The 72,089-nt window shown below is 47.8% G+C and overlaps 1 protein-coding gene, 1 long non-coding RNA gene, 1 other non-coding gene and 2 pseudogenes across 3 annotated transcripts; 4 read left to right on the top strand and 1 right to left on the bottom strand.

Annotated features, from left to right (window-relative positions):
• Window positions 1-1,523: 1,523 nt before the first annotated feature.
• Window positions 1,524-4,570, bottom strand: LOC134983870 (uncharacterized). The gene is made up of 4 exons (XR_010191694.1): window positions 4,496-4,570; window positions 3,327-3,516; window positions 1,738-1,816; window positions 1,524-1,619 (listed from the first exon to the last, which is right to left on the bottom strand). It is a non-coding gene; the product is annotated as an uncharacterized LOC134983870 (long non-coding RNA).
• Window positions 4,571-25,243: 20,673 nt separating this feature from the next.
• On the top strand, window positions 25,244-46,886 carry LOC134983864 (oocyte zinc finger protein XlCOF22-like). The gene is made up of 4 exons (XM_063949483.1): window positions 25,244-25,371; window positions 40,677-40,764; window positions 40,903-41,350; window positions 45,013-46,886. The coding sequence occupies exons 1-4, from the start codon at window positions 25,244-25,246 to the stop codon at window positions 46,437-46,439; spliced, it is 2,091 nt and encodes a 696-aa protein (XP_063805553.1). The 3' UTR covers window positions 46,440-46,886.
• LOC134983879 (U5 spliceosomal RNA) lies at window positions 25,960-26,081 on the top strand (annotated as a pseudogene).
• LOC134983880 (U5 spliceosomal RNA) lies at window positions 26,598-26,704 on the top strand (annotated as a pseudogene).
• On the top strand, window positions 28,375-28,489 carry LOC134983883 (U5 spliceosomal RNA). Its single transcript, XR_010191698.1, has one exon. It is a non-coding gene; the product is annotated as a U5 spliceosomal RNA (small nuclear RNA).
• Window positions 46,887-72,089: the final 25,203 nt, after the last annotated feature.

A 72,089-nucleotide genomic window follows, 5' to 3' on the forward strand; every position in this document is an offset into this window, starting at 1 on the left:
ACATCAGAGCCTGCGGAAGCATGGACTGCATGTATTGTGGGTCCCACGTGCCGGAGAATGCCTTACCTGTCCTCCGGCTGTAGTCCTGGGTCCTGGATGTTGTACTAGCGTGGCGATCAGGAAGTAACCACGCCGGAATCATCAGTCTCTGAGCCTCACTGACGTTGCGGCACCAGCGGGGGATTGTTGGAGCAGCAGCGGCGGCGCTAAGAGAGACTCCCAGCGCTGCTCATTCATTCCTCTCCGCTGTGTGACCGGTGCTCCGGCTTCTGCCAGCACCAACACTAAAACTGCCCACTGGCCAGGGGCGGGGTACATGGGGAGGAGGTCCGGAGCATCCTGGGAAATAAAAGCTCAACTGTGTGATGCCCGGTCAACCCCTACCACCTACACCCCGATGTAAGGACTGTGGATCACTATGGACCCTAATGAAGAAAACGCCTTTAACAGAAAACACCCGATACAAATGTTGCTGCTGACGGGCGCAATATTAGCATTTCAGATCACCACCCCCGGGGGAGGCGAGCTGAAATGCGCAAAACTTTTTGTGATCGCGCCCATGATGTTAGTTGGGTTAAGTAGCTTTACAAAGCTAATCCAAACTGCTATGGGCGCAATATGCCCAAAAATAGGGGACAATTGAATATTGCCCCGCAAACTCCTGTCACTGTAGACGGGAGATCGGGCGCGATATTACAATTGAATATCACCCCTTGTGTTATAAACACCCAACTGAGAACAGGGCTGATGGTCCTAGACAACATCACTGGGCAGATACATTTCCATCATTAGTCTGTAATAAGAGAGGAGGGTGTAGGATAAGAGATTGCTGTAGTGACTGAGCAAGGAGAATATGTGACTGTAATAAGTGTTTATTACTCACCTGTGCTGATATCTGTAGGGATCTCCTCCTCCTTACACTGCTGATCACCCCTCACATACGTCTCTTCTTCTCCCTCTGTATCTTCTGCCTTTATATCAGTCACATATGTCTCTTCTTCTCCCTCTATATCTTCTGCCTTTATATCAGTCACATACGTCTCTTCTTCTCCCTCTATATCTTCTGCCTTTATATCAGTCACATACGTCTCTTCTTCTTCCTCTATATCTTCTGCCTTTATATCAGTCACATACGTCTCTTCTTCTCCCTCTATATCTTCTGCCTTTATATCAGTCACATACGTCTCTTCTTCTCCCTCTATATCTTCTGCCTTCATATCAGTCACATACGTCTCTTCTTCTCCCTCTATATCTTCTGCCTTTAGATCAGTCACATACGTCTCTTCTTCTCCCTCTGTATCTTCTGCCTTTATATCACTCACATACGTCTCTTCTTCTCCCTCTATATCTTCTGCCTTTATATCAGTCAGGCAGTCATCCTAAATAGCCCACAAAACAATATACATTAATAATATCTGATTTCAGATAGTGTAATATCAGTGTATAAAACACACAGCTTCTCTACAGATCATATAGTGACAGTCACTTTGGTGTATTGGTGAGACCCTAAATCCCACCTACCTGATCCTCCTGTGGGATCCTGTGATTCTCCTCTGTACAATCCTGGGAATACAGAGGACGGGGACATCTCTCTGGGGTATCTCTGTTACTGGGCCCATCTGTAGGAGACACATAGTGACTGAGTACAGTGTATATATGTGATTATCAGATGATGTGTGTATATAGGGGGCCCCATACCTGCTCTCCCCTGTACAATACATGACAGTCTCCTCTTACCCAGTGATGTGAGGGGCCGGTGATTCTCCATCATCACGTCCTTGTACAGACTCCTGTGTTCCTCTGTATACTCCTCCTCCTGCATGGAGACATAGACAGTGACATCCTGACACCTTATAGGCACCTGACACACACAGTGATACAGTCATCACCCAGACACGTCCCCTGGTGTTACTGTATAATGCCCCATTCCCAGCAGTCACCTCTCCAATCATCACACAGACACATTCCCTGGTGTTACTGTATAATGTCCCATTCCCAGCAGTCACCTCTCCAGTCATCACCCAGACACATTCCCTGGTGTTACTGTATAATGTCCCATTCCCAGCAGTCACCTTTCCAGTAATCACCCAGACACGTCCCCTGGTGTAACTGTATAATGCCCCATTCCCGGCAGTCACCTCTCCAATCATCACCCAGACACATCCCCTGGTGTTACTGTATAATGCCCCATTCCCAGCAGTCACCTCTCCAGTCATCACCCAGACACATTCCCTGGTGTTACTGTATAATGTCCCATTCCCAGCAGTCACCTCTCCAGTCATCACCCAGACACTTCCCCTGGTGTTACTGTATAATGTCCCATTCCCAGCAGTCACCTCTCCAGTCATCACCCAGACACATCCCCCGGTGTTACTGTATAATGCCCCATTCCCAGCAGTCACCTCTCCAGTCATCACCCAGACACGTCCCCTGGTGTTACTGTATAATGCCCCATTCCCAGCAGTCACCTTTCCAGTAATCACCCAGACACGTCCCCTGGTGTAACTGTATAATGCCCCATTCCCGGCAGTCACCTCTCCAATCATCACCCAGACACATCCCCTGGTGTTACTGTATAATGCCCCATTCCCAGCAGTCACCTCTCCAGTCATCACCCAGGCACATCCCTTGGTGTTATTGTATAATGTCCCATTCCCAGCAGTCACCTCTCCAGTCATCACCCAGACACATTCCCTGGTGTTACTGTATAATGCCCCATTCCCAGCAGTCACCTTTCCAGTCATCACCCAGACACGTCCCCTGGTGTAACTGTATAATGCCCCATTCCTGGCAGTCACCTCTCCAATCATCACCCAGGCACGTCCCTTGGTGTTACTGTATAATGTCCCATTCCCAGCAGTCACCTCTCCAGTCATCACCCAGACACATTCCCTGGTGTTACTGTATAATGTCCCATTCCCAGCAGTCACCTCTCCAGTCATCACCCAGACACATCCCCTGGTGTTACTGTATAATGTCCCATTCCCAGCAGTCACCTCTCCAATCATCACCCAGGCACGTCCCTTGGTGTTACTGTATAATGTCCCATTCCCAGCAGTCACCTCTCCAGTCATCACCCAGGCACGTCCCTTGGTGTTACTGTATAATGTCCCATTCCCTGCAGTTACCTCCCCAGTCATCACCCAGACACATTCCCTGGTGTTACTGTATAATGTCCCATTCCCAGCAGTCACCTCTCCAGTCATCACCCAGACACATTCCCTGGTGTTACTGTATAATGTCCCATTCCCAGCAGTCACCTCTCCAGTCATCACCCAGACACATCCCCTGGTGTTACTGTATAATGTCCCATTCCCAGCAGTCACCTCTCCAGTCAGCAGCTGAATGATCTTGTTGGTGAGTTCCAGGATCTTCTGATCATTGTGTCTCTCATGTGTCAGTGACTGAGATGGAGGCACCGTGATGGGGCTCTGGGTCCTGCTCAGTCCTACACACAATGTGATGGCTGCTGGGTGTCTCACACTCACCGGAAGTCTTCTTCACTACTGTGTTAACCTGCAAAATGGAGGAGACATGAATATTAATGTAAATGCTCCGAGATCCCTCACCTCTCCAGTCATGTCCCTGTAATATTACTGTAGATATTAGTAATGTCACTGTGACACTCCCAGATCCCCTCATCTTCCTAGTCATATCCCTGTATTATTACTATAGATATAAGTGACATCGCTGTGACACTCCCAGACTCCCCTCACCTCCCCAGTCATGTCCCTGTATTATTACTATAGAGATAAGTGATGTCATAGGGACACTCCCAGGATATACATTTGCTTCATACTGCTCCAATTATCATCTGTTACACATGCCAGGGATATTATGGTCTCTGCTTTAATATAATCTAGAATTTTAGCAATATTTTCAATCCCTACAATTATATAATAAATTAATAATAATAGTGACACTAATGGCTGCACCCAGTATACAAATAATAACGTGTCTTTAAAAGCAGGACACCTCAGACCATTCCTCCTGTATTGTAGGACATTACCACCAGTCCCAATGTATAATAATAATACCAGGACTCCACAAGCTGCTGTCCCTGTATAATAATAACCGTACAAAAAAAAAAACTGCTCCCCCTGTACAGCACTAATAACAACGACAGGACACCCCATTCTGCTCTCCTTTATAGTAATAATAAAATGACATTACAGGATGCTCCCCCTGTATAATAATAACAACAGGACACTACAGGCGGCTCCCTCTGTATAATAATAATAATAATAATAATAATAACAACAACAACAGGACACTACTGGCTGCTCCCCGTGTATAATAACAGGACACCACAGGCTGCTCCCCCTGTATAATAATAACAACAGGACACTACAGGCTGCTCCTCCTGTATTATAATAATAACAGGACACTACAGGCTGCCCCTCCTGTATAATAATAATAACAGGACACCACAGGCTGCTCCCCTGTATAATAACAATAACAGGACACTACAGGCTGCTCCTCCTGACGCCATTACCTGATGGCAGATGCTAGAACCGCGATTTAGAACCAACCATCACGTGATCTTCCTGTGTGTGGAACGGAATAAAGTGACCGGAAGTAAGGTGGACCGCTCAGGCCGGAAGTAGGGAATGATTGGCACAGGCTGCTTCCTAGCGTCTGGCCCCTCCCATCCCATGCCCCGCCCTCAACTCCGCCTTCTGTAATCACTATTCCCGTACATGTCCTCAGTACAGGAGGCCGGCGGCCATTTTCTTGTAGACCAGTCCGGCAGCAGCTGCGGCAGCAATAGGTTCCCTGGCCGTGTAGTGACGTCAGGAGCGGCGGCCATTTTCCCCTGGTCTGAGCTCCGCCTTCCTTCTATCATTCCCACAAGGCAGCAGGAGCAGAGAGCAGCCATTGCTGTGTCTGGCAGCAGGTAATGATATTATTATTATTATTCTATAGGCTGAGCAGCTCTGGTGTCAGGTTCTGTACTACAGGGGGAGCAGCCTCTGGTGCCTTGTTATAGTGCAGCTGGAGCAGCCTCTGGTGCTGCATTATCCCTGTACAGGTGGCTGACACTCTAGTGTCCTATTACTGTAATACAGGTGGCGCAGACCCCGCCATTACCGTAATACAGGTGGCGCAGACCCCACCGTTACCATAATACAGGAGGTGCAGACCCCGCCGTTACCGTAATACAGGTGGCGCAGACCCCACCGTTACCATAATACAGGAGGTGCAGACCCCGCCGTTACCGTAATACAGGTGGCGCAGACCCCACCGTTACCATAATACAGGAGGTGCAGACCCCGCCGTTACCGTAATACAGGTGGCGCAGACCCCGCCGTTACCGTAATACAGGTGGCGCAGACTCCACCGTCACCGTAATACAGGTGGTGCAGACCCCGCCGTTACCGTAATACAGGTGGCGCAGATCCTGCCGTTACCGTAATACAGGTGGAGCAGACCCCGCCATTACCGTAATACAGGTGGAGCAGACCCCGCCGTTACCGTAATACAGGTTGAGCAGATCCCACCGTTACCGTAATACAGGTGGCGCAGACCCCGCCGTTACCGTAATACAGGTGGCACAGACCCGACGTTACCGTAATACAGGTGGAGCAGACCCAGCCATTACCGTAATACAGGTGGAGCAGGCCCCGCCGTTACCGTAATACAGGTGGAGCAGACCCCGCCGTTACCGTAATACAGGTGGCGCAGTCCCCGCCGTTACCGTAATACATGTGGCGCAGACCCCGCCGTTACCATAATACAGGTGGTGCAGACCCCGCCGTTACCGTAATACAGGTGGCACAGATCCTGCCGTTACCGTAATACAGGTGGAGCAGACCCCGCCATTACCGTAATACAGGTGGAGCAGACCCCGCCGTTACCGTAATACAGGTGGAGCAGATCCCGCCGTTACTGTAATACAGGTGGCGCAGACCCCGCCGTTACCGTAATACAGGTGGCACAGACCCCGACGTTACCGTAATACAGGTGGAGCAGACCCAGCCATTACCGTAATACAGGTGGAGCAGACCCCGCCGTTACCGTAATACAGGTGGAGCAGATCCCGCCGTTACCGTTATACATGTGGCGCAGACCCTGCCGTTATCGTAATACATGTGGTGCAGACCCCTCTCTTACCGTAATACATGCAGCGGAAACCCCGCTGTTACCGTAATAAAGGCGGCGCAGACCCACCGTTACCGTAATACAGGTGACGCAGACCCCACCGTTACCGTAATACAGGTGGCGCAGACCCTGCTGTTACCGTAACGCAGGTGGTGCAGACCCTGCTGTTACCGTAATACAGGTGGCGCAGACCCCGCCGTTACCGTAATACAGGTGGCGCAGACCCCGCCGTAACCGTAATACAGGTGGCGCAGACCCCACCGTTACCTTAATACAGGTGGCACAGACCCCACCGTTACCGTAATACAGGTGGCACAGATCCTGCCGTTACCATAATACAGGTGGCGCAGACCCCACCGTTACCGTAATACAGGTGGCACAGATCCTGCCGTTACCGTAATACAGGTGGAGCAGACCCCACCATTACCGTAATACAGGTGGCGCAGAGCCCGACGTTACCGTAATACAGGTGGCACAGATCCTGCCGTTACCGTAATACAGGTGGAGCAGACCCCGCCATTACCGTAATACAGGTGGCACAGACCCCGCCGTTACCGTAATATAGGTGGAGCAGATCCTGCCGTTACCGTAATACAGGTGGCACAGACCCCGCCGCTACCGTAATACAGGTGGTGCAGACACCGCCATTACCGTAATACAGGTGGCGCAGACCCCGCCATTACCATAATACAGGTGGAGCAGACCCTGCTGTTACTGTAATACAGGTGGCGGAGACCCCTCTCTTACCGTAATACAGGCAGCGGAAACCCCGCTGTTACCGTAATAAAGGCGGCGCAGACCCACCGTTACCATAATACAGGTGACGCAGACCCCACCGTTACCGTAATACAGGTGGCGCAGACCCTGCTGTTACCGTAACGCAGGTGGTGCAGACCCTGCTGTTACCGTAATACAGGTGGCGCAGACCCCGCCGATACCATAATACAGGTGAAGCAGACCCCGCCGTTACCATGATACAGGTGGCGCAGACCCCGCCATTACCGTAATACAGGGGGAGCAGACCCCGCCGTTACTGTAATACAGGTGGTGCAGACCCCTGTATAGTAATAATATCAGGACACCACAGGCTGCTCCCCCTGTATAATAATAATAACAGGACACCACAGGCAACTACTCCTGTATAACAATAACAACTGGACGCCACAGGCTGCTCCTCCTGGATTATAATAATAATAATAATAACAGGACACCACAGGCTGCTCCTCCTGTATTATAATAATAACAGGACACTACAGGCTGCTCCTCCTGACGCCATTAGCTGATGGTAGATGCTAGAACCGCAATTTAGAACCAGGTGGAGCAGATCCCGCCGTTACTGTAATACAGGTGGTGCAGACACCGCCATTACCGTAATACAGGTGGCGCAGACCCCGCCATTACCATAATACAGGTGGAGCAGACCCTGCTGTTACTGTAATACAGGTGGCGCAGACCCCGCCGATACCGTAATACAGGTGAAGCAGACCCCGCCGTTACCATGATACAGGTGGCGCAGACCCCGCCATTACCGTAATACAGGGGGAGCAGACCCCGCCGTTACTGTAATACAGGTGGTGCAGACCCCGCTGTTACCGTAATACAGGTGGCGCAGACCCCGTCGTTACTGTAATACAGGTGACGCAGACCCCGGTGTTACCAATAATACAAGGGTAGCATCCTGTGCTATTATAGTATACAGGAGGAGCAGCCTGTGTTGTCATAATATACAGTTGTAGCATCCTGTGCTGTCATGGTATACAGGAGGAGCTGCCTGTTTTGTTATAATATACAGGGGTAGAATCTTGTGCTGTCATAGTGTACAGGTGGGGCGGCCTGTGTTGTCATAATATACAGTTGTAGCATCCTGTGGTGTCATAATATACAGGGGTATCATCCTGTGCTGTCATAGTATACAGGTGGAGCGGCCTGTGTTGTCATAATATACAGGGGTAGCATCCTGTGCTGTCATAATATACAGAGGGAGCAGCCTGTGGTGTCCTGTTATTATTATTATTATTATTATTATTATTATTATTATACAGGGTGATCAGCCTGTGGTGTGCTGTTGTTATTATTATTATACAGGGGGAGCAGCCTGTGGTGTGTTATTATTATTATTATTATTATTATTATACAGGAGGAGCAGCCTGTGGCATCCTGTTATTATTATTATTATACAGGAGGAGCAGCCTGTGGTGTCCTGTTATTGTTGTTATACAAGAAGAGCAGCCTGTGGCATCCAGTATTCTCTGACGTCCTAGTGGATTCTGGGAACTCCGAAAGGACCATGGGGAATATCGGCTCCGCAGGAGACTGGGCACAACTAAAGAAAGCTTTAGGTCACCTGGTGTGCACTGGCTCCTCCCACTATGACCCTCCTCCAAGCCTCAGTTAGATTTTGTGCCCGGCCGAGGTTGGATGCACACTAGGGGCTCTCCTGAGCTTCTAGAAAGAAAGTATAGAATTAGTTTTTTTATTTTCAGTGAGACCTGCTGGCAACAGGCTCACTGCTACGAGGGACTAAGGGGAGAAGAAGCGAACCTACCTGCTTGCAACCAGCTTGGGCTTCTTAGGCTACTGGACACCATTAGCTCCAGAGGGATCGACCGCAGGCCCGTCCTTGGTGTTCGGTCCCGGAGCCGCGCCGCCGTCCCCCTTACAGAGCCAGAAGCAAGAAGAGGTCCGGAAAATCGGCGGCAGAAGACATCAGTCTTCACCAAGGTAGCGCACAGCACTGCAGCTGTGCGCCATTGCTCCTCATACACACTTCATACTCCGGTCACTGAGGGTGCAGGGCGCTGGGGGGGGGGCGCCCTGAGAAGCAATAAAAACACCTTGGCTGGCAAAACAATCACAATATATAGCCCCAGAGGCTATATATGTGATAAATACCCCTGCCAGAATCCATAAAAAAGCGGGAGAAAAGTCATCGAAAAAGGGGCGGAGCTATCTCCCTCAGCACACTGGCGCCATTTTCTCTTCACAGTGCAGCTGGAAGAAAGCTCCCCAGGCTCTCCCCTGTAGTTTTCAGGCTCAAAGGGTTAAAAAGAGAGGGGGGGCACTAAATTTAGGTGCAATATTGTATATACAAGCAGCTATTGGGGAAAATTCACTCAGTTATAGTGTTAATCCCCACATTATATAGCGCTCTGGTGTGTGCTGGCATACTCTCTCTCTGTCTCCCCAAAGGGCTTTGTGGGCTCCTGTCCTCAGTCAGAGCATTCCCTGTGTGTGTGCGGTGTGTCGGTACGGCTGTGTCAACATGTTTGATGAGGAGGCTTATATGGTGACGGAGCAGAGGCCGATAAATGTGATGTCGCCCCCTGTGGGGCCGACACCAGAGTGGATGGAAAGGTGGAAGGTATTAACCGACAGTGTCAACTCCTTACATAAAAGGGTGGATGACGTAACAGCTGTGGGACAGCCGGCTTCTCAGCCCGCGCCTGCCCAGGCGTCTCAAAGGCCATCAGGGGCTCAAAAATGCCCGCTCCCTCAGATGGCAGACACAGATGTCGACACGGAGTCTGACTCCAGTGTCGACAAGGTTGAGACATATACACAATCCACTAGGAACATCCGTGACTTGATCCCGGCAATAAAAAATGTGTTACACATTCTGACATTAACCCAAGTACCTCTAAAAATGGGTTTTATGTTTGGGGAGAAAAAGCAGGCAGTGTTTTGTTCCCCCATCAGATGAATAAATGAAGTGTGTGAAAAGCATGGGTTCCCCCGTTAAGAAACTGGTAATTTCTAAAAAGTTACTGACCCTTTCCCGCCAGAGGATAAGTTACGCTGGGAGATATCCCCTAGGGTGGATAAGGCGCTCACACGGTTGTCAAAAAAGGTGGCACTGCCGTTTTAGGAACGGCCACTTTGAAGGTACCTGTTGATAAAAAGCAGGAGGCTATCCTGAAGTCTGTATTTACACACTCAGGTACTAGACTGAGACCTGCAGATCGTGCTGCTGCAGCGTGGTCGGTGACCCTGTCAAGCATACTAGTTTGCTAACAGGAGAACATATTAAAGACGTCGTCTTATATATGAGGGATGCACAGAGGGATATTTTGCCGGCTGGCATCCAAAATGAATGTAATGTCCATTCTGTCAGGAGGGTATTAGAGACCTGTCACTGGACAGGTGATGCTGACTTAAAAGGCGCATAGAGATTCTACCTTATAAGGGTGAGGAATTATTTGGGGATGGTCTCTGGGACCTCGTATCCACAGCAACAGCTGGGAAGAAATATTTTTACCTCAGGTTTCCTCACAGACTAAGAAAGCACTGTATTATCAGGTACAGTCCTTTTGGCTTCAGAAAAGCAAGCGGGTCAAATGCGCTTCCTTTCTGTACAGAGACAAGGGAAGAGGGAAAAAGCTGCACCAGTCAGCCTGTTCCCAGAACCAAAATTCTTCTGCTTCCTCTGAGTCCACAGCATGACGCGGGGGCTCCACAGGTGTAGCCAGGTACGGTGGGGGGCCGTCTCAAAAATGTCAGCAATTAGTGGGCTCGCACACAGTTGGATCCCTGTTTCTTTCAAGTAGTATTTCAGGGGTACAAGCTGGAATTCGAGATGTCTCCCCCCCGCCGTTTCCTCAAATATGCCTTGCCGACAACTCCCTCAGGCAGGGAGGCTGTGCTAGAGGCAATTAATAAGCTGTATTCCCAGCAAGGTGCCTCTACTTCAACAAGGACGTGGTTACTATTCCACACGGTTTGGGGTACCGAAACCGCATGGTTCGGTGTGACCCATTTTATATTTAAAATCCTTGAACACATACATAAAAAAAAAAAAAATCAAGTTCAAGATTGAATCGCTCAAGGCGGTTATTGGAAGCCTGGACGAGGGGGATTACATGGTATCCCGGGACATCAAGAATGCTTACCTGCATGTCCCCATTTACCATCCTCGCCAGGAGTACCTCAGATTTGTGGTACAGGATTGCCATTACCAAGTCCAGACACTGCCGTTTGGACTGTACATGGCACCGAGGGTGTTTACCAATGATGATACTCCTTCGAAAAAAGGGAGTTTAAATTATCCCGTACTTGGACAATCTCCTTATAAGGGCGAGGTCCAAGGAGCAGTTGTTAGTCGGGGTAGCACTATTTTGGAAGTGCTACAACAGCACGGTTGGATTCTAAACAGTCCAAAGTCACAGCTGGTTCCTACGACATGTCTACTGTTCCTGGGGATGGTTCTGGACACAGACCAGAAATAAGGGTTTCTCCCGGAGGAGAAAGCCAAGGAGCTGTCATCTCTAGTCAGAGACCTCCTGAAGCCAAAACAGGTATCGGTGCATCATTGCACGCGAGTCCTGGGATAAATGGTAGCTTCCTACGAAGCAATCCCATTCGGCAGGTTCCATGCAAGAACTTTTCAGTGGGACCTGTTGGACAAGTGGTCCGGATCACATCTTCAGATGCATCGGCTGATAACCCTGTCCCCAAGGACCAGGGTATCTCTACTGTGGTGGCTGCAGAGTGCCCATCTTCAAGAGGGCCGCAGGTTCGGCATACAGGACTAGGTCCTAGTAACCATAGATGCCAGCCTTTGAGGCTGGGGGGCAGTCACACAGGGAAGAAACTTCCAGGGACTTTGGTCAAGTCAGGTGACTTCCCTACACATAAATATTCTGGAACTGAGGGCCATTTACAATGCCCTGAGTCAGGCAAGGCCTCTGCTTCAAAACCAGCCGGTACTGATCCAATCAGACAACATCACGGCAGTCGCCCATGTATACCAACAGGGAGGCACAAGAAGCAGGATGGCGATGGCAGAAGCCACAAGGATTCTCCGATGGGCGGAAAATCATGTGTTAGCACTGTCAGCAGTGTTCATTCCCGGAGTGGACAACTGGGAAGCAGATCTTCTCAGCAGACACGACCTCCACCCGGGAGAGTGGGGACTTCATCCAGAAGTCTTCCAAAGGATTGTACACCATTGGGAAAGGCCACAGGTGGACATGATGGCGTCCCGCCTCAACAAAAAGCTATAAAAGATATTGCTCCAGGTCAAGGGACCCTCAGGCGATAGCTGTGGACGCTCTGGTAACACTGTGGTTGTACCAGTCGGTTTATGTGTTCCCCCCTCTGCCTCTCATACCAAAGGTACTGAGAATAATAAGAAGGCGAGGAGTAAGAACGATACTCGTGGTTCCGGATTGGCCAAGAAGAGCTTGGTACCCAGAACTTCAAGAAATTATATCAGAGGACCCATGGCCTCTGCCGCTCAGACAGGACCTGCGATAACAGGGGCCCTGTCTGTTCCAAGACTTACCGCTGCTACGTTTTGACGGCATAGCGGTTGAACGCCGGATCCTAAAGGAAAAGGGCATTCCGGAGGAAGTCATTCCTACGCTGATTCAAGCCAGGAAAGATGTAACTGCAAAGCATTATCACAGCATATGGCGGAAATATGTTGCTTGGTGTGAGGCCAAAAAAGCCCCAACAGAGGAATTTCAACTAGGTCGATTTCTGCACTTCCTACAAGCAGGAGTGACTATGGGCCTGAAATTAGGCTCCATTAAGGTACAGATCTCGGCTCTGTCGATTTTCTTCCAGAAAGAACTAGCTTCACAGCCTGAAGTTCAGACGTTTGTGAAGGGAGTGCTGCATATTCAGCCCCCGTTTGTGCCTCCAGTGGCACCTTGGGATCTCAACGTGGTGTTGAGTTTCTTAAAATCTCATTGGTTTGAGCCACTTAAAATCGTGGATCTAAAATATCTCACGTGGAAAGTGGTCATGTTATTGGCCTTGGCTTTGGCCAGGCGTGTGTCAGAATTGGCGGCTTTGTCGTGTAAAAGCCCTTATCTGATTTTCCATTTGGATAGGGCAGAATTGAGGACTCATCCCCAGTTTCTCCCTAAGGTGGTATCAGCTTTTCACTTGAACCAACCTATTGTGGTGCCTGCGGCTACTAGGGACTTGGTGGAGTCCAAGTTACTGGACGTAGTCAGGGCCTTGAAAATTTATGTTTCCAGGACGGATAGAGTCAGGAAAACTGACTCGCTATTTATCCTGTATGCACCCAACAAAACTGGGTGCTCCTGCTTCTAAGCAGACTATTGCTCGTTGGATCTGTAACACGATTCAGCAGGCGCATTCTGCGGCTGGACTGCATCATCCTAAATCAGTAAAAGCCTATTCCACAAGGAAGGTGGGCTCATCTTGGGCGGCTGCCCGAGGGGTCTCGGCTTTACAACTTTGCCGAGCTGCTACTTGGTCAGGGGCAAACACGTTTGCAAAATTCTACAAATTTGATACCCTGGCTGAGGAGGACCTTGAGATCTCTCATTCGGTGCTGCAGAGTCATCCGCACTCTCCCGCCCGTTTGGGAGCTTTGGTATAATCCCCATGGTCCTTTCGGAGTTCCCAGCATCCACTAGGACTTCAGAGAAAATAAGATTTTACTCACCGGTAATTCTATTTCTCGTAGTCCGTAGTGGATGCTGGGCGCCCATCCCAAGTGCGGATTGTCTGCAATACTTGTACATAGTTATTGTTAACTAAAGGGTTATTGTTGAGCCATCTGTTGAGAGGCTCAGTTGCTTTTCATACTGTAAACTGGGTATAGTATCACGAGTTATACGGTGTGATTGGTGTGACTGGTATGAGTCTTACCCGGGAGTCAAAATCCTTCCTTATTATGTCAGCTCGTCCGGGCACAGTGTCCTAACTGAGGCTTGGAGGAGGGTCATAGTGGGAGGAGCCAGTGCACACCAGGTGACCTAAAGCTTTCTTTAGTTGTGCCCATTCTCCTGCGGAGCCGCTATTCCCCATGGTCCTTTCGGAGTTCCCAGCATCCACTACGGACTACGAGAAATAGATTCACCGGTGAGTAAAATCTTATTATTATTATACGGAGGGAGCGGCCTGTGGTGTACAGTTATTATTATTATTATTATTATTATTATTATTATTATTATTATACAGGGGAAGCAGCCTGTGGTGTCCTATTATTATTATTATACAGGGAGAACAGCATGTGCTGTCCTGTTATTATACAGGAGGAGCAGCCTGTGGTGTCCTGTTGTTATTATTATACAGGGGAAGCATTATTATTATTATTATTATACAGGGGGAGTAGCCTGTGGTGTGCAGTTATTATTGTTGTTATTATTATTATTATAATACAGGAGGAGCAGCCTTTGTTGTCCTATTATTAATATTATAAAGAAGGAGTAGCTAGTCGTGTCCACTTATTATTATACAGAGGCAGCAGCCTGTGGTGTTTTGTCATCATTATTATTATTATTATACAGAAGGGAGCGGCCTGTTGTGTCCTATTATTATTATTTTTTTGCAGATGGAGCAGCCTGTGGTGTCATTTTATTATTATTTTAAAGGAAGAGTAGAATGTGTTAGGCGCCGAGGGTCCGCTCGTCAGTGCGGCCCGGCGCCTAGCAACCAGGGACGCCGTATGCGGACAGCCGCCGGCTCCCTAGCAACACTAGACGCCGGGCGCACGGAGCCGCACGGACCTTAGCAACGGGGACGCCACTTGCGGACTGCGTTCCCCGTTGCTAGGTTCAATTGTAATTAATCACTGATCTGTTTCCCTGGCCATGCAGCTTGGCAGCTGCATGGCATTTAATCCAATCAGCCTCCAAACAGCTGATTGGAGGACTCTCTCTTAAGAACACTTCCTGGGCTTCTCACAGACGCCGGTAATAGCTTCCTGTTTGCTGTATCTGTTGCAGAGAGTGTTCCAGTCCTGCTCTATCCGGTCGTTCCTGTCCTCAGTGGTCCAGTACTCGGAAGTTGTCATCTGTTCCTGGAGTCCTGACCGAGCACCTTTAACATCCTGTGGTGTTCGTGAGTCACGGCGTAGCCGTGTGCTGCGGCTTGACCGCTTACCATTTATTATTTGTTATATTGTGTTTCGGAGCTTTTGCAGAGGATTCCGCTCCCACAAATCCACTCTGGTATCCAGCGGTGCTGGGTAGGAGTAACGGACTAGTGGATTTTGGTTGTCCTTTTCCCTGGCGGTTTGTCCGCACATACTTCTGGTTTAAGTTTAGTTAGTTTGTAGCCCCTGGCCTGGTTGTTTAGTCAGAGGGCCCCTTGTTATCACCCTGTCTCGGATTTCCCTTTGTCTCCCATTAAGACCTGAGGGGGCATCGGAGTTGGGCAGACATAATCCGCCCTTCAAACGCGGCTGCCATGGGCTCAAGCAACCATAGTCTCGCAGGGGATCTCTGATAACACGGGCGAGACAACGGAGTTAGGGCGCCAGGGGTTACTAGGCTTTCCTGCTCCCGTAACCAGCATTCCCTTCCAGTACTCTGGCCTTTGTCATAAGATCTCCTCTGGTCAGAAGTACTGGAATCATAACATTATTACCGGCCACACCAAAACTTAAAATTAAACAGGGTTTGATTTTTTCCCTTATTCAGTTTGGAAGTTTTGTCGGCCTCATGAATCCCACTGGTTTAGGGCCAAATCCTGGCCAGCTTCTAGTTAGCCAGATTCAAGAACTTACTCAGATGGTTCAGGATCTTTCCCTTCGGGTGAAGTCGCAGGAAGATCTTTTACGGACTTCCCCGAGGGTCGTCCCTGAACCGAAAATGCATTTGCCTGACCGTTTTTCTGGTGATAGGAAGCAGTTTTTTAATTTTAAAGAGTCTTGTAAACTTTATTTTCGTTTAAGACCAATCTCCTCAGGTACTGAATCTCAGCGGGTCGGAATTATTATTTCTTTACTTCAGGGGGATCCCCAGACCTGGGCTTTTGGTTTAAGTACAGAGGATCCGGCATTACTGTCTGTAGACGCCTTTCTGGGGTCTTTAGGGCTTTTGTATGATGACCCTGATAGAGAGGCATCCGCCGAGAGTCAGTTACGTGCTCTCAGACAGGGTAGGAATCCCGCAGAGATTTATTGTACGGAGTTTCGCCGTTGGTCGAACGACTGTGGCTGGAATGACCCAGCCCTGCGCAGTCAGTTTCGCCTCGGCTTATCTGAGTCTATAAAAGACAGTCTCCTTCAGTATCCCGCTCCTGAGACTCTCGATAAACTCATGGAGCTTTCTATTAAGATTGATCGTCGTCTCAGAGAGCGGAGGGCTGAAAAAGGAGCACCTGTCGGGTCTACTCCTTGTGTTTTTTCCATTCCTGTGGACATAGAGGAGCCCATGCAGATGGGTCTCTCCAAGCTGTCTCCTGAAGAAAGAACCAGAAGGCAAAATTCTGGTCTTTGTTTGTACTGTGGGGGTAAGGGACATTTTGCCCGTAATTGTCCGAACAAGTCGGGAAACGCCTCGACCAAGTGAATTGTGAGGGGGTTCACTTTGGTCTGCAGCTTATCTCCTCGAATAATTCCCTGTTAGTCCCAGCTAAAGTTTCCTTTGGCAGCCTCTGTTCTTCGGTGTCGGCTTTTGTTGACAGTGGAGCTGCAGGGAACTTTATGGACTTAACGTGGGCCAAGGCCTTAGGTATTCCTCAGTTAACCTTGGGTAGGCGTATCACCATGCATGGTTTAGATGGGAGTCCCTTGTCCAATGGGGTTATTTCCCTCTGTACACCCCCTGTTCTACTTTCGGTAGGAGCTCTTCATTCCGAAAAGATTGAATTTTTCCTTACCCATTGCCCAGCAGTTCCAGTGGTTCTGGGTCACCCTTGGCTGGCCTTTCATAATCCCATCATTGATTGGCAGTCGGGGGAGATCTCACAATGGGGTACCATCTGTAATAAGGAATGTATTACGTTTCCCATCAGAATAGCAGCTGCCATTCCCGAACCCATTCCCGTGGAATACCAGGATTTTGTTGATGTATTTTCCAAGGGCAATGCGGACATTCTGCCTCCCCATCGGCCTTATGATTGTGCTATTGAGCTAATTCCTGGTGCCACATTGCCAAAGGGAAGGTTATATGCATTGTCCGGACCAGAGACTGTGGCTATGAATGAGTATGTTAAAGAGAGCCTAGGGAAAGGATTTATCAGGCCATCTAAATCCCCTTTAAGTGCAGGCTTCTTCTTTGTGGAGAAGAAAGACGGATCACTCAGACCTTGCATTGACTTTAGAGCCTTGAATAAGATCTCAGTAAAAAATACTTACCCTTTGCCGCTGATTTCTGTCCTCTTTGATCAGCTACGTTCGGCTGTGATTTTTTCTAAGATTGACCTGAGAGGAGCGTATAACCTTATCCGAATCAAGTCAGGAGATGAGTGGAAAACGGCATTCAGTACTCAGTCGGGTCACTACGAGTATCTGGTTATGCCATTCGGCCTGTCTAACGCTCCGGCAGTTTTCCAGGATCTCATTAACGATGTGCTCCGTGATTTTCTTGGAAGATTCGTGGTCGTTTACTTAGACGATATCTTGATCTATTCAGACTCTATTGAACAACATGTTACCCAGGTGCGTCAGGTTCTTCAAAAATTACGTGAAAATCACCTATATGCCAAGCTGGAGAAGTGTGAATTTCATGTCGCGGAGGTATCCTTTTTGGGGTACATTATTTCCCCTCGGGGATTCTGTATGGAGCCGAGGAAGCTCCAGGCCATCCTTAGTTGGGCGCAACCCACCAACTTAAAAGCAATTCAGCGCTTTTTAGGGTTTGCGAATTATTATCAAAGATTTATTCATTCTTTTTCCGACCTGGTTGCTCCCATTGTGGCACTGACTAAGAAGGGAGCGGATCCAACCAACTGGTCACGTGAAGCTGAGTTATCTTTTCAGGCCTTGAAACAAGCCTTCGTCTCAGCCCCAGTCCTCAGACATCCCAACCCAGAATTGCCTTTCATTGTTGAGGTTGATGCCTCGGAGGTTGGAGTAGGGGCTATCCTGTCTCAGAAGGATCCGGACTCTCTAGAATTACATCCTTGTGCCTTTATGTCCAGAAAATTCTCATCTGCTGAATCCAACTACGATGTTGGTAACCGGGAATTACTGGCTATTAAATGGGCTTTCGAGGAGTGGAGGCATTGGCTTGAGGGAGCAACACATACCATTTCAGTTTTGACTGATCACAAAAATCTTCAGTACATCGAATCAGCTAAACTGCTGAATGCCCGGCAGGCTCGTTGGGCTTTATTTTTTACTTGTTTCAAGTTTATTATCACCTTCAGGCCAGGTTCCAAGAATACCAAGGCGGATGCCCTGTCACGCAGTTTTCTTCCAGTTCATGATAACAGTCCTGTTACTCCCATACTTCCGTCTTCAGTCATTCGGGCAGGCCTCACACAAGATTTATTTACCCAGTTAAAGCAGCTTCAACATCAAGCTCCTGGAAATACTCCTGCTGGTCGTCTTTATGTCCCTGAGTTTTTGAGAGCAACTGTTTTGACTGAGTTTCATGATAGCAAAGTTGCCGGGCATCCGGGGATCTCTAAGACTTTGGAATTAGTCTCCCGCTCAGTATGGTGGCCTGGTCTTTCTAAAGACATTAAGGAGTTTGTTTTTTCTTGTCAAGTCTGTGCACAGCATAAAGTTCCCCGTTCCTTGCCTATCGGGCAACTTATGCCCTTAAATGTTCCTCTCAGGCCATGGTCTCATATTTCCATGGATTTTGTGGTAGACCTCCCTCTGTCAGCCGGATGCCGGGTCATATGGGTAGTAGTGGACCGTTTTAGCAAGATGGCCCATTTCATTGCTCTTCCCCGACTGCCATCTGCCCAGGGATTGGCAGTTTTGTTCCTCCGCCATGTTTTCAGACTCCATGGGTTACCCACTGATATTGTTTCTGATCGGGGTCCACAATTCATTGCACAATTTTGGAAGTCTTTTTGTGCCTCATTAAAGATGAAATTGTCTTTAACGTCTGGCTACCATCCCCAATCCAACGGGCAGACCGAGCGAGTTAATCAATCATTAAAACAGTATTTGCGTTTGTACTCAGCCAAACTCCAAAATGATTGGTCCGAGTTTCTTCCTTTGGCGGAGTTTGCTTACAACAATTCCTGTCATTCCTCCACCAATGTGTCTCCATTCTTTACAGTTTTTGGTTTTCACCCCAGAGCTAATTCCTTTTTTCAACATTCCTCTGTCTCCTCGCTAACCTTAACCTCTCATCTCAGACTCATTTGGAGAAAAGTGCACCTTGCTCTCAGAAAAGCGGCATTTCGGGAGAAAAATTTTTCTGACAGGCTCCGGCGGCCTTGCACTTTTAAAGTAGGAGATAGGGTATGGTTGTCGACTCGCAACATTAAACTTCGACAAACCTCAGCCAGATTGGGCCCCAAATTTATTGGACCATTTCATATTATAAAAAAAATCAATCCAGTTGCTTTCCGGTTACGTTTACCAAGAGCTCTCCAGATCGGAAATACGTTCCATTGCTCCTTGTTGAAACCATACGTTTCTTCCAGTAGATTTCCTCGAAAGATCTCTCAGGGGAAATCACCAGTAGATGTACAGGGTCATCAGGAGTTCTTGGTGGAGAAGGTTCTCGATTCCAAATTGTCCCGGGGTCGGCTTTATTTTCTGGTACACTGGAGAGGTTATGGTCCAGAAGAAAGGTCTTGGGTCCTGGATAAGGATCTCCATGCCCCGAGGCTCAAGAGGGCATTTTTTCGAGAATTTCCTCGGAAACCTGGCTTTAGGGGTTCCTTGACCCCTCCTCAAGGGGGGGGGGCGTACTGTTAGGCGCCGAGGGTCCGCTCGTCAGTGCGGCCCGGCGCCTAGCAACCAGGGACGCCGTATGCGGACAGCCGCCGGCTCCCTAGCAACGCTAGACGCCGGGCGCACGGAGCCGCACGGACCTTAGCAACGGGGACGCCACTTGCGGACTGCGTTCCCCGTTGCTAGGTTCAATTGTAATTAATCACTGATCTGTTTCCCTGGCCATGCAGCGTGGCAGCTGCATGGCATTTAATCCAATCAGCCTCCAAACAGCTGATTGGAGGACTCTCTCTTAAGAACACTTCCTGGGCTTCTCACAGACGCCGGTAATAGCTTCCTGTTTGCTGTATCTGTTGCAGAGAGTGTTCCAGTCCTGCTCTATCCGGTCGTTCCTGTCCTCAGTGGTCCAGTACTCGGAAGTTGTCATCTGTTCCTGGAGTCCTGACCGAGCACCTTTAACATCCTGTGGTGTTCGTGAGTCGCGGCGTAGCCGTGTGCTGCGGCTTGACCGCTTACCATTTATTATTTGTTATATTGTGTTTCGGAGCTTTTGCGGAGGATTCCGCTCCCACAAATCCACTCTGGTATCCAGCGGTGCTGGGTAGGAGTAACGGACTAGTGGATTTTGGTTGTCCTTTTCCCTGGCGGTTTGTCCGCACATACTTCTGGTTTAAGTTTAGTTAGTTTGTAGCCCCTGGCCTGGTTGTTTAGTCAGAGGGCCCCTTGTTATCACCCTGTCTCGGATTTCCCTTTGTCTCCCATTAAGACCTGAGGGGGCATCGGAGTTGGGCAGACATAATCCGCCCTTCAAACGCGGCTGCCATGGGCTCAAGCAACCATAGTCTCGCAGGGGATCTCTGATAACACGGGCGAGACAACGGAGTTAGGGCGCCAGGGGTTACTAGGCTTTCCTGCTCCCGTAACCAGCATTCCCTTCCAGTACTCTGGCCTTTGTCATAAGATCTCCTCTGGTCAGAAGTACTGGAATCATAACAGAATGGGGTTTCCAGTTGTTGTTATTAGTATAATACAGGGGGAGCAGGTTTTTGTGTATGGTTATTATTATACAGGGAAAGCAGCTTGTGGTGTCCTGGTATTATTATTATTATTATTATTATTATACATTGGTAGTGGTGGTGATATCACAGAGACATCACTTATATCTATAGTAATAATACAGGGACATGACTGGGGAGATGATGGGGCCTGGGAGCATCACAGTTACATCACATATCTATAGTAATAATACAGGGACATGACTGGGGAGGTGAGGGGATCTGGGAGTTTCACAGTGAAATCACTTATATATATAGTAATAATACAGGGACATGAATGGGGAGGTGAGGGGACGTTGGAATGACACAGTGATTTCACTTATATCTACAGTAATAATACAGGGACATCACAGGGGAGGTGAGGGGATCTGGGAGCATCACAGTGACATCATTTATATCTATAGTAATAATACAGGGACATGACTGGGGAGGTGAGAGTATCTGGGACAGTCACAGTGACATCACTTATATCTTTTTTAGTAATACATGGACATGACTGGAGAGGTGAGGGGATCTGGGAGAGTCACAGTTACATAACTTTTCTGTAGTAATAATACAGGGATAGTGTTCACTCCAGAAATAGTGTTAGGCAGGGCCCTGGACTGCGGTTGCATATGTGTGCGCGCACGGCAAAGTCACGCGCGCATCCGAAAAGGTTCGTTGGCATGTAAAATAGGGTTCGTGGCCATAAAACATAATTTAAATGGGTGGTGCAGCCCACAGACGTTACTGCAGGGGATGTGGGCGGCCGGCAGCGTCACTGTTGGAGACGTTCCCAGCACCTACGATGTGCTGGGCTTTCCCCAAGCTCTCTCCGCTAGCATGAATGGATGCCGTGCGCACGCGCAAGGCATCTTTAGATGCTGAGAGGGCAGGAAGCGGACGGAAGTTTTATCAGTATGCCGCAGAAAGGGCAGGACGGATTTTGCCCTTAAAAAATCGGGCAGGGCGTGGCACCCAGCTAAAACAGCCTATCTTGAATACTAAGGGACATGACTGGGGAGGTGAGGGGATCTCAGAGTGTCACAGTAGCATAATTTATATCTCTAGTAATAATACATGGATTTGACTGGGGAGTTTAGGGGATCTGGGAGCATCATAGTGACATAACTTATACAGGGACATGTCTTGGGAGGTGAGGGGGTTTGGGAATGTGACAGTGACATCAGTTATAGATATAGTAATAATACAGGGACATGACTGGGAAGGTGAGGGCATCTGAGAATGTCACAGTGACATCACTTATATCTCTAGTAATAATACAGGGACATAACTGGGGGTGAGGGGGATCTGGGAGCGTCACAGGGACATCACTTATATCTCTACTAATAATACAGGGACGTGACTGGAGAGGAGAGGGGATCTGGTAGCGTCACAGTGACACCACTTATATCTATAATAATAATGGGACATGACTGGGGAATGAGGGGGTCTGGGAGTGTTACAGTTACATTACATATCTATATTAATAATACAGGGACATGACTGGGAAAGTGAGGGGATCTGGTAGTGTCACAGTGACATCACTAATATCTATAGTAATAATACAGGGACATGACTGGGGGAGGGGGGGGGTGAGGGGATCTGGGAGTGTCACAGTGACATCACTGATATCTATAGTAATAATACAGGGACATGACTGTGGAGGTGAGGGGATCTGGGAGTGTCACAGTGACATCACTAATATCTATAGTAATAATACAGGGACATGACTGTGGAGGTGAGGGGATCTGGGAGTGTTAAAGTGACGTCACTTGTCTGTAGTAATAATACAGGGACATGACTGGGTAGGTGAGGGGGATCTGGGAGTTTCACAGTAACATCACATATCTATAGTAATAATACAGGGACATGACTGGGGAGGTGAGAGGATCTGGGAGCGTCACAGTGACATTACTTATATCTACAGTAATACAGGGACATGACTGGGGAGGTCAGGGGATCTGGGAGCCTCACAGTGACATCACTTATTTATTTTTCATCCACTAGGGGGCTCTGGAGTACTCTTGGGATATGGATGTTGCGATAGCAGGTATAGGCACATTTAAATATTTAAATGTGTAACCCTCTTCCCCCCCTCCATACTTCCAAGATGCCTCAGTGTTTTGTTTTTTTTGCCTTCACCAGGGAAGGTCACAACCGGGAGTCATTCCAGGGTTTACTTTTACTTTTTCTAAATATTTTTTCTTGTATCAATCACACTCCCTCCCCAGCTTATTAAGAAGCTTGGGTCTGGGAGTGTGTGCTGCTGTTGTGCAGTGAAGGCTTGTTGGTGCTTAGACAGAGAAGACCCGCTATAGACCTACATCAGCAGTAGCTGATTCAGCCATGGCTGCAGGAGCTGGACGGAGCTTAGAGAGAAGCCCCGTCGGAGCCTCCCCATTACACTGAGGTAAGGAGCGGGCGGTCAGCTTATGCCGCTCCGTTGGACCTGTTTGTTGCTGTGATAGTGGGGCAGTTAGCTCCTGCTGCCGCCCCTCCATGTGCGGGGAACGTTTTTTGCACGAGCTGCTTACTAAGGTATAGCTTTACTGGCTCAATCTCCCCCGCTTCCTGGCTCACACCAGTGGTTAGACACATACTGCCACTGGGCGCCTGTGTCGCTCCACACCTCCCCACTCCCCGGCACCCAGCAGCGCAGCTCCAAACAGCGCTGCCTCTGCCCTCTACAATCTGCCCCTCTAGACAACTGGGAAGCGGCTCCCAGCAGTAGTCAAATAATGCTGCCGCTGGGCACCTGTCAGGCAACACCTCGCAGCTCCAGAGAAGCGGCTCCCATCAGCAGACAGATCACACTGCCGCCGCTGGACGCCCGACACACATCTACCCCGCTCTCCGGCTTCCACCAGTGCACAGACCACGGTGGGTATCTGCTGCTGCTGCAGGGCAGCATCACTCAGAGCCGGTGCTTGGTATACAATGCGAGGGGGTATGGGTGGAAGAAGCTAGGTGCGGCTCACTGCTTTAAGCATTGGGGGAGGTCATGGCAGTCCCTAGTTCAGCGGTTCCTCTAAATATAAGGTATGGTGGCCAGGGCTATAAGGGACAGAACAGGCTATTAAGCCTAGGTTATGAGTGCTTTTTGGGGTACATAGGTTATAGTCAGATGCACATGCTGGGACGCACCTACTTCCTGCTTCTTCCTACAGCAATATGTCAGTCCTACAACACACGTCCACTGGAGGGGGCAGGGGTGTTTAGTAGGTGGCACAGTGACCATCATAGATTTCCTCTATAACACAGTGAGGTGCACATGGTATTATAGACACTACAGTTATTTTCACTGAGTTGTGCGGATGTTGTCTCACTGTATTATTGTCTGTCTGTCTGCATGACAATATGAGAAACAGCAGCTTGTCTGTGATAACTGTGAGAATGCCTGATTTGCAGTCAGAGTTGTCCGCTGCACGAAAAGACCATGATGCGGCTAAGTCTGATTCACGGATAATACCGTGTGAGCAGCCAATGTGGGCTCAGGATGTTTCTAGAACTTTGCTGGGTTACAAAGTCCATGTATAATTCAATTTCTAAGAATGGTCATCGTTTGTCTCATAATTACATTCTGATGGTGCAATGCCACATCTGATATCTCAGCATTGGGTCAGGAGTCAGATAGTGAGGTCACTAATAGCCCGAGCTATGATGATCTCATTAGAGCGGTACGCCAGCTGCTAGGTTGCACTGAAACATATGAGGTTTTATTGCTAGCAGACTATGGGCGACTGTGTGTTTTTTTTATTCATATCTCTTAATAGGCAGTTAATAGAAGCATGGCTAAATCCAGTTAAACACTTTTCTGGGACAACACGATTTCTGTCTAAATATCTTTTCCCACAGGCTATGACAACTAAATCGCCATCGGTGGAGTCTTCAGTTTCTAAACTTTCACTAAAATTGACTATTCCAGTCCCAGGTGCAGCTACGCTTAAAGACCCCTCGGAGAGTAAGCTGGGGGCCATGCTAAAGTCCATGTATACAGCAACAGGGGTGATGCTTACACCTGTTTGAGTTGGGGTTTGGGTTAACAAGGCTGTAGTTGCATGGGTGAAACAGCTCAGGTTAGGCCTACAACAGGGTTTTCCCTCAGACCAGCTTATATTTCTTTATCATCCACTAGGGGTCACTGGAGTACTCTTGGGATATGGACGGGCGTAGCCGAACAAAGGCACTGAATATTCAAATTTAGGACTCTCCCCCCCTCCATATCCCCAAGTACCTCAATGTACTTTGCCAGTGTTTTTTCGGTGCTCACAGCATGAACATGACACATTTCAGAAGATTTTTATTTTTAATTTTTACACTTCCCGTCCCAGTTTCTGAAAAAACATGGGTCCGGGATGGTGCCGCTGCAATGCAGCGAATGGCGTGTCGGTCCTCACAAAGAGCACCCTCACAGCCACAGGCGCTATAAGCAAGCGCATGGCGTGTCGGTCCTCACAAAGAGCACCCTCACAGCCACAGGCAGCCACTGTCTCCTGCAAACTGAACGGAGCTTACAGGAAGAAGCTCCGTCACAGCCAGGATGAGACATAGAGCTGGAAGGATCTACAGCTGCAAGGAGCTTACAGCAGAAGCCCGTCACAGCCAAGATGAGAAGCTGGAGGCTGAAACGGAGCTTGCAGAGAGAAGCTCGTCACAGCCAGGATCAAGGTATGGTTGTCAGGGCGGTCAGCTCACGCTGCCACCCTGTTGTGTGGGGAAAATTCTTTATTGATGCGGCGAGTAAGGTATGGATGTCAGGGCGGTCAGCTCACGCTGCCGCCCTGTTGTGTGGGGAAATGCTTTACTAATGCACCCGTCGCCGCTGATTAGAACCCTGAGCGAGGCCAGCCGAGACAGCCTCACTACACAGCTCTGAGCGGCCGCACGTCATTCAGAGACGCCGGCCACTCTTCCAGGGCTGACCGCCAGGGACGCCGGTCACTCGTCCAGCGCTGACCGCCCACCGCAGCCGCCGCTGATTACACGGAGCTAAGCCATCAGAGGCGCACACTGCTGAATGTAAGGTGCGCTCTTCCGGACGGCTCCCCGGCGCTATACACAGCGCTCCCCGGCTCAGCGCTCCCCGGCTCTCCCTGCACCCGCTCCCGTCCGCTGCAGGTAACAGGGGATAGAAGCTAGCTCACAAGCAGCGCAGCTGCAGAGGGGTGAGGGGGAGTAATGCCCATAGCAGCAGTACCAAAGGGCTGCATGGGTTAAGAAATAGGCTGTTCAGTTTGTTTGTTTGTTTTTTAAACAATACTCTGGTTTCTCTTTAGAATGACTAAATCTTTCGCCTTTTTACTAAAGATTTTCGTGGAGAGGAACAACCATGAGTTTCATGCAGCCATTTTTTAACCATGTTTCTGTTAAGGATGCAATATAATACACAGCAAGTGTTTATTTTACTGGAAGGCTAACTAAAAGCATGTATTGTGAATGCATGTATTTTACTGTATACTAAACCTGTGATATCACTGTATAATAGCCTATTAAGACTAGATTAGCACTGCAGCAGGTAAACTGTACTGTGATTTTCAGTGAAAGCATGGCATGAGGGCCATTTTAATCATTGCTGTTTTTCCAGCTTATAATTCCAGAACATTCCGGCCATACACCTCTACTCCACAAGGAGGCGCAGGGGTGTTAGTGGGAATTTTTAGTTCAGGATATTTCTAGAACATTCCTGCCCTACATCTTTAAGCCACCAGAAGGCGCAGGGGTGTTAGTAGGAATTTTTGGTTCAGGTTTCACATAAATTAGCCATGTAATCTGTATTTCTAAATAATTCTAGAACATTCCTGCCCTACATCTCTAAGCCACCAGAGGCGCAGGGGGGTTAGTATGAATTTGGTTCGGGTTTCATATGCCTATGTGAACTGCTTTTCACATAAAGAATACTTTAGTTTCTCTTCATATCGAATAAATCTTTTGTTTTTGCTAAAGATTTCCGTAAAAAGAAACAAGCATGAGTTTCATATGAATATGCTGTTCAGCAATAACATATATATATATATGACACATAATAACTTCATTAAGTCGTGCAAGTGTCTGTCTGTTGCCTATTATGGTGTCTGTCTACATAGCAAGAAGGCTCTAGTACAGACTAAAAATAATTTTAAAAACCTATGTTAACATTGGCAATTCAAATTAAAACAGCGGTAACATCGGAGTCTCGGAATGACTCCGCCAGCTTTAACAAAAGACAGTCTTTCCAAAGGGCCCATTTCTCTTTGGGTACCAGAGTGTTATTTCACTGGTCTTATAATTTAATGCACGATTCTATGTCAAATCTCACACAGATAACTACCAGTGAGAAGGGTACATTAGTCCAGCACTCACATAGTGCGGGGTTTTGGACAACTTTACATAATCGTTTCCAGAAGGACGCGATCCGCCATTGGTAGATGCGTTTCTGTCAAACATTATAAAAGCCCAGGATACATTTGGGTCACTAGAATCTATGTATGAAACAATGCCGATCACTGTTAAAAGAACCTGCAGAGTATATCTGTAGAGCTTCTGCTAACGCCGGTTATTTTCATTGTCGCTATTTAAGCGCAACAAGGCCAGAGCTTGTTTGCTCCTAAATTTAATATACTTGTAACGGCGTTTTATCCTTTTATGATATTCAGCCATTACCGCATACAGTATACTTGTAACAGCGTTTTATCCCTTTATAAGAAACAGTCACGCCTTGTAACGACAGGATCAGCAAGCCAGTGGTTGGATGACCTCTTTTACAATTGTGAAAGCGCGTCTTTACATGTTACATTTGCGAGGTTTCATGACTTCAACTCATATATGTCTCAGCTATTTAAAGCTTAAAGTACAAAAATGCCTCTGTCGAACGGTTGGCAGGTTGTCATTTAGTCTTTGCTGGTTTATAAACCAGGCAGTAGTACGCCAACAGAGTCACAGTTACTTATTCCCGTCTGTTTGAGCAAAATCAAACAGCTCCGTCGCAATATCAATCAGCAGGTCATTTACTACAGTTGGAAAATGGATTTTCTGCGGTTAGTATTTGCTTATTGGAGCCATAAAATTGCATAATTGCATTTGATCTTCACAATGTGTATTTCCCCATTTCGGTTTGTCCATCACAGGTTCTAGCGTTTGCAAATCGCTACAACCATTAACCATTTCATGTCTACCGTTGCTTATCGCTTCGGGTATTTACCAAAGTTATGTTGGGATGATAGCTCATCTCACATAAGAACTCTGTCTCAACAAAGTTCCTCTAACTTGCGCTACTAATGTATACTGCGGTAGCAGATCAAGTTCGAAAACAATCGCATCTAATTCTGTCTAAACGATGTCAAGTCCTAGGTAAGATTATAAATATGGTAAATCAAAGACTTTTACCTACTACACCAGCAAGAACAAATGTACATCTAGTAATTAGTGCAAAACACGCACACTAGCGGTACATTGGTGTATTCACCTATTAAGAATAAAGATGTGTTTTCAATTTAGTTTGCCACCCTTCACTCGCGTTTCCCACAGAGGGACAAGGGTGCATATACTCTGGACGACAGTCGCAGAGGGTCAGGATTTGTAGATAAAATAAGCAACAAAGGTTCTAAAACACGACAGATTGCTGTCGATAAATGTCCTAGAACTCCGTGCATTTTACAATGAAATACATGATTCGCTTTCAGTCTGACCAGGGATATACTCTGGTTTCTCTGCAGAACGAATAAATCTTTCGCCTTTTACTAAAGATTTCCGTAGAAAGGAACAACCGTAAGTTGCATGTAATTTTTTGATGCCTGGCTCACGCTGGCCTTAAGCAGTCAAACAAGGCAACGGCAGTTGCATACACAACAACCAGTGAGAACCAAGAAGCCGCATGGCAATGCGGCAGGTAACTCAAATCCTCAATGGCTCAGAACACCATTATGTGAAAATGTCAAGAGATCATTCCGTAAGTGGACATCTGTTAGACAGATGATCTCACCCGTCAGGATTTGGATCCTGAAAACTGGACATTAAATCCAGAGGTGTTTCATATGTGAGTCCACAGAAGGAGGTTTCCCTCAAGTATACATGATGGCATCACGCCACAATTACAAAAGCTCAGTATGTGTACAAAACAGATCACAAGGGCAGTGGCGGTGGAGTCTCTCACATTCATGTGGTCATTCAGCATCAAGTATCTGGATCCACTATTTTCCGCTTATCTCTCCGTTGCCAAAACGGATCATAAGACAGTTCGTCACAGTCATACTGGTGGAATCTCAGGGGTTTCGGAGAAGTTTGCTTCTCGAATTTCCAAGGAATAATTGCACACGATCTTGGCCCGCTCATAATACGTTCAAACTGTTACATCAGGGAACGTTCTTTTACCCATAGTTACCTAGGTACCTATTATCTATGTACCGCAGCTGCGGTTAACGGGGTGAGGGTTCAGACTGCCCTCTTAAGAAATAGAGCATTACAGTATCGGTTATACCAACCATGTTAACTAGTAAGCCGCTTAATTCAGCTCATTATTACAAAATTTCGTGTGCTTACATAGGTTGTAAACCTCGGAAGTTTCCAACATCATCCTTCAAGTTACCCGTATTCTGTTAAACGGGGTGGGATGGAAAACTGCGTTGATCTACACTAAGAGTGCAGGTATCTGTGTGGTAAACTTATATTCAAAGACGTTTGCCTCGATTTGCGTCTGTACACACCTTTCTACAAGGTGTCATCAAAGTTCAGACTCTATTTATTCCACCTACAGCGCCAGGCGACTTGAGGTTGGGTTCAGATTTCTTACAGTTTTCATATTTTGGACCCTTTCAACAAAAGGGAATTACGTTTCTCACTTTGGAAAACATTTTTCTTATAGCCTTGGCTTCTAGCCTTGGCTTCGGAAAGGGTTTTGTTTTCATATTTGGGTGCCTTGTAGTCCAAGCCACCGTATTTGAGTTTTCTCAGGACAAGGCAGATCTTCGGACGAATTCCGCTTTCGTATTCCTCACATCAATATACCATTAGTGGGTCTTGTGTGGACAGCACATTCTAGAATTCTGAATGTGGTACACGCATTACGCGTTTATATATGTCCCGAACGTATACAGTACGTGATATGAATACGTTGTTTGTTCTCTATAATACTGCCAACTGGGGTTAGCCAGTTTCTCAGCAGACATTATCCAGTTGGATAATAATAATGACTACAAGTCTGGCTTACTTTAAGGCTAAGTTACAATTGCCGTCAGTAATAGCTCATCCCACAGGTTCTGTGGGAATGTCACACCCAGCGGGTCGTGGAGTGTCTACGACGCGGCTACATAGCCTTCAGTGCACCACGTTTGTGCACTTTTACACGTTATGAATGGTGGCGCCGTCAGCATCTAGCTTTGGCTGCCTACTGTTACAAGTATCAAACAGCTCTCCCGCCCACGAGGGAAGCTTTGGTACGTCCCAAGAGTACTCCAGTGACCCCTAGTGGATGATAAAGAAAATAGGATTTTGGTACTTACCAGGTAAATCCTTTTCTTTGAATCCATAGGGGGCACTGGACGCCCACCCAGAGCAGTTTTACCTGGGTTGTTTTAAGCTCAAGGGAGCTTAGTGAACAAATTTTACTTGGGTGGTATTAAGCTCAAAGGAGCTTATGGTAACACATTTTCACCGATTGGCTCAAATTATAAAGTTCTATCGGTTAAGGTGTCAACTGTTTAGTTGACAATAAGGTTACGGATCAACTTTGTGGTTGTCCGTTATGTTATAGGGATTCTCCATTGTCAACCTCTCTATATCCTGTTCGCTCAGTAAAAAACACTGGCAAAGTACACTGAGGTACTTGGGGATATGGAGGGGGGGAGAGTCCTAAATTTGAATATTCAGTGCCTTTGTTCGGCTACGCCCGTCCATATCCCAAGAGTACTCCAGTGCCCCCTATGGATTCAAAGAAAAGGATTTACCTGGTAAGTACCAAAATCCTATTTTCTTACCGATCACATTTGTGAATTGGTTGAGTATTTAGTTACGGCTTCGTTGGACGTTGGACAAGTTTATTCTTGGCTTGCGGCCCGACAGCCACTGTGGTTTCGTTCTTGACAGGCCGAGGTAGAGTCAAAACGAGGAATAGAGTATTTGTCACAACAAATACTTCATAAACATGCCTTACTGTTGTACAGTGTACTAGTTCAGTACGGATGGATTGTCAACTTTAAAAAAATAAATAAATCAAGTTGTGTCACGTGTCAAAGAATTACATTTTATGAATGATTCTGATTACGGTGGATCAACGCATTTACCTGCCACAACAGAAAGTACATGCTATTCGTCATCTAGTACTGCCAGTGCTCAAACCACGGACAGTCTCGGGGCATTTGTGCATTTCGACTGGTAAGACAGATGGAGGCATCTTTCATCACACTCCAGTTCAGAAGATTTCACTCAGGTCCCTTTCAGCTGGATCTTCTCACATAGTGATCCGGCTCTCATCTACAAATTCATCAGATGGTGCGCTTGTGGCTCCACATACACAATCTCACTGCGGGAAAAAGGTTCGGAGTCTGGAATTGGATAATTCTGATGACGGACGCAAGTCTCAAAGGTTGGGGAGCAGTGGTCCAACATTGTCATTTTCAGGGTCTATGTTCAGACCGAGAAAGATTACTGTCAATCAGTGTCCTGGAACTCAGGGCAATTTACAACGCTCTGCGTCAGGCAGTTCACTTGCTCCTGTTTCAGACTGTTCAGGTTCAGTCGGACAACGCAACAGAAGTCGCATACATCAACAAACAAGGAGGGACTCAAAGTCGCATGGCCATGCGAGAAGTTGCTCAAATCCTCAATTGGGCCGAACATCACCACGTGATATTGTTGGCGGTCTTCATTCCAGGACTGCACAACTGGAAAGTAGATTATCTCAGTAGTCAGGATTTTCCTCCAGCTGATTCTGCTATGTCCAGACCTACTACAGCAGGGGTCATTCCTTTACCCCAATTTAGCGTGGCTGCGTTTTTTACGGGGTGGCTGTTGAGACCACTCTCAAGGCGAGAGAGCATTCCACAGTTGGTTATACCAACCATATTACGTGCTAGGAAGCCAGTTTCAGCAGCTCATTATCACAGGATTTGGCTAGCTTATATAGGTTGGTGTGAAGCTAGGATGTTTCCGAATCTTTTGATCTTTTACAGACGTGGTTAGATGGAGGACTGCGTTTAGCGACACTAACGGTGCAGGTCTCTGCCTTGTCAGTTTTCTTTCAAAGGCGTTTGGCACTTTTGCCAACAGTTCACAATTTCCTGCAAGGTGTCCTTAGAGTTCAACCTCCATTCATTCCACCTACAGCTCCATGGGACTTGAATCTAGTTTTGTATGTTTTTTCAGTCAAGTTTTGAACCCTTGCAAAACGTGCATGTTAAGTTTATAACTTGGAAAACCGTGTTTCTCTTACGTCCTAGAGGATGCTGGTGTCCACATGAGTACCATGGGGTATAGACGGGTCCACTAGGAGCCATTGGCACTTTAAGAGTTTAATAGTGTGGGCTGGCTCCTCCCTCTATGCCCCTCCTACCAGACTCAGTTTAGAAAATGTACCCGGAGGAGCCGGTCACAGCTAGGGGAGCTCTCAGAGCTTCTTTAGTTTTATTGTTTTCTTGAAGTAATTTAGGCACAGGGAGGCTGCTGGCAACAGCCTCCCTGCTTCGTGGGACTTAGGGGGCAAGTAGTGTCCGCCCTGCGGGGTCTGAGCCACTATCTCCGATGATAGGACACTGAGCTCCTGAGGGTGATGATCGTTAGCTGCCCCAGGCGACCGCACTCTCCCGCAGTATGCCGCCACCCCCTAACAGACCCAGAATTCCGGTGGTGAGTCAGTCACCGCCTCCCCAGACGCAGCGCTGAACGCAGGAAGATTGACAGTGGAGAGGCGGTCCGGGCGGATACTCACGGTTGGATGCCATTTTCTGGGAGTGGTCATCCGAACACAGGTGTTTCCGGGCAAACTGAGGGCGGATGTCTGACGTCAAAGCCGGGAGGAACATCGCTGGATCTGTCGCACAGGCTACTTGAGAGGCTTGCCTACACTCGCCTTACACACTTTCTTAACTCGCACAACTTATTGGACCCACTTCAGTCAGGCTTTCGTGCCCAACACTCCAGAGAGACGGCACTGACCAAAGTAGTGAATGATGTAGTCCATTGTTTCCCAACCACGGTCCTCAAGGCACACCAACAGTGCAGGTTTTAGCGATATCCAGGCTTTAGCACAGGTGACTTAATTAGTAGCTCAGTTATTTTGATTTAACCATCTGTGCTGAAGCCTGGATATCGCTAAAACCTGCACTGTTAGTGTGCCTTGAGGACCGCGGTTGGGAATGCCTGATCTATTGGCTCGTGTCACTGGATGCCTGTCTGCCATTTCATCTTGGATGTCATCTCGTCACCTCAAACTCAACATTTCCAATACCGAATTAATTATTTTCCCACCAGCTAAGAGTAGTTACCAACCTGATATCTCTATAACTGTTGACAATGCAACTATCCACCCCACCCCACAAGCTTGTTGCCTAGGTGTCAACCTTGACTCTGAACTGTCCTTTGTTCCACACATTCAATCTGTCTCTAAATCATGTTACATGCACCTTAAAAACATATCCAAAATACGCCCTTATCTTACACAAGATACTGCAAAAACTCTAATCCAGAGGTTCTCAAAGTCGGTCCTCAGGACCCCACACAGTGCATGTTTTGCAGGTAACCCAGCATGTGTGCAGGTGTATTAATTAATCATTGACACATTTTAAAGGTTCACAGGTGGAGCTAATTATTTCACTTGTGATTCTATGAGGAGACCTACAAAACATGCACTGTGTGGGGTCCTGAGGACCGAGTTTGAGAACCTGTGCTCTAATCCATGCACTCATCATCTCCCGCATTGATTATTGTAATAGTCTCCTTACTGGTCTTCCCATACATAGGCTATCACCACTTTAATCCATTTTAAATGCAGCTAATCTTCCTCGCTAGACGTTCTTCATCTGCTGATCCGCTCTGTCAGTCTCTCCATTGGTTACCTGTTTTCTACTGTGTCAAATATAAAATACTGTTACTTACATACAAGGCTATTAACCAAACTGCACCATCATACATCTCCTCACTCATCTCAAAATATCTCCCTACCAGATCTCTCCGCTCTGCACAAGATCTGCATCTCTCATCCACATGTATTACCTGTTCCCACTCAAAATTACAGGACTTTACCCGGGCTTCACCCACTCTGTGGAATGCACTCCCACGCACAATAAGACTCTCCTCTAGTCTCCAAACCTTTAAACGTTCTCTGAAAACTCATCTCTTCTGACAAGCCTACCAAATTTCAGACCCACACACATAACCTTCAATGCTTCCCTATCCAGTTACATCCCCTCTGTACAGTCCACATAAATCCCCTCTGTACAGTCCACATAACCTCACATTTTGTCTTCCAACATTGCTGGGTGATCAGATCATATACAACCCATTAAGAACCTAGCAACCTGGGGAACCATTATGTAACAGGTAGCATCTATCCTTGTGTATCAATGCCTATTTCCCTATAGGTTGTAAGCTTGCAAGCAGGGCCTTCCTACCTCTGTCTGTCTTTGCCCAGTTTTCTTCTATAATTGTTGTTCTAATTATAAAGCACAACGGAATATGCTGCGCTATATAAGAAACTGCTAATAAATAATAAATAAGTAGATCCAGCCTTACTCCTAGGTTGCTGGAAACTTTTTTAGCTTAGCAGGAGTGCACAAGTGAACGCAGCCCTGCTAAGCTAAAATACACTCCCCCATAGGCGTGGATTAGTTGATTGCACCAGCAGCAAAAAATTGCTGGCTGCGATCAACTCGGAATGACCCCATTGTCTCTACCTAGGGAAGCGCTGTGTGTGTGCTGGCTCCAAGCTCAGTGCTTCTCTGAAGGATTTTGGGGGGAAACTGTGTCTGACATTTTCCTGTGTGAGTGTGGGTTTATGTTTCTCACATAACCATGTCCAGGGATTCTGTGTCTTATGCTACAGAGGACGCTTCTTCTCCAGAAGAGTCCATTTCCTGTACCCAGGTATGTAATGTTTTGTCTCAGATTCCTTTCGGGCTGCTAAGACTAAAAAGTCCAAACCTCCTACCACCTTCTTTAGAGGAGGTCGTGCAAAATCCAAAAAACCTACACCTGCAGGTTTCCATGAGCAGAAGCCGGCTTCTGGTACATCAAAATCTTCAGCATGACGGTGGACCGCGCAGCCTGGAGGATGGACGGGTGGGAGCGAGACTCGTCTGGGTGTCGTCCAGCCTGGATCCCAGGGTGCAGGATGTTGTGTCCCAGGGGTATAAGCTGGAGTTTCAAGATCTCCCACCTCACCGATTCTTCAAATCAGGCTTGCCAGCTTTACTGACAGACAGGGCTATTCTACAGGAAGCCGTCTAAAAATTGGAAAAGTCAGAGGTTATTGTTCCAGTTCCACCTCATCAGCAAAACAAGGGTTACTATTCGAACCTTTTCGTGGTACCGAAACCGGATGGTTCGGTCAGGCCAATTTTGAACTTGAACTTCAAAATGGAGTCTCTGAGGGCAGTGACCTCAGGTCTGGAGGAGGGGGAGTTTCTGGTGTCCATAGATATCAAGGATGCGTACCATCACATTCCCATTTGGCCGCCGCATCAGGCTTATCTCAGGTTGGCACTGTTAGACAATCACTATCAGTTCCAGGCACTGCCATTCGGTCTCTCCACGGCACGAGGGTCTTCACCAAGGTGATGGCAGAGATGATGGTTCTCCGAGAGACAGGGAGTGAACATAATTCCATATCTGGATGATCTGCTGATAAAGGCATCGTCCAGGGAGAAGTTGTTACAGTCCATTGCTCTCATGAGTCATCTGGTCAGGGAGCACGGTTGGATCCTGAACCTTCTAAAGTCCCGTTTGGAGCCGACAAGGAGATTGTCTTTCCTGGTGATGATCCTCGACACGGAGGTGCAAAGGGTGTTTCTACCGGTGGAGAAGGCGTTGGTGATACAGTCCATGGTCTGGGATGTCTTGAAGCCTGCCCGGATATCGGTCCATCAGTGCATTCGCCTTCTGGGGAAGATGGTTGCCTCTTACGAGGCTCTACAGTACAGAAAATTTCATGCTCGGTCATTCCAACTGGATCTCCTAGACCAGTGATCGGGATCTCACCTACTCATGCACCAGAGGATACTTCTGTCGCCGAAAGCAAGGATTTCACTCCTCTGGTGGCTGCAACTGCCTCACCTTCTGGAGGGCCGCAAGTTTGGGGTTCAGAACTGGATCTTCTAACCACTGATGCAAGTCTCAGAGGTTGCGGAGCAGTCACCCAAGGGGAAATCGTCCAAGGAAGGTGGTCAAGTCAGGATCCCATCTTCCAATAAACATCCTGGAGCTAAGAGGCGTGTTCTACAAGCAGCACAGCTTCTGCAAGATCAGACCTTTCAAGTGCAGTCGGACAATGTAACGACGATGTTCTACTTAAACCGGCAGGGCGGAACGAAGAGCAGAGCTGCAATGTCAGAAGTGACAAAAATCCTCCTCTGGGCAGAAAGGCATGCAGTAGCGCTGTCACCAATCTTCATTCCGGGAGTGGACAACTGGGAAGCGGATTAACTCAGCAGACACGATCTCCATCCAGGAGAGTGGGGCCTCCACCCGTAGGTGTTCGTGGAGGTAAGAATTCGTTGGGGTGTACCTCAAATAGACATGATGGCCTCCCGCCTCAACAAGAAGCTTCAGAGGTACTGTTCCAGGTACAGTACCTGTACAGTACAGAGAGACTGACAAGCAGTGGCAGTGGATGCCCTGGTAACGCCGCGGGTGTTCAAGTCAGTGTATGTGTTCCCTCCACTTCCACTCATTCCAAGAATTCTAAAGCTTGTAAAAAGAACAAGGGTTCAGGCGATCCTCATTGCTCCAGACTGGCCAAGGATGGATTGGTACGCGGATCTGCTGGAAGATCCAAGGCCTCTTCCTCTTCGGGAGGATCTTCTGCAACAGGTGCCGTTTGCTTATCAAGACTTACCACGGCTACATTTGACGGCATGGAGGTTGAATGCCAGCTCTTAGCTCGGAAGGGTATTCCGAGCGTGGTTATTCCTATCCTGATACAGGCTAGGAAGGGAGTAACGTCTAAACATTACCATCGAATTTGGAAAAAGTATGTGTCTTGGTGTAAATCCAAGAAATTTCCTGTGGTGGAGTTTCAACTTGGACGGTTTCTCCTTTTCCTGCAAGCAGGTGTGGATATGGTCCTGAGGTTGGGATCCCTAAAGGTTCAGAGTTCGATTTTATCCATTTTCTTCCAGAAACAATTGGCTGTCCTCCCTGAGCTTCAGACCTTTTTTTTAAAGGGGTTCTGCACATCCAGCCTCCCTTTGTGGCGCTGACGGCACCCTGGGATCTTGACGTGGTGTTGCATTTCCTGCAGTCGGATTGATTTGAGCCTTTACAGGAGGCTGAGGTCAAGTTACTCACGTGAAAGGCTGTCACGTTGTTGGCCTTGGCTTCTGCGCAACGTGTGTCGGAATTGGGGGCTTTGTCCTGTAAAAGCCCCTATTTGGTCTTCCATGAAGATAGGGCGGAACTCAGGACGCGTCAACAGTTCCTTCCCAAGGTTGTGTCGGCTTTTCATATCAACCAACCTATTGTGGTGCCAGTGGCTACTAACTCCTAAATTGCTTCAAAGTCCTTGTATGTTGTGAGGGCTTTGAAGATCTATGTGACGAGGACTGCTCATCACAGAAAATCGAACTATGTGTTTGTCCTGCATGATCCCAAGAAAATTGGGTGTCCTGCTTCTAAGTAGACGATTTCTCGCTGTATCAGGTTCACTATCCAGCATGCTTATTCTATGGCAGGCTTGCCGTGTCCAAAATCTGTTAAAGCCCACTCTACTCGTAAGGTGGGTTATTCCTGGGCGGCTGCCTGGGGTGTCTCGGCTTTGCAGCTTTGCTGAGCAGTTACTTGGTCTGGGTTGAACACGTTTGCTAAGTTCTACAAGTTCGATACTTTGGCCTCTGAGGACCTCAAGTTTGGTCAAGCAGTTCTGCAGAAGCCTGCACGCTCTCCCTCCCGTTCTGGGAGCTTTGGTACATCCCCATGGTACTAATGTGGACCCCAGCATCTTCTAGGACGTAAGAGAAAATAGGATTTTAATTACCTACCAGTAAATCATTTTCTCGTAGTTCGTAGAGGATGCTGGGCGCCCGCCCAGCACTTCGTTATCCTGCAGTGGTTCTTTGGTTCAGTACTGCTTTGTTCTTAGGTAAGTACTTTGTTTCTTTACTGATTTCAGTAATGTTTTAGTGGTTACTGAGTTTTCAGGCTTGTTTGCCTTGTATGTGTGAGCTGGTGTGAATCTCGCCACTATCTGTGTAACATCCTTCTCTCGAAGTTGTCTGTCTCCTCGGGCACAGTTTTTAGACTGAGTCTGGTAGGAGGGGCATAGAGGGAGGAGCCAGCCCACACTGTTAAACTCTTAAAGTGCCAATGGCTCCTAGTGGACCCGTCTATACCCCATGGTACTAATGTGGACCCCAGCATCCTCTATGGACTATGAGAAAAGGATTTACCGCTAGGTAATTAAATTCCTATTTTCTCCTAGCCTTAGCTTCGGCAAGGCGTGTTGCACAATTAGGTTCCTTGTCATGCAAGACACCATATCTGGTACTTCATACTGACAGAGCGGAACTTTGGACAAATCCCGCTTTTCTACCACAGGTAGTATCTTCTTTCACATCAAGCAACCAATCGTAGTTCCTGTTTTTCAGAAGATTCAGATACTCCAGCTACTTCGGATGTGGTACGCGCACTCCGCGTTTATGTAGCCCGAACATCAACAGTACATAAAACGGATACTTTGTTTGTTCTCTATGATACAGTCAAGATAGGTTGTCCAGCTTCCAATCAGTTCTTGGCCAGATAGATTAACCTGACCATTCGTCAGGTGTACTTTCATGCTAGTCTAACACCACCTGCATCTGTTTCAGCACATGCCATGTGTTCTGTGGGAACGTCATGGGCAGCAGGTCGTGGAGCTTCTACGACGCAACCTTGCTGTATGGCTACATGGTCATCAGTGAACACATTTGTGCGTTTTTACAAGTTTGATAATTCTGTGGCACCAGCTTCTAGCTTTGGCCGTCTACTGTTACAGGTACCAAACAGTTCTCCCGCCCAAGGGGGAAACTTTGGTACGTCCCAAGAGTACTCCAGTGACCCCTAGTGGATGAAAAAGAAAACAGGATTTTGGTACTTGCCAGATAAATTATTTTCTTTGCATCCACAGGGGGCACTGCACACCCACCCAGAGCAGTTTCACCTGTCTGGTAGTAAGTTCAATAGTTCACATTTTCACCGACTTGAAATGTTAAAGTGATTGTTATCTATTGTCGTGTCAACTTCTAGTTGTCCGTTATGTTATAATGTTATATGTAATTCTCCGTTGTTCATCCTCTCTGTCGCTCCTATTTGGCTAGGCAAAAAACACTAAGGCATCTTGGGAGTATAGAAGGGGAAGGAGGGTTAAACATTAAAAATTTTAAATGTGCCTATCCCTGCTATCGCACCGTCCATATCCCAAGAGTACTCCAGTGCCCCCTAGTGGATTCAAAGAAAGGTATTTATCTGGTAAGTACCAAAATCCTATTATCTATAGTAATAATACAGGGACTTCACTGGAGGTGAGGGGATCTGGGCGTATTTACAGTGATATTTATGTCGTCTCCATTTCAAAGAGGTGTGAAGAAGACATCTGGTGAGCGTGAGACAACCAGCAGCCATCCTTGTGTATCAGGAGGATTGAGCAGGTCCCAGAGAACCATCACGGTGCCTCCACCTCACTCACTGATACATGAGAGACACAGTGACCAGAAGATCCTGGAACTCAGCAACAAGACCATTCAGCTGCTGACTGGATAGTTGACTGCTGGGAATGGGACATTATATAGTAACACCAGGGGACGTGTCTGGGTGATGACTGGAGAGGTGACTGCTGGGAATGGAACATTATACAGTAACACCGGGGGACGTGTCTGGGTGATGACTGGAGAGGTGACTGCTGGGAATGAGACATTATACAGTAACACCAGGGGATGTGTCTGGGTGATGACTGGAGAGGTGACTGCTGGGAATGGGACATTATACAGTAACACCAGGGGACGTGTCTGGGTGATGACTGGAGAGGTGACTGCTGGGAATGGGACATTATACAGTAACACCAGGGGACGTGTCTGGGTGATGACTGGAGAGGTGACTGCTGGGAATTGGACATTATACAGTAACACCAGGGGATGTGTCTGGGTGATGACTGAAGATGTGACTGCTGGGAATGGGGAATTATACAGTAACACCAGGGGATGTGTATGGGAGATGGCTGGAGAGGTGACTGCTGGGAATGGGACATTATACAGTAACACCAGGGGATGTGTATGGGTGATGACTGGAGAGGTGACTGCCGGGAATGGGACATTATACAGTAACACTGGGGGACGTGTCCGGGTGATGACTAGAGAGGTGACTGCTGGAAAAGGGACATTATACAGTAACACCAGGGGATGTGTATGGGTGATGACTGGAGAGGAGACTGCTGGGAATGGGGCATTATACAGTAACACCAGGGGACGTGTCTGGTTGATGACTGGAGAGGTGACTGCTGGGAATGGGACATTATACAGTAACACCAGGGGATGTGTCTGGGTGATGACTGTATCACTGTGTGTGTCAGGTTCCTATAAGGTGTCAGGATGTCACTGTCTATGTCTCCATGCAGGAGGGGGAGTATATAGAGGAACACAGGGGTCTGTACAAGGACGTGATGATGGAGAATCACCGGCCCCTCACATCACTGGGTAAGAGGAGACTGTCATGTATTGTACAGGGGAGAGCAGGTATGGGGACCCCCTATATACACACATCATCTGATAATCACATATATACACTGTACTCAGTCACTGTGTGTCTCCTACAGATGGACCCAGTAACAGAGATACCCCAGAGAGATGTCTCCGTCCTCTGTATTCCCAGGATTGTACAGAGGAGAATCACAGGATCCCACAGGAGGATCAGGTAGGTGGGATTTAGGGTCTCGCCCATATACCAAAGTGACTGTCACTATATAATGTGTAGAGCAGCTGTGTGTGTCTTATACACTATTATACTATTAATATACTATTATTAATGTATATTGTTTTGTGGGCTATTTAGGATGAATGTCTCACTGACATTAAGATAGAAGATACAGAGGAAGAAAAAGAGACGTATGTGACGGATATAAAGGCAGAAGATTTAGAGGGAGAAGAAGAGACGTATGTGACTGATATAAAGGCAGAAGATATACAGGGAGAAGAAGAGACGTATGTGACTGATATAAAGGCAGAAGATATAGAGGGAGAAGAAGAGACGTATGTGACTGATATAAAGGCAGAAGATATAGAGGGAGAAAAAGAGACGTATGTGACTGATATAAAGGCAGAAGATATAGAGGGAGAAGAAGAGACGTATGTGACTGATATAAAGGCAGAAGATATAGAGGGAGAAGAAGAGACGTATGTGACTGATATAAAGGCAGAAGATATAGAGGGAGAAGAAGAGACGTATGTGAGGGGTGATCAGCAGTCTAAGAAGGAGGACATCCCTACAGATATCAGCACAGGTGAGTAATAAACACTAATTACAGAAAAGAGTCACAGTTTCTCCTTGCTCAGTCACTACAGCAATCTCTTATCCTACACCCTCCTCTGTCGGTACAAACTAATGAGGAATATATATTTTCCCAGTGAGGGAGTCAAGAGCCATCACCCCTATTATACTCCTGCTCTCCCCTCACATCATGTCACTGTGTGTTACCAGCCCAGATATCTGACCAGTCTCCTCCCAACACTCTCTGGTGTATCTCATACATCAGGAGCCTTCAGCCCATATTATACTCCTACTCCTCCTCACATCATGTCACTGTGTGTCACCAGCCCAGAGCTCTGACCAGTCTCCCCACACTCTCTGGTATATCTCATACATCAGGAGCCATCAGCCCCTATTATACTCCTGGTCTCCTCACATCATGTCCCTGTGTGTTACCAGCCCAGAGATCTGACCAGTCTCCTCCCCACACTCTATGGTGTATCTCATACATCAGGAGCCATCAGCCCCTATTATACACCTGCTCTCCTCCTCACATCATGTCACTGTGTGTTACCAGCCCAGAGATCTGACCAGTCTCCTCCCCAGACTCTCTGGTGTATCTTATACATCAGGAGCCATCAACCCCTATTATACTCCTGCTCTCCCCCCTCATTCAGAATCCTGCACATTCCCGGCTGATTACCTGTCCACTGGTACTTGGATGACGGCCTTCTCTCTCTAAGTAATCGGGGCTGTCTGGCATTAGGGGCATAGAGAGAAGTGAGGGTGACATATTTATAATTAATTTTCCCAACTAGAATCTAAAATCTACCATTGCAATCCACCCACTTGCTGCCCAGGTGAAAGGGGCAGGATCTATGGGAAAGGATGTCTACACCACAGGAGATAGAGCATGTTGGGTAGTTATTGGTAAATTGAGGGGGAGAGTGCAATGGAATATGTGATTCCTGAGTGGCTACCACCGCCGCCTTTTGGCCAGCGTCACAGGAGAAATATCTGGAAATATCTGCAGATTATCCAGGCACTCAGCTGTGGATGAGGAATACAAAGCAGCCTGTAGAATGTGTTCTTTAATATAAAAAAAAGTGGACCCTGGGCAGAGTGTCCCTCAGAGCTTGGATTGGGGCCTGTTTGGACTTTGGGAGTCTATGGAACCGATCAATAAGAAGGTCCACGGCAGAAGCCTTCGGTGGAAGTTTCTAAAAAGAGAACCGTGGCATAATCCTAAAGCTCAGCATTTATAAGAGATTCTGGAACGCCATTATTCTGATATTATTTCTCAGAGACCTGTCTTCTAAATCAGTGATTTTATCACGAATAGAGACCATGGGATAAATTTACTAAGATGGGAGTTCTATTTAAGATGGGATGTTGCCCATAGCAACCAATCAGAATCTAGTTCTCTTTTATCTAGCACCTTCTAGAACATAATACTTGGAATCTGATTGGTTGCAATGGCAACATCACATCTTAAATAGAACTCCCATCTTAGTAAATTTACCCCCATGTCTTCCTGAAGGGTGTCATGTGCTGAAATCAGATCTTTGTGAGACGCAACAATCTCTTTCATCTTAGTCTGTACGAGTGCCAATCTCACTGATATCGGACCTCAAAGCTTGAATATTAGAGTTAAGTTCTGAGGTTATTTCAGTCCTTAAATGTAGATACCATAGAATGTATAGAGCGTAGAGTAACAGAACTATCTAGAGTGTCTTAAGACGTCTTCAGCCATTACAGCTGGGCTGTGCATCTGACAAGAAGAAGCAGATGATGTTGTAGCGGTCTCTGAAGGACCACCTGAATTTGAGGTACCAAAGAGATAGACAGGTGGGGCTGATGTACCTTTTAACCTTTTTTGGAGGCATGGTAAGCTGACTACAAAGAGACTGACCTCTCAGAGATAGGAAAATACAAACAATCTATAAATAAAAGGAGCAGTAGTACGCTGTCAGGAGGTTACATCAAGATGACTCGGTTCAAAATGACATTCTTAGTCGGGGTGACGGGGGTATCCGAGCCAAAATTTCAAGTAAACATGATGTAATGCAACTCAAATAACACAGTAATGACCAATAAATTCCACTAGATGTCAGCGTGATCACAGATGTAAAGTACTCAGCACAGAGAGACACAAATGGCAAAATATATTCAGTGGATAAATCCACAAAATAATATACTGTGAGGTCGTAATCAGAGTGTAATGAGCTGTGCTCAGACGATACTTGATACTGGGATCTGCATGTAGACTGAGAGGAAGTAGATTATAGTGGTACCATATAAATAGAAGGCAGTTTCACCTCCAGGCAAATGCTTCAGTTTAGTGTAGTAACCCCGGTCTAGCCGTCAGGACAATTATTTAGCAGCTTATAACAATTTTACACCTTATTGAAGGCAAAGCATGCGATGGCCGGGCACCAGGATCCAAAATAGCAGCCATGTCACTTCCCAATATCACTCCCGGGCTCCGGTGACTGTGGGCAGCCCGTTCTGGCCCCAGCAGTAGTGAGCGGGAGAGCAAGCGCTCCCACCTGAGTCAAAAGCGACTCCAAGTCAGGTGGCCAGAGCATGTGGGAAAGACTGGGCGCACTTAGCTCCAAAATTTAGCATGTGGCTTCAGCGGCGGCGCTAGGCTGCGGCAGTGAACAGTGCCCGGAGTGAGCAGAGTGTGCGGCTTTAGGGCAGGAGGAGTGAAGGACTTAATAGATTGGGTCTTGGTCCCAGCAGCGGCTGAGAGCTATCAGGTAGATAAGAAGCCACTTAGTGAGGAGAACTCCAGAAAGTACGTCTGGATGGACTCAGGCCACGCCCCTTTTATTTATTTTATATACTAACAGGGGTGACAGGTGTACATTCCTACAAAGGCAGATCCAATCTCTTTCTCATCAGACTCTGCTGTCTTCCCTGCACTCTCACTCAGATGTTCACTGCTGCCAGTAGCACATGTATGAGAAGCAGAAGTATGGCAGCAGCTGTATAGATCCTGATATGTAATTCTCTATATCATACTTACCGTACACACATCATCCTTATTACTATTGAGAGAATAGAGGTAAGACACTGATGATGGGTGTGTAAGAGTGGATTATAACCTAGCAGATGATGATTGCAGTGTATTATATGGTGTATTGCATGTAAAGTACCTTGTGCCACACCTACTCTGCTGTAGCAATATACCTTATATAAGGGTGAGTAACACATGTACAGGCTTACCAGCGTATGAGCACACACATAAAGGAATACTGCCTTACCAATGCTTCCAGGAGTAACGTTAGGAGACATTTCTCTGATCCATCAGCTCATATGACTGATATTATTGTTCATCTAGAATCTCCAATTCATACGATATGTTCCCCATCCATTGTTTTACATTGGTGCTGACATAGGACTTGGCGAGTGACTACATTTCCATTTATACTTCATGGTTAGTTACCAGTACAAGATAGAGATATATCTAAGTCTTATTATAATATTACATTTGTTATTGTTAGTGTTCTCAGGAGGGTGGACACAATGATTGTCTGAGACACAATATTATAAAGCCTTCAGTAAAAGTTATGTTTTATTATACACACACATTTACAATTAAGTGCCCCAGAGAGTCGTCTTCTCCTATTGTTTACAAGATTAATATTGTTACAGAAAATGTCACATTTCCATAATGTGTTTTATTTCCAGCAGATGGACACACAAGCAGGAATATCTCAGAAGGACATCTAATGTTATCCCCGGATTGTGACATAAAAGATAATGACAGTAGACAGGATTCTCCAGGAGATAACCCCATTACCCCAATTATACATCCAGCTCTATCAACTGGTCCCTCTGATCCTGGGAAATGTTCTCCTGATCACTCTGATATTGGTGCATCTGTTCCAGCTCTGACAGTAGATACAGTGTTTCCCTGTTCTATAGATGCCAAATGTTTTACACAGAACACAAAGCTTATTACCCATCAGACAGGTAAGGCAGGTGAGAGGCCATTTCCATGCTCTGAGTGTGGGAAATATTTTACCTGGAAATCACAACTTGTTACACATCAGCGAAGTCACACAGGTGAGAAGTCATTTCCATGTTCTGAGTGTGGTAAATGTTTTGCACACAAATCTGATCTTATTAGACATAACAGAAGTCACACAGGTGAGAAGCCATTTTCTTGCTCTGAGTGCGGGAAATGTTTTATCCGGAAATCACAACTTGTTGCACATCAGCGAAGTCACACAGGTGAGAGGCCATTTCCATGTTCTGAGTGTGGAAAATATTTTACCTGGAAATCACAACTAGTTACACATCAGCGAAGTCACACAGGTGAGAAGTCATTTCCATGTTCTAAGTGTGGGAAATGTTTTGCACACAAATCAGATCTTATTAGACATAACATAAGTCACACAGGTGAGAAGCCATTTTCTTGCTCTGAGTGCAGGAAATGTTTTATCCGGAAATCCCAACTTGTTACACATCAGAGAAGGCATACAGGTGAGAGGCCATTTCCATGTTCTGAGTGTGGGAAATGTTTTGCATGCAAATCAGACCTTGTTATACATCACAGAAGTCACACAGGTGAGAAGCCATTTTCTTGCTCTGAGTGCGGGAAATGTTTTATCCGGAAATCAAAACTTGTTACACATCAGAGAAGGCATACAGGTGAGAGGCCATTTCCATGTTCTGAGTGTGGGAAATGTTTTATATGCAATTCAGATCTTGTTATACATCAGAGAAGTCACACAGGTGAGAAGCCATTTTCTTGCACTGAATGTGGGAAATGTTTTACACAGAAATCACAACTTGTTACACATCAGCGAAGTCATACAGGTCAGAGGCCATTTCCATGTTCTGAGTGTGAGAAATGTTTTGCACACAAATCAGTTCTTGTTAAACATCAGAGAAGTCACACAGGTGAGAAACCATTTCCATGTTCTGAGTGTGAGAAATGTTTTGCACACAATTCAGCTCTTGTTTTACACCACAGAAGTCACACAGGTGAGAAACCATTTTCTTGCTCTGAGTGTGGAAAATGTTTTACACAAAAATCACAACTTGTTACACATCAGCGAAGTCACACAGGTGAGAAAAAAAGGGGACGGCACCTGGGCACAAATAATTAAAAGATCTGGGATGTTATTATCAATACACCTGATCAAGGATTGCTGCTTCACTTAAGAGGTCACTGTTACCTCCCAAAAATGCAGAAACAACAAAAGATAAAATGAAGCGCTGTCCTGATCAGTATAACTTAAAACATATAACATTTATTAGACATTACACAGACAACATTAATAACACGGCTGGTATATTAAAAAATACTTTTAAAATATAATTAACCCCGTGGCCACTTATCAGTTGATCAACTTATTTACTGCAGTAATAATCAGTGAAGTTCCACACATTTGTATTTGCAAACAGAGCAAAGCTTGGAGGTGTTAAAAGCTGCTACTTAATCTTAGAGCAATAATTAACTGCCAGTTCTTAACTTTTGCCAGATGGAAACAAGCTCAAAGATGTTAAAGATGCTCACTTAGTATCATGCAACAATCTTCAACTGTTCATAACTTATGAGATGATTTAGATTCAAAGCATGCATGCAGATGGTTAATGGAAAAACTGATTAGTAATTAATACTCAGGGATTTCTGTCCAGAGAATATTTCAACTCCACAGTCCAGCGTGGCCACGCTATATAATTAAAACCCAGCACAACGTGTCTTCAGACCAGGCAACCAATTTAGGGAGTGACGTCTCACTCTTAATAGTTACCACTCCGGTCCTCACGTACAAGTGCTGGATGCAACAGATCAACGCCGTGAATGGCACTCCTCTTACGCGTTTCTCCGCCTGTGTGCAGATCGGCGGCTACTTCCAAAGAATAATGAATGAATAATGGAAGAAGCCGCCGATCTGCACACAGGCGGAGAAACGCGTAAGAGGAGTGCCATTCACGGCGTTGATCTGTTGCATCCAGCACTTGTACGTGAGGACCGGAGTGGTAACTATTAAGAGTGAGACGTCACTCCCTAAATTGGTTGCCTGGTCTGAAGACACGTTGTGCTGGGTTTTAATTATATAGCGTGGCCACTCTGGACTGTGGAGTTGAAATATTCTCTGGACAGAAATCCCTGAGTATTAATTACTAATCAGTTTTTCCATTAACCATCTGCATGCATGCTTTGAATCTAAATCATCTCATAAGTTATGAACTAACAGTTGAACACAGGTGAGAAGCCATTTCCATGTTCTGAGAAATAAATCCGCTCTTGTTACACGCAATAAACATCACTGAGGTGAGGAACCATTTTAGTCTTCTGCAGTATACTACTTATTGCTATGCATTGTTCTTAAAGGTTCTTATCCTATCTCCTATGCTTTTTGCAATGTACATGCTATCACTGGGTATAATAATCAGATGTCATGTCCTCATCTGCCACTGCTATACAGATGACCTGTCTTTTGCTCCGGGTACTGAGAACCCAGTACCAATCCTAAATGGTTGTCTAGCTGAGCTCCAGGTATGGGTGATGCCAGTTGGCTGTGACTCAGTCCTGGCGACACAGATTCATATGATAGAAGCTCACCAACAAAGGACAGGACTACAGCTCAGCTTTGTTACCAACCAGACATACGCTTGTGGGTTCAGAGTTACAAAATGCTGATCATGTGCGGAATCTTGGTGTCCTGGATGGTGGAGTGACACGGAGACATCAGGTATCAGCCACAATCAGATCCTCATTTGAGGAACATAGCCAGACTCCAGCACTTATTTCCCTCAGAAGATCTACCTACAGTCTTACATGCACTTGTATCATCACGCAAAGACTACTGCAATGTCCTCTACCTGGGTCTCCCAGCAAAAGAATTGCACCGCTTGTAGCTTGTACAAAATGCAGCAGCCAGGCTGTTACCTAACCAGCCCGTTCCTGCCACATAACACCCATTCTCTGCTCCCTTCACCGGCTGCCTGTAATATGGTGATCTGTTACATAATCTTACTGACTCTCCCAGCCCTACATGACCAGGGTCCATGTACCAGAAGCAGCTTCTGCCTCCTTACCGCCCTGGTTACTTCCACCTGTTGATGAAGGACTGTTAGTAGTACCATAAATCCCCAACTAGTGATTGGATGTCGGATGACAGGTGGGTGTCAGTGGGGAGAGTCAGGGCGGTGGCAGTAGTAGGGGAGAGATGGTGGGTTGCAGTGGAGGGGAGGCAGGGCGGGTGGCAATAATGGAGGGAGATAGAGCAAGTGGCAATAGTGGGGGGGGAGACAGGGCAGTGGCAGTAATGGAGGGTGCCGGGGCGGGTGGCAGTAATGGAGGCAGATGGGGTGGATGGCAGTAGGGTGGAGACAAGGTGGGTGGCAGTAGTGGGGGAGAGACAGGGTGGGTGGCAGTAGTGAGGGGAGACAGGGCAGATGGCAGTAGTGGGGGAAGACAGGGTGGGTGGAAGTAGTGGGGGGAGACGGTGGTGGCAGTAGTGGAAGGAGACGGGACGGGTGGCAGTAGTGGAAGGAGACGGGGCGGTGGCAGTAGTGGAAGGAGACGGGCGGTGGCAGTAGTGGGGGGAGACGGGGTGGGTGGCAGTAGAGGGAGACGGGCGGATGGCAGTAGTGGGGGGAGACGGGGCGGTGGCAGTAGAGGGAGACAGGGCGGTGGCAGTAGAGGGGGAAGACAGGGTGGATGACCGCAGTGCAGTATCAGGGGCTGCCTTTATGTGTGTTCTGTGTAATAATCCTGAAAGTAGTGCTGCTACCGATCTCATCATTTGTAGTAATTTGGAAAATATGAGATATGAGGTGCACTCTGGAAGCTTATAGGGGGTTAATCAGAGATGAACGCAGATGTGACATCACACAGCCCACCGGAGAATGGTCCCGGCCCACTCGCTTTCGCCCCTCAGGCATGTGACCGCAATGTGTGTCCACGCGGCCGCTGCGCATGTGCATTTTGCCACCACCAGCAACTGCTGAGTGAAGTATTTTTAAGTTTAAAATATAGATAGACAAAAATAAGTGAATTAAAGATATGAATTAAAGTAGTTTGAAATCAAAAGATTTCCGGTGTGATTTTGGCTGTGTCCGATTTTGACAAATAATTTGAATAGTGGGATGATATTACGGGGGGGGGGGGGGGGGGTCTCTCTGTGTAAAGAAATAGTTTTATTTGTTGGTTTTAAATAATTTATGTCTGTTCAAATGTTTTTTACTTGTAAGTAAATTAGGGTTGTTGTATTTGAAAAAAACCAACTTACCTGACCCTTGCCTGGAAATGTCCATGTATGAAGGTATGGGAGATACCTGCTGCAGTCCCTTTTACTTACATTTGGGAGGTCCGGTTGTTTTGGGGGAATTAGTAGCAAATATCAAATGATACATTGGCTCCATAACGTCTCTCTGACCCTCTGATTCTTATAAACATTTGTCACACAAAATGACATTTGCATTAACAACTATTAATTAAACAAGAAATTTTTATTTTTCAAAAAAAACTTTATATATATAAAAAAATAGAAGAAAATCACCAATTCTGGTCTGGATTCAGTGACTCTATCATGAGAACAAGAGACTTTTTAGCAAGGACTATGCCAACAGTAACCAGTAGAGGAATCAGGCGTATCCCACAGAATATCAGCGCTGCCACCATACATGGGGGAGAGAAGATAAAGTGCAGATTTCTGAACAGTGCTTTTAGAAGGAACATAAGTGCATAGATCACAATGATCAGAAGTCCGGGACAATGAGGTCAAGAAACGAACACTGTGGTACTAATGACATATTTACATATTCATCACAGATAACGAAATACATACTAACACGTTCAACAAACCAGTGGACGTCCGTAGCTTCATGCTAACCTCCAGCTGCCACCACCCAAACTGGTTGAACAGTATCCCAGTAGGACAATTCAAAATACTCAGGAGGAACTGCTCCCGAGTCAGCGATTATGAGACACAAGGACAAGAACGAAGTTTAAAATTTAGAGAGAAACAGTATAATACAGAAAAGGTACAGACGGCATATACCATGGGTAAGGGAAATGATAGACCTCCCCTCCTACAATACAAAAAGAGACCAGAACAGAAAATAGAAGAGATCCTTTTCATAACACAATACATAAAACAAGCAAATCATATTAAAAAGATAAACACTTGCCGATACTTCAAGATGACACACTAGCAGATATCATACCTCCAAAAGTAGTGTTCCTGAAAGCACCAGACATTAAGAAGAAGCCGGTACACAGCCGCGTACCACCAAAAACAAAACACAAACTACTATAGACGGAACACATAAAAAGGGGTCTTCTACCACTATGGGAACTGCATGGGAGCAAGACAACAAAAGCTAGAAGCACCACACCTACCCAAACAGTAATGTCTGTTTCTCTTTCATCCACTAGGGGACACTGGAACAGCATTATACAGTAGGGTGTGAAGCTTGCAACCGGAGGTGTGGCACAATCTAAAAATTAGCATTGTCTGCACATCTGGCTCCTCCCCCTTCACGCCCCACATCCCTCAGAAAAATTGTGCTAGGAGGAAAGAAGCACAGAAGGAAGCTACTGCTCCATAAAGATTTTTATTTTTTTAAGATTGCCCCAATCCCACCTACATAAAAGGAGGGTGCAGGTTTTTCTGAGGGAAGACAGGACCAATCCCTCCTAAATCAGAGGCTGGTGCAGTCTATACTGAGGGAAGACAGGACCAATCCCTCCTAAATCATAGGCTGGTGCAGGCTATACTGAGGGAAGACAGGACCAATCCCTCCTAAATCAGAGGCTGGTGCAGTCTATACTGAGGGAAGACAGGACCAATCCCTCCTAAATCATAGGCTGGTGCAGGCTATACTGAGGGAAGACAGGACCAATCCCTCCTAAATCATAGGCGGGTGCAGTCTATACTGAGGGAAGACAGGACCAATCCCTCCTAAATCATAGGCTGGTGCAGGCTATACTGAGGGAAGACAGGACCAATCCCTCCTAAATCATAGGCTGGTGCAGTCTATACTGAGGGAAGACAGGACCAATCCCTCCTAAATCATAGGCTGGTGCAGTCTATACTGAGGGAAGACAGGACCAATCCCTCCTAAATCAGAGGCTGGTGCAGTCTATACTGAGTTAAGACAGGACCAATCCCTCCTAAATCATAGGCGGGTGCAGGCTATACTGGGGGAAGACAGGACCAATCCCTCCTAAATAAGAGGCTGGTGCAGGCTATACTGAGGGAAGACAGGACCAATCCCTCCTAAATCATAGGCTGGTGCAGGCTATACTGAGGGAAGACAGGACCAATCCCTCCTAAATCATAGGCTGGTGCAGGCTATACTGAGGGAAGACAGGACAAATCCCTCCTAAATCATAGGCTGGTGCAGTCTATACTGAGGGAAGACAGGACCAATCCCTCCTAAATCATAGGCTGGTGCAGTCTATACTGAGGGAAGACAGGACTAATCCCTCCTAAATCATAGGCTGGTGCAGTCTATACTGAGGGAAGACAGGACCAATCCCTCCTAAATCAGAGGCTGGTGCAGTCTATACTGAGGGAAGACAGGACCAATCCCTCCTAAATCAGAGGCTGGTGCAGGCTTTACTGAGGGAAGACAGGACCAATCCCTCCTAAATCATAGGCTGGTGCAGGCTATACTGAGGGAAGACAGGACCAATCCCTCCTAAATCATAGGCTGGTGCAGTCTATACTGAGGGAAGACAGGACCAATCCCTCCTAAATCATAGGCTGGTGCAGGCTATACTGAGGGAAGACAGGACCAATCCCTCCTAAATCAGAGGCTGGTGCAGGCTATACTGAGGGAAGACAGGACCAATCCCTCCTAAATCATAGGCTGGTGCAGTCTATACTGAGGGAAGACAGGACCAATCCCTCCTAAATCATAGGCTGGTGCAGGCTATACTGAGGGAAGACAGGACCAATCCCTCCTAAATCATAGGCTGGTGCAGGCTATACTGAGGGAAGACAGGACCAATCCCTCCTAAATCATAGGCTGGTGCAGGCTATACTGAGGGAAGACAGGACCAATCCCTCCTAAATCATAGGCTGGTGCAGGCTTTACTGAGGGAAGACAGGACCAATCCCTCCTAAATCATAGGCTGGTGCAGTCTATACTGAGGGAAGACAGGACCAATCCCTCCTAAATCATAGGCTGGTGCAGTCTATACTGAGGGAAGACAGGACCAATCCCTCCTAAATCAGAGGCTGGTGCAGTCTATACTGAGGGAAGACAGGACCAATCCCTCCTAAATCAGAGGCTGGTGCAGTCTATACTGAGGGAAGACAGGACCAATCCCTCCTAAATCATAGGCTGGTGCAGTCTATACTGAGGGAAGACAGGACCAATCCCTCCTAAATCATAGGCTGGTGCAGGCTATACTGAGGGAAGACAGGACCAATCCCTCCTAAATCATAGGCTGGTGCAGGCTATACTGAGGGAAGACAGGACCAATCCCTCCTAAATCATAGGCTGGTGCAGGCTTTACTGAGGGAAGACAGGACCAATCCCTCCTAAATCAGAGGCGGGTGCAGGCTTTACTGAGGGAAGACAGGACCAATCCCTCCTAAATCATAGGCTGGTGCAGTCTATACCGAGGGAAGACAGGACCAATCCCTCCTAAATCATAGGCTGGTGCAGGCTTTACTGAGGGAAGACAGGACCAATCCCTCCTAAATCATAGGCTGGTGCAGGCTATACTGAGGGAAGACAGGACCAATCCCTCCTAAATCATAGGCTGGTGCAGTCTATACTGAGGGAAGACAGGACCAATCCCTCCTAAATCATAGGCTGGTGCAGGCTATACTGAGGGAAGACAGGACCAATCCCTCCTAAATCATAGGCTGGTGCAGTCTATACCGAGGGAAGACAGGACCAATCCCTCCTAAATCAGAGGCTGGTGCAGGCTATACCGAGGGAAGACAGGACCAATCCCTCCTAAATCATAGGCTGGTGCAGTCTATACTGAGGGAAGACAGGACCAATCCCTCCTAAATCAGAGGCTGGTGCAGTCTATACCGAGGGAAGACAGGACCAATCCCTCCTAAATCAGAGGCGGGTGCAGGCTATACTGAGGGAAGACAGGACCAATCCCTCCTAAATCATAGGCTGGTGCAGTCTATACTGAGGGAAGACAGGACCAATCCCTCCTAAATCATAGGCTGGTGCAGTCTATACTGAGGGAAGACAGGACCAATCCCTCCTAAATCATAGGCTGGTGCAGGCTATACTGAGGGAAGACAGGACCAATCCCTCCTAAATCATAGGCTGGTGCAGGCTATACTGAGGGAAGACAGGACCAATCCCTCCTAAATCAGAGGAGGGTACAGGCTATACTGAGGGAAGACAGGACCAATCCCTCCTAAATCAGAGGCGGGTGCAGGCTATACTGAGGGAAGCCAGGACCAATCCCTCCTAAATCAGAGGCGGGTGCAGGCTATACTGAGGGAAGACAGGACCAATCCCTCCTAAATCATAGGCTGGTGCAGGCTATACTGAGGGAAGACAGGACCAATCCCTCCTAAATCATAGGCTGGTGCAGGCTATACTGAGGGAAGACAGGACCAATCCCTCCTAAATCATAGGCTGGTGCAGGCTTTACTGAGGGAAGACAGGACCAATCCCTCCTAAATCAGAGGCGGGTGCAGGCTTTACTGAGGGAAGACAGGACCAATCCCTCCTAAATCATAGGCTGGTGCAGTCTATACCGAGGGAAGACAGGACCAATCCCTCCTAAATCATAGGCTGGTGCAGGCTTTACTGAGGGAAGACAGGACCAATCCCTCCTAAATCATAGGCTGGTGCAGGCTATACTGAGGGAAGACAGGACCAATCCCTCCTAAATCATAGGCTGGTGCAGTCTATACTGAGGGAAGACAGGACCAATCCCTCCTAAATCATAGGCTGGTGCAGGCTATACTGAGGGAAGACAGGACCAATCCCTCCTAAATCATAGGCTGGTGCAGTCTATACCGAGGGAAGACAGGACCAATCCCTCCTAAATCAGAGGCTGGTGCAGGCTATACCGAGGGAAGACAGGACCAATCCCTCCTAAATCATAGGCTGGTGCAGTCTATACTGAGGGAAGACAGGACCAATCCCTCCTAAATCAGAGGCTGGTGCAGTCTATACCGAGGGAAGACAGGACCAATCCCTCCTAAATCAGAGGCGGGTGCAGGCTATACTGAGGGAAGACAGGACCAATCCCTCCTAAATCATAGGCTGGTGCAGTCTATACTGAGGGAAGACAGGACCAATCCCTCCTAAATCATAGGCTGGTGCAGTCTATACTGAGGGAAGACAGGACCAATCCCTCCTAAATCATAGGCTGGTGCAGGCTATACTGAGGGAAGACAGGACCAATCCCTCCTAAATCATAGGCTGGTGCAGGCTATACTGAGGGAAGACAGGACCAATCCCTCCTAAATCAGAGGCGGGTGCAGGCTATACTGAGGGAAGACAGGACCAATCCCTCCTAAATCAGAGGCGGGTGCAGGCTATACTGAGGGAAGCCAGGACCAATCCCTCCTAAATCAGAGGCGGGTGCAGGCTATACTGAGGGAAGACAGGACCAATCCCTCCTAAATCATAGGCTGGTGCAGTCTATACTGAGGGAAGACAGGACCAATCCCTCCTAAATCATAGGCTGGTGCAGTCTATACTGAGGGAAGACAGGACCAATCCCTCCTAAATCATAGGCTGGTGCAGGCTATACTGAGGGAAGACAGGACCAATCCCTCCTAAATCATAGGCTGGTGCAGGCTATACTGAGGGAAGACAGGACCAATCCCTCCTAAATCATAGGCTGGTGCAGGCTATACTGAGGGAAGCCAGGACCAATCCCTCCTAAATCATAGGCTGGTGCAGGCTATACTGAGGGAAGCCAGGACCAATCCCTCCTAAATCAGAGGCTGGTGCAGTCTATACTGAGGGAAGACAGGACCAATCCCTCCTAAATCATAGGCTGGTGCAGGCTATACTGAGGGAAGACAGGACCAATCCCTCCTAAATCATAGGCTGGTGCAGGCTTTACTGAGGGAAGACAGGACCAGTCCCTCCTAAATCATAGGCTGGTGCAGGCTTTACTGAGGGAAGACAGGACCAATCCCTCCTAAATCATAGGCTGGTGCAGGCTATACTGAGGGAAGACAGGACCAATCCCTCCTAAATCATAGGCTGGTGCAGTCTATACTGAGGGAAGACAGGACCAATCCCTCCTAAATCATAGGCTGGTGCAGTCTATACTGAGGGAAGACAGGACCAATCCCTCCTAAATCATAGGCTGGTGCAGTCTATACTGAGGGAAGACAGGACCAATCCCTCCTAAATCATAGGCTGGTGCAGGCTATACTGAGGGAAGCCAGGACCAATCCCTCCTAAATCAGAGGCTGGTGCAGTCTATACTGAGGGAAGACAGGACCAATCCCTCCTAAATCATAGGCTGGTGCAGTCTATACTGAGGGAAGACAGGACCAATCCCTCCTAAATCATAGGCTGGTGCAGTCTATACTGAGGGAAGACAGGACCAATCCCTCCTAAATCATAGGCTGGTGCAGGCTATACTGAGGGAAGCCAGGACCAATCCCTCCTAAATCATAGGCTGGTGCAGGCTATACTGAGGGAAGCCAGGACCAATCCCTCCTAAATCAGAGGCTGGTGCAGTCTATACTGAGGGAAGACAGGACCAATCCCTCCTAAATCATAGGCTGGTGCAGGCTATACTGAGGGAAGACAGGACCAATCCCTCCTAAATCATAGGCTGGTGCAGGCTTTACTGAGGGAAGACAGGACACAGTCCCTCCTAAATCATAGGCTGGTGCAGGCTTTACTGAGGGAAGACAGGACCAATCCCTCCTAAATCATAGGCTGGTGCAGGCTATACTGAGGGAAGACAGGACCAATACCTCCTAAATCATAGGCTGGTGCAGTCTATACTGAGGGAAGACAGGACCAATCCCTCCTAAATCATAGGCTGGTGCAGTCTATACTGAGGGAAGACAGGACCAATCCCTCCTAAATCATAGGCTGGTGCAGTCTATACTGAGGGAAGACAGGACCAATCCCTCCTAAATCATAGGCTGGTGCAGTCTATACTGAGGGAAGACAGGACCAATCCCTCCTAAATCATAGGCTGGTGCAGGCTATACTGAGGGAAGCCAGGACCAATCCCTCCTAAATCAGAGGCTGGTGCAGGCTATACTGAGGGAAGACAGGACCAATCCCTCCTAAATCATAGGCTGGTGCAGTCTATACTGAGGGAAGACAGGACCAATCCCTCCTAAATCATAGGCTGGTGCAGGCTTTACTGAGGGAAGACAGGACCAATCCCTCCTAAATCATAGGCTGGTGCAGGCTTTACTGAGGGAAGACAGGACCAATCCCTCCTAAATCATAGGCTGGTGCAGGCTATACTGAGGGAAGACAGGACCAATCCCTCCTAAATCATAGGCTGGTGCAGTCTATACTGAGGGAAGACAGGACCAATCCCTCCTAAATCATAGGCTGGTGCAGTCTATACTGAGGGAAGACAGGACCAATCCCTCCTAAATCATAGGCTGGTGCAGGCTATACTGAGGGAAGACAGGACCAATCCCTCCTAAATCAGAGGCGGGTGCAGGCTTTACTGAGGGAAGACAGGACCAATCCCTCCTAAATCATAGGCTGGTGCAGGCTATACTGAGGGAAGACAGGACCAATCCCTCCTAAATCAGAGGCTGGAGCAGGCTTTACTGAGGGAAGACAGGACCAATCCCTCCTAAATCATAGGCTGGTGCAGTCTATACTGAGGGAAGACAGGACCAATCCCTCCTAAATCATAGGCTGGTGCAGGCTATACTGAGGGAAGACAGGACCAACCCCTCCTAAATCAGAGGCTGGTGCAGGCTATACTGAGGGAAGACAGGACCAATCCCTCCTAAATCATAGGCGGGTGCAGTCTATACTGAGGGAAGACAGGACCAATCCCTCCTAAATCATAGGCTGGTGCAGTCTATACTGAGGGAAGACAGGACCAATCCCTCCTAAATCATAGGCTGGTGCAGTCTATACTGAGGGAAGACAGGACCAATCCCTCCTAAATCATAGGCTGGTGCAGGCTATACTGAGGGAAGACAGGACCAATCCCTCCTAAATCATAGGCTGGTGCAGGCTATACTGAGGGAAGACAGGACCAATCCCTCCTAAATCATAGGCTGGTGCAGTCTATACTGAGGGAAGACAGGACCAATCCCTCCTAAATCATAGGCTGGTGCAGGCTATACTGAGGGAAGCCAGGACCAATCCCTCCTAAATCAGAGGCTGGTGCAGTCTATACTGAGGGAAGACAGGACCAATCCCTCCTAAATCATAGGCTGGTGCAGTCTATACTGAGGGAAGACAGGACCAATCCCTCCTAAATCATAGGCTGGTGCAGTCTATACTGAGGGAAGACAGGACCAATCCCTCCTAAATCATAGGCTGGTGCAGGCTATACTGAGGGAAGACAGGATCAATCCCTCCTAAATTAGAGGCTGGTGCAGGCTATACTGAGGGAAGACAGGATCAATCCCTCCTAAATCATAGGCTGGTGCAGGCTATACTGAGGGAAGACAGGACCAATCCCTCCTAAATCATAGGCTGGTGCAGGCTATACTGAGGGAAGACAGGACCAATCCCTCCTAAATCAGAGGCGGGTGCAGGCTTTACTGAGGGAAGACAGGACCAATCCCTCCTAAATCAGAGGCTGGTGCAGTCTATACCGAGGGAAGACAGGACCAATCCCTCCTAAATCATAGGCTGGTGCAGTCTATACTGAGGGAAGACAGGACCAATCCCTCCTAAATCATAGGCTGGTGCAGTCTATACTGAGGGAAGACAGGACCAATCCCTCCTAAATCATAGGCTGGTGCAGTCTATACTGAGGGAAGACAGGACCAATCCCTCCTAAATCATAGGCTGGTGCAGGCTATACTGAGGGAAGACAGGACCAATCCCTCCTAAATCATAGGCTGGTGCAGGCTATACTGAGGGAAGACAGGACCAATCCCTCCTAAATCATAGGCTGGTGCAGTCTATACTGAGGGAAGACAGGACCAATCCCTCCTAAATCATAGGCTGGTGCAGTCTATACTGAGGGAAGACAGGACCAATCCCTCCTAAATCATAGGCTGGTGCAGTCTATACTGAGGGAAGACAGGACCAATCCCTCCTAAATCAGAGGCTGGTGCAGTCTATACTGAGGGAAGACAGGACCAATCCCTCCTAAATCAGAGGCTGGTGCAGGCTTTACTGAGGGAAGACAGGACCAATCCCTCCTAAATCATAGGCTGGTGCAGGCTATACTGAGGGAAGACAGGACCAATCCCTCCTAAATCATAGGCTGGTGCAGTCTATACTGAGGGAAGACAGGACCAATCCCTCCTAAATCATAGGCTGGTGCAGGCTATACTGAGGGAAGACAGGACCAATCCCTCCTAAATCAGAGGCTGGTGCAGGCTATACTGAGGGAAGACAGGACCAATCCCTCCTAAATCATAGGCTGGTGCAGTCTATACTGAGGGAAGACAGGACCAATCCCTCCTAAATCATAGGCTGGTGCAGGCTATACTGAGGGAAGACAGGACCAATCCCTCCTAAATCATAGGCTGGTGCAGGCTATACTGAGGGAAGACAGGACCAATCCCTCCTAAATCATAGGCTGGTGCAGGCTATACTGAGGGAAGACAGGACCAATCCCTCCTAAATCATAGGCTGGTGCAGGCTTTACTGAGGGAAGACAGGACCAATCCCTCCTAAATCATAGGCTGGTGCAGTCTATACTGAGGGAAGACAGGACCAATCCCTCCTAAATCATAGGCTGGTGCAGTCTATACTGAGGGAAGACAGGACCAATCCCTCCTAAATCATAGGCTGGTGCAGTCTATACTGAGGGAAGACAGGACCAATCCCTCCTAAATCATAGGCTGGTGCAGTCTATACTGAGGGAAGACAGGACCAATCCCTCCTAAATCATAGGCTGGTGCAGTCTATACTGAGGGAAGACAGGACCAATCCCTCCTAAATCAGAGGCGGGTGCAGTCTATACTGAGGGAAGACAGGACCAATCCCTCCTAAATCATAGGCTGGTGCAGGCTATACTGAGGGAAGACAGGACCAATCCCTCCTAAATCATAGGCTGGTGCAGGCTATACTGAGGGAAGACAGGACCAATCCCTCCTAAATCATAGGCTGGTGCAGGCTTTACTGAGGGAAGACAGGACCAATCCCTCCTAAATCAGAGGCGGGTGCAGGCTTTACTGAGGGAAGACAGGACCAATCCCTCCTAAATCATAGGCTGGTGCAGTCTATACCGAGGGAAGACAGGACCAATCCCTCCTAAATCATAGGCTGGTGCAGGCTTTACTGAGGGAAGACAGGACCAATCCCTCCTAAATCATAGGCTGGTGCAGGCTATACTGAGGGAAGACAGGACCAATCCCTCCTAAATCATAGGCTGGTGCAGTCTATACCGAGGGAAGACAGGACCAATCCCTCCTAAATCAGAGGCTGGTGCAGGCTATACCGAGGGAAGACAGGACCAATCCCTCCTAAATCATAGGCTGGTGCAGTCTATACTGAGGGAAGACAGGACCAATCCCTCCTAAATCAGAGGCTGGTGCAGTCTATACTGAGGGAAGACAGGACCAATCCCTCCTAAATCAGAGGCGGGTGCAGGCTATACTGAGGGAAGACAGGACCAATCCCTCCTAAATCATAGGCTGGTGCAGTCTATACTGAGGGAAGACAGGACCAATCCCTCCTAAATCATAGGCTGGTGCAGGCTATACTGAGGGAAGACAGGACCAATCCCTCCTAAATCAGAGGCGGGTGCAGGCTATACTGAGGGAAGACAGGACCAATCCCTCCTAAATCAGAGGCGGGTGCAGGCTATACTGAGGGAAGCCAGGACCAATCCCTCCTAAATCAGAGGCTGGTGCAGGCTATACTGAGGGAAGACAGGACCAATCCCTCCTTAATCATAGGCTGGTGCAGGCTATACTGAGGGAAGACAGGACCAATCCCTCCTAAATCATAGGCTGGTGCAGGCTTTACTGAGGGAAGACAGGACCAATCCCTCCTAAATCAGAGGCGGGTGCAGGCTTTACTGAGGGAAGACAGGACCAATCCCTCCTAAATCATAGGCTGGTGCAGTCTATACCGAGGGAAGACAGGACCAATCCCTCCTAAATCATAGGCTGGTGCAGGCTTTACTGAGGGAAGACAGGACCAATCCCTCCTAAATCATAGGCTGGTGCAGGCTATACTGAGGGAAGACAGGACCAATCCCTCCTAAATCATAGGCTGGTGCAGTCTATACTGAGGGAAGACAGGACCAATCCCTCCTAAATCATAGGCTGGTGCAGGCTATACTGAGGGAAGACAGGACCAATCCCTCCTAAATCATAGGCTGGTGCAGTCTATACCGAGGGAAGACAGGACCAATCCCTCCTATATCAGAGGCTGGTGCAGGCTATACCGAGGGAAGATAGGACCAATCCCTCCTAAATCATAGGCTGGTGCAGTCTATACTGAGGGAAGACAGGACCAATCCCTCCTAAATCAGAGGCTGGTGCAGTCTATACCGAGGGAAGACAGGACCAATCCCTCCTAAATCAGAGGCGGGTGCAGGCTATACTGAGGGAAGACAGGACCAATCCCTCCTAAATCAGAGGCGGGTGCAGGCTTTACTGAGGGAAGACAGGACCAATCCCTCCTAAATCAGAGGCGGGTGCAGGCTTTACTGAGGGAAGACAGGACCAATCCCTCCTAAATCATAGGCTGGTGCAGTCTATACCGAGGGAAGACAGGACCAATCCCTCCTAAATCATAGGCTGGTGCAGGCTTTACTGAGGGAAGACAGGACCAATCCCTCCTAAATCATAGGCTGGTGCAGGCTATACTGAGGGAAGACAGGACCAATCCCTCCTAAATCATAGGCTGGTGCAGTCTATACTGAGGGAAGACAGGACCAATCCCTCCTAAATCATAGGCTGGTGCAGGCTATACTGAGGGAAGACAGGACCAATCCCTCCTAAATCATAGGCTGGTGCAGTCTATACCGAGGGAAGACAGGACCAATCCCTCCTAAATCAGAGGCTGGTGCAGGCTATACCGAGGGAAGACAGGACCAATCCCTCCTAAATCATAGGCTGGTGCAGTCTATACTGAGGGAAGACAGGACCAATCCCTCCTAAATCAGAGGCTGGTGCAGTCTATACCGAGGGAAGACAGGACCAATCCCTCCTAAATCAGAGGCGGGTGCAGGCTATACTGAGGGAAGACAGGACCAATCCCTCCTAAATCATAGGCTGGTGCAGTCTATACTGAGGGAAGACAGGACCAATCCCTCCTAAATCATAGGCTGGTGCAGTCTATACTGAGGGAAGACAGGACCAATCCCTCCTAAATCATAGGCTGGTGCAGGCTATACTGAGGGAAGACAGGACCAATCCCTCCTAAATCATAGGCTGGTGCAGGCTATACTGAGGTAAGACAGGACCAATCCCTCCTAAATCAGAGGCGGGTGCAGGCTATACTGAGGGAAGACAGGACCAATCCCTCCTAAATCAGAGGCGGGTGCAGGCTATACTGAGGGAAGCCAGGACCAATCCCTCCTAAATCAGAGGCGGGTGCAGGCTATACTGAGGGAAGACAGGACCAATCCCTCCTAAATCATAGGCTGGTGCAGTCTATACTGAGGGAAGACAGGACCAATCCCTCCTAAATCATAGGCTGGTGCATTCTATACTGAGGGAAGACAGGACCAATCCCTCCTAAATCATAGGCTGGTGCAGGCTATACTGAGGGAAGACAGGACCAATCCCTCCTAAATCATAGGCTGGTGCAGGCTATACTGAGGGAAGACAGGACCAATCCCTCCTAAATCATAGGCTGGTGCAGGCTATACTGAGGGAAGCCAGGACCAATCCCTCCTAAATCATAGGCTGGTGCAGGCTATACTGAGGGAAGCCAGGACCAATCCCTCCTAAATCAGAGGCTGGTGCAGTCTATACTGAGGGAAGACAGGACCAATCCCTCCTAAATCATAGGCTGGTGCAGGCTATACTGAGGGAAGACAGGACCAATCCCTCCTAAATCATAGGCTGGTGCAGGCTTTACTGAGGGAAGACAGGACCAGTCCCTCCTAAATCATAGGCTGGTGCAGGCTTTACTGAGGGAAGACAGGACCAATCCCTCCTAAATCATAGGCTGGTGCAGGCTATACTGAGGGAAGACAGGACCAATCCCTCCTAAATCATAGGCTGGTGCAGTCTATACTGAGGGAAGACAGGACCAATCCCTCCTAAATCATAGGCTGGTGCAGTCTATACTGAGGGAAGACAGGACCAATCCCTCCTAAATCATAGGATGGTGCAGTCTATACTGAGGGAAGACAGGACCAATCCCTCCTAAATCATAGGCTGGTCCAGGCTATACTGAGGGAAGCCAGGACCAATCCCTCCTAAATCAGAGGCTGGTGCAGTCTATACTGAGGGAAGACAGGACCAATCCCTCCTAAATCATAGGCTGGTGCAGTCTATACTGAGGGAAGACAGGACCAATCCCTCCTAAATCATAGGCTGGTGCAGTCTATACTGAGGGAAGACAGGACCAATCCCTCCTAAATCATAGGCTGGTGCAGGCTATACTGAGGGAAGCCAGGACCAATCCCTCCTAAATCATAGGCTGGTGCAGGCTATACTGAGGGAAGCCAGGACCAATCCCTCCTAAATCAGAGGCTGGTGCAGTCTATACTGAGGGAAGACAGGACCAATCCCTCCTAAATCATAGGCTGGTGCAGGCTATACTGAGGGAAGACAGGACCAATCCCTCCTAAATCATAGGCTGGTGCAGGCTTTACTGAGGGAAGACAGGACCAGTCCCTCCTAAATCATAGGCTGGTGCAGGCTTTACTGAGGGAAGACAGGACCAATCCCTCCTAAATCATAGGCTGGTGCAGGCTATACTGAGGGAAGACAGGACCAATCCCTCCTAAATCATAGGCTGGTGCAGTCTATACTGAGGGAAGACAGGACCAATCCCTCCTAAATCATAGGCTGGTGCAGTCTATACTGAGGGAAGACAGGACCAATCCCTCCTAAATCATAGGCTGGTGCAGTCTATACTGAGGGAAGACAGGACCAATCCCTCCTAAATCATAGGCTGGTGCAGTCTATACTGAGGGAAGACAGGACCAATCCCTCCTAAATCATAGGCTGGTGCAGGCTATACTGAGGGAAGCCAGGACCAATCCCTCCTAAATCAGAGGCTGGTGCAGGCTATACTGAGGGAAGACAGGACCAATCCCTCCTAAATCATAGGCTGGTGCAGTCTATACTGAGGGAAGACAGGACCAATCCCTCCTAAATCATAGGCTGGTGCAGGCTTTACTGAGGGAAGACAGGACCAATCCCTCCTAAATCATAGGCTGGTGCAGGCTTTACTGAGGGAAGACAGGACCAATCCCTCCTAAATCATAGGCTGGTGCAGGCTATACTGAGGGAAGACAGGACCAATCCCTCCTAAATCATAGGCTGGTGCAGTCTATACTGAGGGAAGACAGGACCAATCCCTCCTAAATCATAGGCTGGTGCAGTCTATACTGAGGGAAGACAGGACCAATCCCTCCTAAATCATAGGCTGGTGCAGGCTATACTGAGGGAAGACAGGACCAATCCCTCCTAAATCAGAGGCGGGTGCAGGCTTTACTGAGGGAAGTCAGGACCAATCCCTCCTAAATCATAGGCTGGTGCAGGCTATACTGAGGGAAGACAGGACCAATCCCTCCTAAATCAGAGGCTGGAGCAGGCTTTACTGAGGGAAGACAGGACCAATCCCTCCTAAATCATAGGCTGGTGCAGTCTATACTGAGGGAAGACAGGACCAATCCCTCCTAAATCATAGGCTGGTGCAGGCTATACTGAGGGAAGACAGGACCAACCCCTCCTAAATCAGAGGCTGGTGCAGGCTATACTGAGGGAAGACAGGACCAATCCCTCCTAAATCATAGGCGGGTGCAGTCTATACTGAGGGAAGACAGGACCAATCCCTCCTAAATCATAGGCTGGTGCAGTCTATACTGAGGGAAGACAGGACCAATCCCTCCTAAATCATAGGCTGGTGCAGTCTATACTGAGGGAAGACAGGACCAATCCCTCCTAAATCATAGGCTGGTGCAGGCTATACTGAGGGAAGACAGGACCAATCCCTCCTAAATCATAGGCTGGTGCAGGCTATACTGAGGGAAGATAGGACCAATCCCTCCTAAATCATAGGCTGGTGCAGTCTATACTGAGGGAAGACAGGACCAATCCCTCCTAAATCATAGGCTGGTGCAGGCTATACTGAGGGAAGCCAGGACCAATCCCTCCTAAATCAGAGGCTGGTGCAGTCTATACTGAGGGAAGACAGGACCAATCCCTCCTAAATCATAGGCTGGTGCAGTCTATACTGAGGGAAGACAGGACCAATCCCTCCTAAATCATAGGCTGGTGCAGTCTATACTGAGGGAAGACAGGACCAATCCCTCCTAAATCATAGGCTGGTGCAGGCTATACTGAGGGAAGACAGGATCAATCCCTCCTAAATTAGAGGCTGGTGCAGGCTATACTGAGGGAAGACAGGATCAATCCCTCCTAAATCATAGGCTGGTGCAGGCTATACTGAGGGAAGACAGGACCAATCCCTCCTAAATCATAGGCTGGTGCAGGCTATACTGAGGGAAGACAGGACCAATCCCTCCTAAATCAGAGGCGGGTGCAGGCTTTACTGAGGGAAGACAGGACCAATCCCTCCTAAATCAGAGGCTGGTGCAGTCTATACCGAGGGAAGACAGGACCAATCCCTCCTAAATCATAGGCTGGTGCAGTCTATACTGAGGGAAGACAGGACCAATCCCTCCTAAATCATAGGCTGGTGCAGTCTATACTGAGGGAAGACAGGACCAATCCCTCCTAAATCATAGGCTGGTGCAGTCTATACTGAGGGAAGACAGGACCAATCCCTCCTAAATCATAGGCTGGTGCAGGCTATACTGAGGGAAGACAGGACCAATCCCTCCTAAATCATAGGCTGGTGCAGGCTATACTGAGGGAAGACAGGACCAATCCCTCCTAAATCAGAGGCTGGTGCAGTCTATACTGAGGGAAGACAGGACCAATCCCTCCTAAATCAGAGGCTGGTGCAGTCTATACTGAGGGAAGACAGGACCAATCCCTCCTAAATCAGAGGCTGGTGCAGTCTATACCGAGGGAAGACAGGACCAATCCCTCCTAAATCATAGGCTGGTGCAGTCTATACTGAGGGAAGACAGGACCAATCCCTCCTAAATCATAGGCTGGTGCAGTCTATACTGAGGGAAGACAGGACCAATCCCTCCTAAATCATAGGCTGGTGCAGTCTATACTGAGGGAAGACAGGACCAATCCCTCCTAAATCATAGGCTGGTGCAGTCTATACTGAGGGAAGACAGGACCAATCCCTCCTAAATCATAGGCTGGTGCAGGCTATACTGAGGGAAGACAGGACCAATCCCTCCTAAATCATAGGCTGGTGCAGTCTATACTGAGGGAAGACAGGACCAATCCCTCCTAAATCATAGGCTGGTGCAGTCTATACTGAGGGAAGACAGGACCAATCCCTCCTAAATCAGAGGCTGGTGCAGGCTATACTGAGGGAAGACAGGACCAATCCCTCCTAAATCATAGGCTGGTGCAGGCTTTACTGAGGGAAGACAGGACCAATCCCTCCTAAATCATAGGCTGGTGCAGTCTATACTGAGGGAAGACAGGACCAATCCCTCCTAAATCCATAGGCTGGTGCAGGCTATACTGAGGGAAGACAGGACCAATCCCTCCTAAATCATAGGCTGGTGCAGTCTATACTGAGGGAAGACAGGACCAATCCCTCCTAAATCATAGGCTGGTGCAGTCTATACTGAGGGAAGACAGGACCAATCCCTCCTAAATCATAGGCTGGTGCAGGCTATACTGAGGGAAGACAGGACCAATCCCTCCTAAATCATAGGCTGGTGCAGGCTATACTGAGGGAAGACAGGACCAGTCCCTCCTAAATCATAGGCTGGTGCAGTCTATACTGAGGGAAGACAGGACCAATCCCTCCTAAATTAGAGGCTGGTGCAGGCTTTCCCAGAAGAAGAAAGACAGGCTGCATCCACCTAACAAAAGAGGGACAAGAGTCTTAAGTATAGAGAGACAAGGATCCCTGCTAAAGGGATCTATCTCCACAGGAAGAATCCGACGCATCATTACTATGAGTAGATAGTTTGTATATCTGAAGGAAACGTTATACAGAAGTTGCGCTGCTGCCTATGACTCTTAACTTTTTATAGCCAGGCAGACTAGCAGCGCAGCATCCACCACTACCCCTACCTCCTCCAGATCCGGACAGGCTAGCATGGCGGCGTCCCCCACTCCTACTCTCCACCCTCCGGCTCTGTGTCAGACTGGTATAGGTATGCTGCGGCTGCCAGCTGCAGCACCCACAGTTTCTTGCTAAGCCGCTCGAACAGTGCATGGCTGGATCTCTTCACTGCTCTGCTTACTTCCACCGGCAGTCACGTGGAGGGTCCGGGAAGAGGTGGTGGGGAACCCGGCTTGAGGGGCAATACGCGGTTGGGAGCGGAGAGCCTGAGCGCTGACAGGTATGCTCAGTGGCTCAAGTGTAGATTGACTGCATATATGGACCCAGGTGTGTGTCTCCAGTGCTCCAATGTTATTTAAGGAGTCTGGGGCCAGGACAGGAAGGCGCTGGGGGTTAAATGTAATGATCTGTATGTAATATTTCAGTGGTCGCAATCTTTAAAAAAAGCTAAGAGGCGCCAAGATGCAAAACAGGGGAAGCTATGCGCCCCCCATAGTGGAGCCATATTTCTTGACCGGTTAGAATAGGGGGAGGGGTCAGTATAGAAATACACCTCCTCTTATGGTTGCTTGTAGATAGGTGTGTGATGCAGAGGATTTCCATGTCATTTTAAATCAAGCATGTTTATACTTTATATATTTCCAAAGGACTTCTAACACAAAGATCCTGGGAAAATACAGGGAACGGCTGGATATCAGCCCCGACCTCAGATCTGAACCACAGCTGGGCGTGCGGGGGTTGCAATGAGGCTGTTGTCTAACATAACTGTTTTTGGTTTTCTCTCTTTCTTGCTATCTCTCAGGGAATCCAGCCAGATGAATCATCTGGACGTTTGTTCCCGTCATCTACAACGTATTCCGTTGCCTATTATAAAGATGACAGGCAAGGTATTGTGTGGAAGGTGCATTTTCAGCATCCAATGCACAAACCAAGAACGCTAAGATTTACTACCAGCAGGGTAACTCCAGTTACCTTTGTGTCCATCTAATTATATGTTCGTGTATGTGTACATATATATATGTATTTATGTGTGTGTGGGTGTATATGTATAATACCTCCAATGGACACTGATGACAGGTCTGGAGGAGAAGGGAGCGTTTGATATTGTCACCCAGTACAACTCTATCTGTACAACAGTTGGCGGTCTTGTGGGTGACAGTTGAATGAGTATTTATATTAATTATTTATTTTATACCAGAAATAAAAAAAGATTTCTCGCTGTTTGAAAATATTGTTCAACGCTCCAAATATTTCTACAGTCTTTCTTCGCCTTTTCTAATAGGTAAAGATCGGCTGAGCGCTTTGTATATGTTTATTTAAGGTAAATAAGACCACAAGGATTGCTTTGGTTGCTTAAATAAATTAGCACTAAAGTTAACAGCCATGGGGTGTGCGACAGCTCACTATGGACACACAACCGGGGGCAGTGACACGTCAGGGTTAGGAAAACAAGACCTGACATGTATTTCAACATTTGAGTATGGCTGCGAGCCCATCTGAAGCAATGAGGAAGGAGGAATTCATAAATAAAATGACTCCATCACTCGGGTATAACAAAATGGCAGAAACCTATAATAACACCCCTTCCTACCCTAGAGTAGGAGTGGAACAAGGGGCTGTCTCTCATACCGAAGAGGGTACCGATACTAGCGTAAATAAATACAGGCAGTAAATGCTTCCACAAATACAGATTGTGCCTAGCACAGCATATCTGAGAGTTAACAAACCAAATTTTGGATTCCACAGAAGGGGAAAGGATCCCATAACGAGGGTGGCCTCACCCCTGCCTATTCTGTTCACGGGACTTTCTTAAATTATTGCAGTCCCACTGAAAAAGACGGGTCGTATGTAGGTTGGAATTGACATGGGAATCCAACTTCTGTTTGCAAGGCCTTCTCACATGGACCTAGGTAGTTTGTGTTTCTGTACAGAGGCTATAGTTACCGGGCTGGAAAGTGATTTCCCTGGGAGGGGAAACTTTTCTTGGTCAAATGAAATTCAGAAGAATCAGATCTTCTGCCTACCAAGTATCATAGAACTATACCAACAGTGGAAGTCACTCTGGTCCATGATTCTACTAGTCTGACGCTCAATGTTATGCTGAAGGAGTCTCGGATAACGACTGTTCCCAACAGCCAGTAATCTGGTCTCTACACATTTCACCTTGGACCTCCTATGGGGGGTAAGGGTTGGAACGGCTAAGGGAGACCGGGTCCGAGACTTGAAAAGAGAATTTTGTATCAACAGGGTTTATCTCCCTAGATTAAAAGTAGATCTTGACAACACACAAGCGGTCATGCCATTCACACGAAAATGCATTGCTGACAGTAAATTCAGTCATTGTTACACACATCCCTACTCTCAAGGGAGGAACAGACTAATACTCAATTTTAATATTTTTTTTTTTAACCAGTTTCTAACGGCCTACAGATCCAAGGTGGAATCAATCCAATCGGTCATTGCAGGCGTAGACCCGGAGGAGTTCAGGGTGTCTATAGACATAAGGGATGCGTTCCTTTTTATCCTGATTTGGACTCCACACCAAGCTAACTTACCATTCATACTGGTGAAAGGTCATTACCAGTTGGGGCCTCACCATTCCATGCATCATCAGTCCCGAGAAGTTTTTACAAAGATCAGGGTGATAACGGTTGCAAATATAAGACTGTTAGAGGTCACAATCATACCTTATCTAGATGATCTGCTGATCTAGGCCAGCTCTCAAACATCACTCCCGGCCATTCCAGATGACTCTCATTGCTCAAGGAGCAGGTGTCAGAACTGAGGGCTGGGGACCGTGACTGGGAGCCTCAGTTGTAGGGGCTGACGGGTACTTAAATTTAGGAGGAGCTATGTGACTCCTGGACATACGTATTGACAGCAGCAAAGAATGCCCGAGGGCGTGATCACGACAACTGGGAATTCCTTAAGTGCTTTTATTAAATAAAAAGTCAAATAACGTGCAAAAGAATAATATAAAGTCACACGTGATAATTAGGTTCACAATCGGTAAAGGCCAGTAACCTGGAATATGGAAGAAAGTCCTGTAAACAATAAGTGAGGCTGGGGTTCGCTGGAAGATGAGGAATGAAGCTGTGGTTCGCTGGAAGATGAGGAATGAAACTGGAGTGCGTAGGAACTGAAGAATGAAGGATGATTACTGCAAAGCAAAAAGTTCAAACACAGGAATCCAAAGTAGGCTGTAGGGGGTTAACACTGGAGAGTCGGGTTACACTGCAGAGTGTAATCACCAGGGAAGTCAGGCTGATCTGCAGAATGGAATTGCAGGAGAAAATCTGTAGTGAAGCTTGTAGGCTGGAAACACTGTTGACAATGAAAGCACTGACAATCTTTTGGGAGCTGGGACCGGATATTTATACCTACTGCATAGCAGGGATTGGCTGAGCAATTATGACAAGGCTCCAGCACCATGGATAGGAGGAATAATGTCATGTGACTGGAGTCTAACATGGCTGCGCCCATGAACAAACAAAGAAGGGGAATTAAGTACTATAGGAAAGGTGCAACACTTGCGATGTAGGCCGCAGTAGCAGAATAACATGTGCCCAGCGAGACAGGAGTGGCAGCAGAGGCCCATGGAGGACGTACATCCAGAAGAGAAATGGTGTCTCAGTATCCGGATCGTGACAGTACCCCCCCTTTTAGGAGTGGCCCCAGGACACTTCTTAAGTTTACCTGGCCATCTGGAATGGAACTTCTGGATGAAGACTTGTACCAACTTGGAAGTGGGGAATCCATGACAGAATCCATCGAGGGATGAGACCACGGACGATGAGGATCAGACAAGGAAACCAGTTGCCTAGTGGGTAACTGGTGGGATACTTTGTGCCAGGCACATTTCGGGCAGGAGGCCACAAATTCAGCAATGTCCTTCTTTAGGGTCGGCCACCAATTTGACCTGGAGCCGAATTTTAAGGTCTTGCGTATGCCCACGTGTCCGGCAAAGCGAGAGGAATGAGCCCGATGCAAGAGCTTCCTCCTGAAAGCCGGCTTCACAAAATTTTTCCCTGGCGGGGGCATAGAGTCCATACTCACTGCGGAGAACGCCACTGGATCAACAATACAATGCTTGTCAGTAGACTCAGACTCATTTTCTTGCTCCCGAGAGCGGGAAAGAGCATCAGCCTTGTGATTCGGTGACCCTGGACAAAACTGTAGCTTGGAGTCTTGGCACAGAGGAGACGGGACATCAGAAGACTTGTAGGAGGATATGCGAACTGGAAGCTCTTTTTGGATACAGGTCTCTGAACAGGAAGGACCCCATGCCAGGATACGGGTCGACTTCCAATCAACTTGAGGATTATGCAGACGTAGCCATGGAAGGCCTAGGACCACAGGATGGGTGGCCCTGGGGATAACCTGGAAAGAAATCAACTCTGTATGCTGGTCCCCTACCTTCAGACGGATAGGTAGGGTCTTGGAGGTAATCACCGCCTCAGGAATCCTACTGCCATCCACGGCAGTTAGAGATATCGGTGATGACAGTCTCTCAGTGGGAAGAGACCACTGCTTAACGAACCTCTCTGTAATAAAGTTTCCGGCTGCTCCAGAATCCAATAAGGCAGTGAGATTCTTTGTACGCGGAGCCACCTGCAGAGAAACTGAGAGATTGCAGTTACTTGGAAATGGAGAGAAATTCGTCACTCCTAGCTGACCTTCTCGTTGGTGGGCTAGGACTTGAGGTTGTCCCGGACGCTTGGGACAGGACTTGATAACGTGAGAAGATTCGGCACAATACAAACAGAGACGCTCAGCGAGACGTCTACTACGCTCTGCCTGAGATAAACGAGAGTAACCTATCTGCATAGGTTCCTCCCGAGACGGAGATGGCTGACGAGGAATGGAAACCGTAGGAATCCTGGGAAATGTGGATCTTCCTCGTTCAACAGCCCTTTCACGGAACCGTAAATCGACCTTAGTGCATAGGGAAATGAGCTCGTTTAAAGTTAAAGGCAAGTCTCTAGCAGCGAGCTCATCTTTGATACGCTCGGATAGCCCTCCCCAAAAGGCTGCATAAAGAGCGTCATCATTCCAGGAGACTTCAGATGCCAAGGTCTGGAATTGCACCAAATACTGACCGACAGTTCGCGTCCCCTGACGCAGTCGAAGGATCTCTGAGGAAGCTGATGTCACTCGACCTGGCTCATCGAAAATTCGTCTGAACGTTGCCACAAAGTTGGCATAGGATGACAACAAGACATCAGACCTTTCCCATATAGGTGAGGCCCAGTCTAGAGCGGCACCAGTGAGTAGAGAAATAAGGTATGCCACCTTAATGCGGTCAGTAGGGAAACTGCTGGGTTGCAATTCAAATTGGATCTCGCACTGGATTAGGAAACCCCTGC

Source organism: Pseudophryne corroboree (assembly GCF_028390025.1).
Source record: "Pseudophryne corroboree isolate aPseCor3 chromosome 3 unlocalized genomic scaffold, aPseCor3.hap2 SUPER_3_unloc_27, whole genome shotgun sequence".
NCBI classification, from domain to species: Eukaryota; Metazoa; Chordata; class Amphibia; order Anura; family Myobatrachidae; genus Pseudophryne; species Pseudophryne corroboree.

What these genes read in the sequence shown, in the direction of transcription:
- LOC134983864 (XM_063949483.1), top strand. Translation starts at nt 25,244, where the DNA reads ATGAGACATAGAGCTGGAAGGATCTACAGCTGCAAGGAGCTTACAGCA. An exon ending in TCGTCACAGCCAGGATCAAG is followed by an intron (nt 25,372 to 40,676) that starts GTATGGTTGTCA and finishes AGATGGACCCAG; the next exon opens with TAACAGAGATACCCCAGAGA. An exon ending in GGATCCCACAGGAGGATCAG is followed by an intron (nt 40,765 to 40,902) that starts GTAGGTGGGATT and finishes TGGGCTATTTAG; the next exon opens with GATGAATGTCTCACTGACAT.